The following is a 72,089-nucleotide window of genomic DNA, read 5'->3' as shown; positions in this document are numbered from 1 at the left end:
TTAGTAAATAGGGTGACAGGTACTCTGCCAGTTTATAATGGGCAGTTCTAAGTCCAGAGGGGAGGGAAGCGGGGAGGAGGGTTGTTGGCAGGGGGGTTTGTGTGGGGAGGGGTTTTTCATTGTTAATTTCTCCTATCGACGCATGATTACAGGCACAGCGAAGGCACAAAAGACTTACTGTGGTTTTAATGCATACACACTGGGGAAAAAGCATTAAAACATTAAGCTGGAGTGTCAATGGGCTGGGGGATAAAATTAAGCGGAGTGTAGTCCTGCAGTATATCAGGAAGCAGGGCCCGGATGTCGTGCTCCTTCAAGAAACTCACCTTATGGGTCACTCCTGTAAGGCAATGAACCGATGCGGTTACAAATTAGTGGGGTATGCAGGATTCTCGACTTGCTCCAGAGGGGTGGGCATCATGGTTATGAACGCGTTCCCTCTTTGCGTAGACTCCACTTGGACCGATGACAGGGGTCGCTATGTGGGCATATCTGGCTTTGGGAGGGACGGATCCTCACACTGTTCTCTATCTATATCCCACCTGGCCTCCAGTCGACTACGTTCCAAGACCTCCGTACTACTATTCTCTCACTACCGGAGGGTCTGTTAGTGTTGGGGGGGCGTCTTTAATTCAGTGTGTTCCGGGGAACTTGACCGGCACCCTACTCAGGAGTTAGGGCGCTCTTCCCGCGAATTGCCAGACCTCCTCGAGGCCATGGGACTAATTGATACCTGGCTCATTTTCAACCCCGACACAATACACATTTCACTCTGGAGCCCACCACAGTTTTTCCCGCCTCGACTACATCCTGGTACCTAGCACTCAAGCATCACACATCCGGGATGTCCGCCACTTGGCTAGAGGCATCTCCGATCATTCACCGGTTTGGGCTCACCTTCTCCTACATCACATGCGGGTTGGTCGAATCACCCCCATCAACCCTTAGCACCTCCGTAATCTAAAAATATGCAAAGACCTCCTAGTCGCCACAGATAGCTATTTCACAGACAATGTGGGCACCGTGTCTTCTTGCCAAACACTCTGGGAAGCCTTTAAAACGGTGATCGGGGGGAAGCCCTGTCTTTAATATCAGGCCATAAACGAGAACAGCAGAAGGCGGTGTCTGACATAGAAACTGATATCCTTCGGCTGGAGGGGGTACTGGTGGAGCGAGACTCTCCAGAGTCACTCCATCTACTGCGACTTAAGCAGTCTGAATATAAAGCTCTTGTCACAGATGCAGCTCGAACTCTGGGACAGGAAAAGCTTGGACGAATTTATGACCTGGGAGACAAGGCAGGAAAATTGATAGCTTTTCTGGACAAGCGAGAATGGGCAAATCGACTGTAATCCACAAAGAAGCCAAACCAAAAACTGACTGTGCTTCGTATCGGCCTATTTCACTTCTCAACGCTGAGCCGAAAATCCTTGCGAAGGTTCTTGCCAATCGCCTGGTTAAGGTCATATCAACTCTCATACACCCAGATCAATCTGGCTTTATCCCGCGCCGGAATACGGCATTAAACCTTCACCGTGTCCACGGGGCGCTTAGGAGAGCAAATACGATATGCGAACCAGCGGTCTTGGTTTCCCTAGACGCTACTATGGCGTTTGACATGGTTGAGTGGCCCATCTCTTCGCTGTACTCCAGAAGCTGGGATTTGGTCCAGAATTCATCGGTTGGGTCCGCCTCCTATATGCGGCACCACTGGCAAAGGTAGTTGTTAATAATAAACAATCGGACACCTTCACTCTGAGCCGGGGCACCCGTCAGGTTTGACCGCTCTCTCCCCTTTTATTTGCCCTGGCACTAGAGCCGCTGGCGGCCTGGATCCGACAGGATCGGATGATCCAAGCATTCCGCTGGTCAGCAGACTGAGAGGATCGGATATCACTCTACGCCGATGACATCCTACTCTACCTTACCAACCCTCTGAGATCTTTAATTGTCTTGATGGACATTTTGGCAGTATTTGGGAGATACTCAGGATTCAAAATTAATTGGGCTAAATCTCATTTGTATCCGCTTTATGGGGGAGTGCCTGCCTTGCCCTCCAACTGCCCAATGCAAATTAGTGCATCGAGGTTCGGGTATTTAGGGATATTCGTATCCTTGAATCCTATACTCCGATATAATAATAACCTCCTTCCCCCTCTCCACCGTCTGCAGAGAGATATCGCCAGTTGGAGAACTCTCCCATTGTCCCTTTTGGGGAGGGCCGCCCTTTTTAAAATGATGTCCCTCCCCTGCTTCCTCTATGCCCTACAAAACTCATTAGAAGTGGTCCCACCACCTATTTTAAAGAAATTGAATGATTCCAGAGGGAGCTTCTGTGGAATGGGCCGCCACGCATAGCTTTCAGTAAATTGACTCTGAAATGGTATGACGGAGGTATCGCCCTTCCTAACATTAAGAAGAATTATTGGGCCGCCCACCTGGCCGTCATCAACCATGGCACCTATGGAACCCCTGATGACCCTGGCTATCGAATGGATAGGTGGCTGCTCCTGGGTGGGAGCTATAATAGAACACTATATTCCAAACCTGCCCGACCGGCACTAACCCGCCCCACCGGGCACTCGATAGCCATCTGGCGCACCGCCACCAGATCTCTGGGCTGGGAGGGTAAATTGACACTGGCCACCCCCTTATGGGAATCCGCAAAGTTGGGAAGCCTATGGCAGACAAAGGGTTTCGATATGTGGGATATGATAGGCATCCCCCGCGTCCAGGACATGTGGGAAAAGGGAGACATAAAAACGTTCGCTTCCCTGCAAGAGCAGCATGACCTGGCCGACTCGGAACACTTTCGCTACAGACAAATATGACACGCCCTGCGCTCAGCCTTCCCCAAGGGTTCCTCCCCCCCCGAGTCCTCTCCACTGGAAAGTAGGATATTAGATGGACACCTCCCTGAGAAGTGCAGCTCCTTGATTTACAATAAGTTAATACATAACATGGAAGGCCCTCTCACACAGCTCCGCCAAAAATGGATGGCGGACGGTATTGAACTGGACGACGAAGACTGGCAGGAGGCAGTGTCGTCTCCCAGGATGGGGGGCATCCCTGCAAGACTGTGTCTGGTCCAACTTAAAACCCTGCACAGAATATACATGAATATACATGACAGGACCAAGACGAGTGTTGATGGGAAGGGCCCCCACGGGAGACTGCCGGAGGCGATGTGGCCAGCTGGGCACGTTCCTACATATTATCTGGGAATTCTCACTTGTCCAGTGCTACTGGAGGGAGATTCATGGAGTGGTGGGGACGGTCTTAGGAATCCCCCTGCTCCCAGAGGCACGTAGGTGCTTGCTCAACATATGGGAGCCCACTGACCTGAACACACACCACACACAATGGGCCACACTTGGTTTTATGGTGGCTAAAAGGAACATAGCCCAGGCTTGGGGGGCAGCTGCCCCTCCAACGCTGAAAGACTGGAAGACCAACATGGACTGGAGCATGTTCCGTGAGAAGACTGTTTATGTGGCCCGTGGCTGCCCCAGGAAGTGGTCCCGGATATGGGGGCTGTGGAATCGCTATAGAGGCAACATCTGTACCCCACCATTGCAACCAGCCTCTCTTGACATGCAATCGCCTTGATTTGTCCCATTGTGTAAACTGTGCTATTGTGTTGCCAATGTTGTCTGTGCCTGATTGAATCACCTATTTTAGTGTAATGTGCCCTATCGTCTATTTGAAGTCGATGATTGTTAATAAAAAGTGTTTAAACAAATGGCACACGGAATTCTCACATTGAGCTTTGCAGGTTGAAATTTTTAAGAACTACTGAAGGAATCTCAAACTTCTCGGCCAAAATAGGAAATAAACCCATACGGGAAATTCTTACCTTGTACCATAGCAAGTGTGTCACAGCCGTTTGCTATGGGGCTGCATTATGGGGAAGAGCTAATACGGACCCATTACAAAGAAAATAAATTCTTAGAAAGATTGCTGGCAGTCCCTAGCTCGACTGCGAATTATATAGCACACAAAGAACTATCTGTATTATTCCTAACAGATTTAATAAATATGGCCGGGATCACTCTTTGGCGAGGATGAGACTAAATTTACAAAGGACCTAATTTTAGATCGTCTATCTCTTGAGCACATTAGCAAAATTCCCTGGCTTGAGTATATACATACCCTTCTTGCACGCTGTCGTGTGCACATCGATAGAAAGAACCCTGCAGCGATTGCAGAATACAGTAAAAGAGACCTGAAGACAATTTATATTGAAGTTACGGAAGGAGCTAAAGAAGCTGAAGCTAGACAAAAACACAGTGTTAACTCTTATTGTGAAATTCCCTCTGTAAGGTGTACTCAACCATATCTTATACAGGTGAGAAATACACAACATAGGTCTTATCTGACAAGGCTTAGGCTTGGCACCCTCCATTACTTATCAGCATTCCCTAAACAGGAAAAGTGGGGCCACAAACTCCCTAATTACCCGTGTGACGGAAAGTCCACCCAATCTGCGCTGCACTTTTTTTGTCGTTTTTATATGGATATTCGGAAATCCATTTTAAAACCTTTGTTTTTATCTAAGAGGCATTTTTATTATAAACATGCTTTTAATTTTGTGTGTACCTTGGAAAAGCAGAAAATTATGAACACAGTTATCCTGTACATACAATCGGCAATAGAGAGGAGAAAGGTCTACGCATTTCTGGACGCATTGTCGTATGAACAACCAGATGACGGCTTGTAGCTCAGGTACATATATTAGCACTACGCACTTTACATATCTGCATGACAAAGGCCATCATGTTTGCAGTCCAATCTGTTTGAACATAGATATGCTATACATAATAGCCCTAAGAACTTTATACATGCGTATGGTAAAAGCCTACATGCGTACTCCCTCTGGGTGTAGAAGATATGGAGCTAGAATGATTTTATACCTGAACATTTTGCACTTTATGTACTTGAACGAATTGCCGATTGTACCCTCTTGATTGTATATCTTCTAATTACTGGATTAGATTGCATTTTCTTTTTGCACATAAAGTTGTACTGTAGCCTGTAATATTGTAGGACAATGAAATGTCGATCCTATCTGAAGGACTGGGCTATTCTAAGGCCCAGCGGTGCCAGGGAACAACACCTGAAACCTTCGTGGGTTACCTGTTCCGGCGTACTTTACACAGAGACACGGGACACTTCTGGCGGCGTCAAAGATCAGCGTTTATTTACTGCAGGGATACAGAAATCGCAAGAAGTACACAACGTGTAGGTTCTGGGAGACTGCTTCGAATTGCAAAAGTGGATCGCTCCTTTTATACACATTTTCGTCATAGCACAACATGACGAACAAAAGGTTACAACTCCGTTCCCACAGTAAACTTCAAAAGGGTCGCATTCATGTTTCAGAAGCCCGGAACATAATTACAGCAACATTGCCGGTTCCCAACTGTAAAAGCACATCATCCCCACATTAAGCACATTCCATTCTGATTGTAAACGAATTAGGAGAAGGGACAGAAACAGATGTAAGGATGCACAACAGATTGGAAAAGAGTGTAAAGAGCAATATCGGAAACTTGATTGCAGGATCAAAGACCCGTGACTAATGCATGCATGACTGAAACAATAGACTAGCACGGCAAGATAAGCCTTGAGCGGGGCCATCTGCCTCTGCCGTGTCATCTCCCTTATCATAAAAGACACCCTCAAAGAAACACGTGTCCTTCGTGAAAGCTTGGGAATCCCAGGGTCACAGAGCGGACAGGGTCCGTTCGCTGGCTACTTGAGGGCAAGAAACAAAATGGATGCCGCATCTAAAATGGAACCCGAGGGTTCGGATGGACATACCCAAGAACGAGACGAACCGTACATAGTAGCGTAGCGAAAACGCGTACACCCACTAAATTCGTCATTTGCGGTTCGTAGATACCAAACTCGTCCATATTCGAACACACCCAAAAAGTGTCGTTCCGATTCACACGGAACCTCAGACGCTCCTTTTGCCCTCATGTAGGCAAGCACTAGTCGAGATCAGAATCGATTTCGATATTCATCAAATCGTTCAGCTGTTGCTGGAACATCATTCTATCCATCAATGTTTCCTTGGTAACAGATGGCCGTCTTATACACGTTGTAGCACAGAGACTACATAAGGCAGGACCACACTGCACACAAAGACAACACGTGAACAGAAACGTTACAACAACCCCTACGATCATCAGACTCTTCCAACCCCAAGTGGATATCAGGCCCCAAAACCATCCTAGAAGTGTCCAATTACCCTCATCCACGTGTATGGACTCGGAAATCTTATGCAACTTCGAGATGGCTTGGTAAACAGTTGGAGCGTTGTCAGGAATGAAAATGCAACAGCTCGAATGGATAACTTTGCACACACCACCTCTATCTGCAAGAACAACGTCTAGAACCATACGGTTCTGCAACGTCATAAGTCTATCCGCCTGAAGTTCTGCTGTTAAATTACCAAGAGCACTCGCAGTTATGTTAGCAGTCGACTCTACCACAAGGGTCAACTGTCTTAGGTTCCTACTATTAACCATAGGTCCCCAAAACGGCAAGAAACCCTTAAAGAAGTCTCCTGCTTCTTGACCGGCAGTATCCTCTTCGCTAATAACGCCTCTCACAATTCTAGTCTTGTGATAATCTGAGGCAACTGTAAAAGTCGGTGGCAAAAGATTCGCGATATAACAGGTACCCGAGAAGTCACGGGGCAACCATGTATATGCATGTTCATAACATACAAAATAGGTACCCTTGGCAGTCAGAAAAACAGGGGAAGAGAGCATCGGTAGAACATACGTATCAGTACACGCACTGTTCCCAAGTTGTGCTCTCGGATTTCGACCAAGACCTTTCAAGCAGAAATTACCGAGGTGGGGTACGATCCATATTGAAGACGAGCTCTTAAGCTGTCTATCACCCACTGACGTACTATACTCAGCCTCACTCAGATCCTTATAGGCTTGCACCTCTTCATCTGGAATAAGTGATGCATCAAAAACATCTCTATCTAAATCCGCAATCGCTATCGCCAAAGGTTTATGGTACGGGCCAGGACCAAAGCTTGCAGAGCGTGGCTCTCGACTGGGGTAGGAATCTAGTGCACTACGGAACATAGTTTGGAATGCTCGAGCTGACCCTTGGGAGCTATAAGGAAGAACCAGATACGGAATACCCCTATCCATGGTATGTGGCATTAACCCACACACCCAACAGTTGGTAGTATTCATCACCAACTGATGCTGATGTAGGAGTTGAACGAAGGAGTTATTCATGAATTCCGCACATCTAACCTGTTCATGTTGGGGCAGAGGATGAAAGGAATGTGGAGAAACAGTGGTAATAGAGCTTGGTTTAGGAGAAAGAGTAGGTGAAATGGAAGGCAATAACGACTGTATTCCCAAATACACTCCACCCACCAATAGCATAGACACAGTCAGAAACAGTAGAAATACCTGAAACAAAAAACATTTCGTTCGTACAATCTTATGCAATTTTGATCTTTGCGCCGACATCCTTTCTACTTCCAACAGCTTAGAGAATGTCATCCTCTAAAAACCGTCCGTGACGTACTTGACGCACTTCGTTCTGAGTAGCGATTATCAATTCCCAGGAGTCGACAAAAGTAACCGACCTAGTGTCAGAAACCTGCTAAACAGAAGAGAGTACCCGCACGGCCCTACGGTTAACCCGGATGATAGGTTTTCCTAAACACTTGGCTTAATACAAATCTCTTTAGCTGTGAAAAGCACACATAAAAAGAAACTAAAAAAAAAGGTTGTAATTGTTCGTAATGTTCGTGGCAACAGTAAGGGAAAATATAAGGAAAATTTTATTAGTCTTTGTTACGGGGACGAAGAAAGTATCGATTTCTTCCAGGTCGAGTCTGTTCCTCAAATAATTGTTCAGCTGGTGAAACAGTGTTCAGTCGATTGGATGACGATTCAGACCTCGAATTCTCTACAACTGACGACTCAACAGGTGTGTCTGACTGCAATGAATTGTCTCTTACAGGTTGAGCATCGCTAAACGGCACAAAGCATAGAGGGGTCTCAGTTTCCGTTGCCGCTATACCAGTTCTCACCCAACCATCTGTTGGTGAAGGGATCGGCACCTTCTTGGTATGGCCGGCGTGTACCCAGTTCTTTCTGCCTTCTAACCGAACTGCAGTCCTCGTCGCCAACAGCACTTGAAAGGGTCCCACAAACCTCGGCTCCAAGTTGCGTTTTCGGCCAAAATTTCGGGTAACAACCCAGTCACCCGGTTGGAGCCGATGTCCAGGACCCTCTGTCTGTGCCGGCAAAGCTTCAAAGACCTGTTGATGAATTAACCTCAGTTTAGTAGTCAGATCATGAAGATAATCAATTAGCATTGGATACTCAAGACTATCAAAGGCCTTAGGTCTCGGAACTCCCCAAATGTTCGCAGGGCGGCCGAACACAATCTCATATGGGCTGAGCCCTACTCGAGAGTGTACAGTCGCTCTGGTTGATAGGAGAGCCAGAGGTAAGGCATCAGGCCATGACAAACCAGTCGTAGCTTGTATCTTCGCAAGTTTCAGCTTCAGAGTACCATTGTACCCTTCAACTAAACCCGCTGCCTGAGGATGATTGGCACTATGGAATTTCTGTCGAATTCCAAGGCCCTTACACACACTCTGCATCACGCTTCCCACAAACTCACTTCCATTATCTGACCACACAATCCGTGGCATTCCAAACCGAGGAAAGTATTCCTTCAGTAGGACTTTCGCTGTGGACAGGGCAGTATTATCCTTAAGAGGATAGGCCTCGATCCATCTGGAGAACGCACACACCACAACCAAAACGTACTTCAGATGATTGCATCTCTCCATATGAATGAAGTCCAGCTGGATAACCTCAAAGGGACAAGCAGGAGGAGCAAAATGACCAGGTGGAGTGGGGGTGCCCTTGCCAGGATTATGCATCAAACACACCATACAATCCTTAACCACTCTCTCAGCACACTTAGCATAGCAATACCGTCGTTCTTCCATACAGGAGACAATAACTTGCATATACCTTTTGCACTAATGTGTGACAAACCATGAGCCATAGTCACGACGGCTAATACATACGCATCCGGTAACATCCACCTCTGACGTTCCGACAAGTCAACCCAACATCCATGTATGTCCAACTTTCCCGTACTTTCTTTCCACTTGGTCCTTTCAATCTCAGTGGCCTCATTCTGAATTGTTTTTACGCTCTCAACAGTATCTTCACACATACCAGTCTCCGTCGGCCACCTCACTGAACCCGTAACATACATTCGGGTTGCAAGATTCTTAGCCGTTTCCTTGGCAATCTCGTCCGCAAATGCATTACCACGATCAACGTCATCCGTAACCTTTCGATGCGCACTACATTTAACAATCGCTACCTGTTTAGGCAATGTAAGTGCATCCAAAAGATCATTCACGAGCTGCCCGTGTTGGATCTTCGCACCATGCGATGTCATAAATCCTCTTTCTCTCCACAATCGACCAAAACTATGCGCAACACCGAATGCATACTGACTATCGGTGAACACATTCACTCGCTTTCCTTTAGACAAAACACACGCTCTTGTTAATGCAATCAATTCTGCCGCTTGCGCTGAATTCTGACTCAATCTCGTGGTTTCCACAAGCGTACTCAACGTCACTACAGCATACGCAGTCGTCACATCACCATTCGGCAACTTAAAACATGAACCGTCAACATACAAAGTGCCATCGGATCTGTCAACGGAGTGTTTTTCAGGTCCACACGACCCTTCGTTTCTTCCTCAGTTCGTAAATAACAATCATGTGGTGGTACACCATCTGATTCCATATTAATCGGCAACAATGTCGCCGGATTCAGCACATTACAACGCTTGATCTGTATATGACTTGCCAAAAGGGTCAACTCATACCCGGACAACCTTGCACTCGTCAGATGTTGAGTTTTTGTCCGATTCAGGAGAGTGTCAACTGCATGCGGAACCATCACTATGAGTATATTATCCATGACCAGACCTGCAGATTGTCGAATAGACACTGCAGCTGCCGCTGTCGCCCTTAAGCAACTTGGCAACGCTCTAGCTACCGGGGCTAAAGTCGAGGAAAAATATGCACATGGACGCTGCTTACCACCGAATTGTTGCGTCAAAACACTCAACGCACAACCTTCTCTCTCGTGAATGTATAGTGTAAATGGTTTACTGTAGTCAGGAGTACCTAACACAGGAGCCGAACACAACGCATCACGTAGTTCAGAAAAACTTTTCTGACATTCTTCCGTCCATGGCAAAGGAGTCGAAACATCCTTGCACGTGAGAGCTATCAATGGCTTCGCTAACAGTGAAAAATTTGGGATCCACTGCCTGCAGTATGACGTGATACCTAGAAAGGCACGCACATCTCTCTGAGTTGTTGGCACAGTCATTCGAGCAATTGCTGCTTGGGATCCACTGCCTGCAGTATGACGTGATACCTAGAAAGGCACGCACATCTCTCTGAGTTGTTGGCACAGTCATTCAAGCAATTGCTGCAATTCTTTCAGGGGTCAACCTTCTTCCCGCCTTTGACAATAAGTGACCTAGATAGGTTACTTCTTGACAACAATATTTTAGTTTAGAAGGTGATACTTTGTGATGTAAGTCACATAGATGCTGTAACAGTGATACTGTAGCAGTTTTGCAAATCTGTTCAGTGTCAGCAGCTACCAACAGATCATCAACGTACTGGATCAAAGCCGCACCAGCCGGCAACACAAACGCATCGAGTTGACTTTTAAGAGCTTGGCTGTAGATCGATGGACTCTCACAGTAGCCCTGCGGTGCGCGTTTGAACCTGAAGCTGCGACCACCTAAGGAGAAACCGAATAAATCTCTGCTTTCCTCAGCAATCGGAATGCTAAAGAACGCATTCTTCAGATCGATTACCGAGAACCATGATGCAGAAGCTGGAATCAGAGTCAGCAAAGCTGTAATGTCAGGCACCACGGGAAACTGTGGAACAACAATTTTATTTACCTCCCTTAAATCAATAACAAAACGATACACAGGAGGCTTAGATGGATCAGTTCGTTTCAAAATAGGTAACACAGGACTATTACACACGTTACCCCGTGTTTCCTCGATGACATCTTTATCGATCAAATCGTAAATGATCGCTAAAAGTGCTCGTTCTCCATCAAGAGAGATACGATACTGGGGAATACACGGCAGTCGCACATTTGATTTCAATTGAACAACATAAGGTGGTATATCCAGCAGGCCCACATCATTGGGACCTGTCGCCCACAAAGAATCAGGAAGAGAACTCAATTCCGGTGGGAGCTTATCAGTCGACAAATACATAGGAGAGATCACTCTCTGACCTAGCGTAAGCTCCACTCCCGCAGGAGAGCAGTACAAGGTCGCATATAACCGCTTCAACAGATCCAAGCCCAAAAGATTCTCACCACAACCAGTAGTCAAAATCAAAGGAGCTTCTAACTCACGAGACCCAATTGTAAGGGGCAAAGGGCTAGAAACTGGATTGCTAACGGGGGCGCCAGAGAATCCAACGGAAACATTCGTCAAGCCAGACAAAGGCGCGCCAGGGAGTTTCGAATGAATGATGGAACTTTTCGCTGCACCAGTGTCCAACAGAAAAGGCTCAACTACGCCCAATGTAGCAACTGCGACATAAGGCCCTCTCTGATCAACCGGAACTGATACTACTCCCTTTCTTTGTCTACAGCTGTCCTAGTAATTACCATCAACACCAACATCATGCTCGACATAATAGTCATCCACATGATACTGTGCGGATCTACCAGACGATGGATCGCGCCGATCAAAGCAATTTTGCGAATCTGATGAAGTGGCAAGACGCTCGTTCTGATTCTAAGTAACGCCGCGACCTCTACCACGTGATGCTTGTTGAGGACCACTACGACCTCCTCGAGCCGAAACACCATTGTTCCGGTCACGCAGCACTGGACAATTAAACTTCAAATGACCCTCACCCATACAATATGCACATTGATTGTACCCCAACACAAAGCGAGGTGTAGGGGAGTCATTACGCGACTGCGATCTAGAAAACTGCGATTGTAAGCGATGTGGCTGTTGCGAGTCATTGTGAGTCGAGCGCGGAGGATACGCTTGCTGCAATAAGACCTTTGTTTTAAGATCCTTCGTTTTCTTATCTACACGTTCGCTTTCTTCTTTCTCTCTATTTTCGTAGTATTGGGCCGTGGCTAATATCTGAGCAGTAGTAGAAACGGCCCACGAACTTTCAGAATTCTTCAACTTGTTGCTTAGTTCAGGCAACAAATTCGATACAAATTTATCAACAAACAATCGCTGACCTCCCTCAGAGCTCATATCCTGACCACTATGATCGATAAATGCCTCCTCAAATCTTGTAAAGAAATCGGAGACACTCTCGTCCTTCTTTTGTTTGCACGCAGACAATTTGTCCCAATTAACGCGTATTGCTGGCATAAGTGTCTTCATAAGTGTAATTATCCTCTGGGGCAAATTCTCAATGAGCTGTTCAGGTTTAGCCCTACCAACTTGCCGTCCGTCAGCCGCCGCAAGAGCAACCCAATCACCGCCTAACTCAGCTGCGTGATTCTCTTGACGGATTTTCGCCCAAATCGGTTGAGGTACTACATTACCAAACAACATGTCAATATCGGCAAGGTTCATGACAGTAGCATCCACTAATTGGGACAACTCCTTACAATAACCGGCAGGATTTTTACGGGGGTCGGGCAAGGTTTGCTTCACCTGCAAAACTTCCGATCGCTTCCATGGGAGGTGTATCCAAACTCTCTGAAAGTGTGGCAGAATAGCAGGATTAGCATTAGGATCACCTGGCATCCATACTGGGGGAACTTCCCGCATAGGATACTGACCAGGTTTTGCCATCCACTCCTCAGTGGCGTCCTTAAACAATGCTCGAGGTTGCACTGTAGATCGAAAAGATAACAGACGCTCTAAAGCACGTCGGACATTATCACCTACAATCATACCAGTCGTAAATTGATTCTGAAGCTCAGTGAGCTCGGGCGGTACATTATCTACCTCCTCATTATCCCATTCTTCTCTCAAGAATTTACACATTTCCTCGAACACAAATCTTTGTGTGGGCTCATTAAACTGAGAAAATGTCTCAAAAACTATACGCGTCGTGTACTTCACAGGATGCCTAATCCATTTACGCGCCATTTTTACCAACGACTCACGTTCCCTACCATCAGGAATTTGACTGCGCCTCTGAGCAACATCAGAAAGATCTGACCCGAGTACTGGTCCAAAAAACGGAGAATAGAGAGTAGCGACAGCATTAAATATACGACTACGAACAGAAGGGGAAGAAGAGGGAGGCACAGGAGCAACAACATTAGGAGTAAGCATAGAAAAAGTAGCAGTAGTCGGGGTAACAGGAGTAGTAGTAAGATTGGGCTGGTGAGATACTAGCAAAGGAGCAGTAGGAAAAAGAGCGGGTAAAGGAGGATGGACAATTTGTGGCACAAGGGGATTCGGAAGAACAGGAGGAACGACAGGCTGACCAGCAGCCGCCAAAACAGCAGGTTGAGGAACAAGAGGAATCACAGGACCCACGGTATCTGGTGCATAGGGAGGTGGTGATTTCAGTAGATAGGACAATAATGGATCCTCTATCGCTTCCTCTCCCGTCTTATCAGAACTAGACGGTAAAACCGGATAACATTTATCCACCGCCATATGATGAAGTCTAGCACTAACCTCCTGCTCCTTCTCATCCTTGTCTCGCTGATACTGTTCTGCATTTCGCATCACCGTAATGACACCTTCTCTCTTATTTTTCTTAATCTGTTTGATTTCTTTCTGTTTGGCCTCTTTGTGCCATAATCGAAAGGAATCAAACATGGCCGGCCTCGCCTTCTTTTTAAACAATTTAGCTTCAAGATTATCTAATATTGCAGTTTCGAAACTACCATGTGATGGCCAACTAAGAACACCATCATTTTTAGTGTAACGAATCCAATATTCATTATATACAATAGGACCCACGCCGTGGCGACTATAGAGCTCATAAATTGGAGTTCCAACTGGAGGTATCGGGCATGAATCCTCCAGTCGGGAATCCATGCTGCAACATTTAAGGAAACCAAACAAAGTACTACGGCCAGGCATCGTGCACACTAACCGAGTTTACAAACTTCAAGGGCTATCGAATTACGATGTCCTCGCAAAAAAAAAATGCAAGACCCTCGGTTTTTGGCAATTGCAATCGTCAAATAAAACCCAACAACTAAGAACCCACAACTAAGAACCACAAATGCAATGGAACCATGCAAACAACAAAGTAACCGTCCCAAAAAGGAACTACAAAACCATAAATTCTGGGAGCGACCCACAAATACTTAACTGAAAGAGCAATGGCGTCACCAGGAAGGCCCGTCTATCGTCTCGCCATACAAAGGACTACGCCAGGCGCCAAAACAGGTCGACAGTCAGGGCATCAGTCCGTCGCAGCCGTCAGGAGGCGGGAATCTTCGCCGGAAAAGTCTTCGGGCCACTTCTTTCGACAACTGGATCGATGAAGCGGGGTGCACCTTCCCTCGGAGATTTCACACGAAGTTCCTCACGATCGTCGGGCTTTGGACCGGTACCGCTGATGTCGCCCCATGTTGGGCGCCAACTGAAGGACTGGGCTATTCTAAGGCCCAGCGGTGCCAGGGGACAACACCTGAAACCTTCGTGGGTTACCTGTTCCGGCGTACAAAACACAGAGACACGGGACACTTCTGGCGGCGTCAAAGATCAGCGTTTATTTACTGCAGGGATACAGAAATCGCAAGAAGTACACAACGTGTAGGTTCTGGGAGACTGCTTCGAATTGCAAAAGTGGATCGCTCCTTTTATACACATTTTCGTCATAGCACAACATGACGAACAAAAGGTTACAACTCCGTTCCCACAGTAAACTTCAAAAGGGTCGCATTCATGTTTCAGAAGCCCGGAACATAATTACAGCAACATTGCCGGTTCCCAACTGTAAAAGCACATCATCCCCACATTAAGCACATTCCATTCTGATTGTAAACGAATTAGGAGAAGGGACAGAAACAGATGTAAGGATGCACAACAGATTGGAAAAGAGTGTAAAGCGCAATATCGGAAACTTGATTGCAGGATCAAAGACCCGTGACTAATGCATGCATGACTGAAACAATAGACTAGCACGGCAAGATGAGCCTTGAGCGGGGACATCTGCCTCTGCCGTGTCATCTCCCTTATCATAAAAGACACCCTCAAAGAAACACGTGTCCTTCGTGAAAGCTTGGGAATCCCAGGGTCACAGAGCGGACAGGGTCCGTTCGCTGGCTACTTGAGGGCAAGAAACAAAATGGATGCCTCATCTAAAATGGAACCCGAGGGTTCGGATGGACATACCCAAGAACGAGACGAACCGTACAGAGTAGCGTAGCGAAAACGCGTACACCCACTAAATTCGTCATTTGCGGTTCGTAGATACCAAACTCGTCCATATTCGAACACACCCAAAAAGTGTCGTTCCGATTCACACGGAACCTCATATCTTTTTATTGCACATTTTGAGGTTTTAAAAACTGTAATTATAATTGTTCCCTCTTAATAGAATGCCTTTGTGGTGCCACTATTTACACCGAATAAAGCTGATTTGATTTGATTTGACTGAGAAGAGAGCAGCTGCCCCCAGCCCAAACAACCAGCCTCCAAAGGCTGCAGCCCACCAGAGAAACGCCCTACGGAGAGAAACAGCAATCTGGGCCAGGGCACCAGTGTGGTTTGTAAGGGGCATCAGAGGGCAGCACCCCGACCATTATCAACTTGCTGTAATATCACATGCGCACTTGGTTTACTCAACTGGGCCCAGATTTACAAAGGTTCTACGTCATGTTTGCATTCATATTTTAACACAGACCCGGAGTAACCTCCACGTTGATATTTACAAACCAATGCACATGGCAATTTGCCCTCGTTTATAACCAAACATAACGCAACACAGAGCAATGAACTGACTTGCGTTGTTTTGTGTCAAGGGTGCATTCCGTGGGTGGTGCATGGACGTTCCCCTGCACTGCCTTGTGTTGCTTTGTGTCAAGGGTGCACTCCATGGATGGTGCATGGACGTTCCCTTGCACTGTCTTGTGTTGCTTTGTGTCAAGGGTGCATTGCGTGGGTAGTGCACCGATGTTCCCTTGCACTGCATTGTGTTGCTTTGTGTCAACGGTGCGCTCCGTGGGTGGTGCACGGATGTTCGCCTGCAGTGCCTTTTGTTGCTTTGTATCAAGGGTGCGTTCCGTGGGTGGTGCATGGACGTTATATTGCACTACCTTGTGTTGCTTTGTGTCAAGGGTGCGTTCCATGGGTGGTGCATGGACGCTCCCTTGCACTGCAGCTTTGTGTCAAAGGTGAATTCCTTGGGTGGTGCACGGACGTTCCCCAGCACTGCCTTGTGTTGCTTTGTGTCAAGGGTGGTTCCGTGGGTGGTGCATGGACGTTTCCCTGCTCTGTCTTGTGTTGATTTGTGTCAAGGGTGCATTCCGTGGGTGGTGCATGGACGTTCCCTTGCACTACCTTGTGTTGCTTTGAGTCAAGGGTGTGTTCCATTGGTGGTGCATCGACGTTCCGCTGCACTGCCTTGTGTTGCTTTGTGTCAAAGGTGCACTCTGTGGGTGGTGCATGAACGTTCCCAGCACTGCCTTGTGTTGCTTTGTGTCAAGGGTGGTTCCGTGGGTGGTGCATGGATGTTCCCCTGCTCTGTCTTGTGTTGGTTTGTGTCAAGGGTGCATTCCGTGGGTGGTGCATCGACGTTCCCCAGCACTGCCTTGTGTTGCTTTGTGTCAAGGGTGGTTCCGTGGGTGGTGCATGGATGTTCCCCTGCTCTGTCTTGTGTTGGTTTGTGTCAAGGGTGCATTCCGTGGGTGGTGCATGGACGTTCCCTTGCACTACCTTGTGTTGCTTTGAGTCAAGGGTGCGTTCCATTGGTGGTGCATCGACGTTCCACTGCACTGCATTGTGTTGCTTTGGGTCAAGAGTGCACTCCATGGGTGGTGCATGAACGTTCCCCTGCACTGTCTTGTGTTGCTTTGTGTCAACGGTGCGCTCGGTGGTTGGTGCATGATGTTCTCCTGCAGTGCCTTCTGTTGCTTTGTGTCAAGCGTGCGTTCTGTGGGTGGTGCATGGACGTTCTATTGCACTGCCTTGTGTTGCTTTGTGTCAAGGGTGCATTCCGTGGGTGGTGCATGGACGTTCCCTTGCACTACCTTGTGTTGCTTTGTGTCAAGGGTGCATTCCATTGGTGGTGTATCGACGTTCCGCTGCACTGCCTTGTGTTGCTTTGTGTCAAGGGTGCACTCCGTGGGTGGTGCATGAACGTTCCCCAGCACTACCTTGTGTTGCTTTGTGTGAAGGGTGGTTCCGTGGGTGGTGCATGGACTTTCCCCTGCTCTGTCTTGTGGTGGTTTGTGTCAAGGGTGCATTCCGTGGGTGGTGCATGGACGTTCCCTTGCACTACCTTGTGTTGCTTTGAGTCAAGGGTGCGTTCCATTGGTGGTGCATCGACGTTCCGCTGCACTGCATTGTGTTGCTTTGTGTCAAGGGTGCACTCCGTGGGTGGTGCATGAACGTTCCCCTGCACTGTCTTGTGTTGCTTTGTGTCAAGCGTGCATTGCGTGGGTGGTGCACCGATGTTCCTTTGCACTGCCTTGTGTTGCTTTGTGTCAACGGTGCACTCGGTGGTTGGTGCATGGATTTTCTCCTGCAGTGCCTTCTGTTGCTTTGTGTCAAGCGTACATTCTGTGGGTGGTACATGGACGTTCTATTGCACTGCCTTGTGTTGCTTTGTGTCAAGGGTGCATTCCATGGGTGGTGCATTGACGTTCCCCTGCACTGCCTTATGTTGCTTTTGTCAAGGGTGCACTCCGTGGGTGGTGCATGAACATTCCCCTGCACTGCTTTGTGTTGCTTTGCATCAAGGGTGCGTTCCGTGAGTGGTACATCGACGTTGCCCTGCACTGACTCGTGTTACTTTGTGTCAAGGGTGCGTTCCATGAGTGGTAAATCGACGTTCCCCTACACTGCCTTGAGTTGGTTTGTGTCAAGGGTGTGTTCCTTGGGTGGTGTAGGGACATTCCATTGCACTGCCTTGTGTTGCTTTGTGTCGAGGGTGTGATCCATGGATGGGGAATCTTCATTCCCCTGCACTGCCTTGTGCTGCTTTGTGTCAAGGGTGCACTCCATGGGTGGTGCATGGACGTTCCCTTGCACTGTCTTGTGTTGCTTTCTGTCAAGGGTGCATTCCATTTGTGGTGTATGGATGTTCCCTTGCACTGCCTTCTGTTGCTCTGCGTCAAAGGTGCATTCGTTGGGTGGTGCATGGACATTCTCCTGCACTGCCTTGTGTTGCTTTGTGTCAAGGGTGGTTCCGTGGGTGGTGCATGGACGTTCCCTTGCACTGCCTTGTGTTGCTTTGTGTCAAGGGTGTGTTCCATGGGTGGTGCATGGACGTTCCCTTGCACTGCCTTGTGTTGCTTTGTGTCAAAGGTGCATTCCTTGGGTGGTGCACGGACATTCCCCAACACTGCCTTGTGTTGCTTTGTGTCAAGGGTGCATTCCGTTGGGTGGTGCATGGACGTTCCCTTGCACTACCTTGTGTTGCTTTGAGTCAAGGGTGCGTTCCATTGGTGCTGCATCGACGTTCCCCTACACTGCCTTGTGTTGCTTTGTGTCAAGGGTGCACTCCGTGGGTGGTGCATGAACGTTCCCCTGCACTGCTTTTTGTTGCTTTATGTCAAGGGTGTGTTCCATGGGTGGTGCATGGACGTTCCCTTGCACTGTTTTGTGTTGCTTTGTGTCAAGGGTGCATTGCGTGGGTGGTGCACCGACATTCCCTTGCACTGCCTTGTGTTGCTTTGTGTCAACGGTGCGCTCTGTGGGTGGTGCATGGATGTTCCCCTGCAGTGCCTTCTGTTGCTTTGTGTCAAGGGTGTGTTCCGTGGGAGGTGCATGGACGTTCTATTGCACTGCCTTGTGTTGCTTTGTGTCAAGGGTGCATTCCATGGGTGGTGCATCAACGTTCCCCTGCATTGCCTTATGTTGCTTTGTGTCAAGGGTGCACTCTGTGGGTGGTGCATGAACATTCCCCTGCACTGCTTTGTGTTACCTTGTGTTGCTTTGTGTCAAGGGTGCGTTCCATGGGTGGTGCATGGACGCTCCCTTGCACTGCAGCTTTGTGTCAAAGGTGCATTCCTTGGGTGGTGCACGGACATTCCCCAGCACTGCCTTGTGTTGCTTTGTGTCAAGGGTGGTTCCGTGGGTGGTGCATGGACGTTTCCCTGCTCTGTCTTGTGTTGATTTGTATCAAGGGTGCATTCCGTGGGTGGTGCATGGACGTTCCCTTGCACTACCTTGTGTTGCTTTGAGTCAAGGGTGTGTTCCATTGGTGGTGCATCAACGTTCCGCTGCACTGCCTTGTGTTGCTTTGTGTCAAAGGTGCACTCCGTGGGTGGTGCATGAACGTTCCCAGCACTGCCTTGTGCACTCTGTGGGTGGTGCATCGACGTTCCCCTGCACTGACTCGTGTTGCGTTGCGTCAAGGGTGCGTTCCTTGAGTGGTACATCAACGTTCCCCTGCACTGCCTCATGTTACTTTGTGTCAAGGGTGCGTTCCGTGAGTGGTAAATCGACGTTCCCCTACACTGCCTTGAGTTGGTTTGTGTCAAGGGTGCACTCCATGGGTGGTGCATGGACGTTCCCTTGTACTGTCTTGTGTTGCTTTGTTCAAGGGTGGTTCTGTGGGTGGTGCATGGACGTTCCCCTGCACTGCCTTGTGTTGGTTTGTGTCAAGGGTGCGTTCCGTGGGTGGTGCATGGATGTTCCCTTACACTATCTTGTGTTGCTTTGTGTCAAGGGTGCGTTCCATGGGTGGGGCATTGACGCTCCCCTGCACTGCCTTGTGTTTTTTTGTGTCAAGGGTGCGTTCCATGGGTGGGGCATTGACGCTCCCCTGCACTGCCTTGTGTTGTTTTGTGTCAAGGGTGCGTTCCATGGGTGGGGCATTGACGTTCCCTGCATACACCCATGGACAAAAAGTAGTAGACATGGGTTTGCGCCAAAATACTATGCCTCCCTGAGACTGGTTTAACGAAAAGAAATATTTTTGTTTCTCCTAATTTTTTTCTCTTTGCACACACAAACAGGAATTTGCCTTAAACCACATTTTTTTTACAGGAAGGGAAAGGGGCCCCTTCCTTCTCTAATAGCATGCTGAGCACAATGCAGACACCCCTGCACTCTGCCCAGTGGTTAATTTGTAAAACAATAAGTGCCGGGGCTCTTGTCAGGAGGGAGCTTGCACCAGCCCATTTCTCCTGTTAGTGCCGCCTAAAACAGAACTAACTATTAACCATGAAAGTTCGAAGTGAATGTGGCATAATGGCCAGAGCTGCCAACTTTGTAACTGGGGAACCGGGTTTGAGTCTCGGCATCGGCTCAACATCCTGTGATTCTGTGCAAATCAATTAATATCCCTGTGCCTGCCATAAATTAATATGTGATTAACTGGGGTTCATGAAAAGCACTGGTGTTGATGATTAAGTGCAGGTGATGAGTACTGGAAAACACTAGCTCAAATTAAGCGCTGACTCTGCAGCAAGGGTATCTGCCTTGGCACGTGGCTGCTGAAAGTGCACCAGCACAGGGAGAGGGATGAGCGGAGCAGTTCTACTCTCTCACATTCACTCTTCTCAACACAGCTACGCTGGGCACTGTGCTGCGCTACGTTAACTCCTTGTAAATCTGGACCATGGCAGTAACAGTGGTACCTAGGCCCCTGCAGTTCAGTGTGGCCTCCACCTTTTCATGGGGACCCCCAACAGATCAGGGGGCCCCCATCCAGCTCTTGGCCAATCCGGTTCGGTTCAGCAAGCTTTATTCGATATGTCAAACAATCAAAAAAGCGGTAACAGATATAAAACAAAAATACATACAAATGCTATATAACAAATTTGATCATATGTAAAAATCCAGTCAATTATATTGAAAATCAGTCATTAATATCAATATTTTTTCTCCCATAAATTGATTTTAGGATATGTGATGCAACATAAAAACATATCCCGGGGTCATTTAATGTAACATGTAAATTCATAGCAGCATGTGTTGTTCTCACATTGTATTTTTTAAACAATGGCTTTAAATAAAAACATCTAAGATACAAGTAAAAATCACAGAAGAGCAAAAAACGCATAGTGCTCTGTTTAGAATGCTCATCGCAAGGGCATAGGGATGTAGGTCGCGCTTTCATTTCAGGGAAAGCAATCAGGTGGTGTGCTATTCCTAATCTTAGTCTTATTAATACAAAACGGTGTGAGGGCTTAGTGACTATAGACAGTCTTAAAAACCGCTTCTCACTACAATTGCTCTATAAAATAAATATGTAGTTTGTTTCGCTACAATACTCATACGGATCTCATTTCTATGGGCCAATAAAGTTTCCTTTATTCCCAGTTTCGATAGGGCTATCACATTCTCTGGACTTTCATGGATCTTAATCTTAAATAATTCATTGTGGAAATCCGCAATATATTTTAGCCAGGGGATACATGTACTATTGTCCAATTGTAGACAGTCCTTAATGATTGATCGGGGTACATTTTGTCTCGTCCTTTGCCCAGATAGATCTCCGGAGCATTAATGGTCGCATGGCAGTCAGGTCTGATAAATAACTAATTCCCACTTCTTGGTGCATTATCTCTGTGGATGCGGAGGGAGCAAGCATAAAAGATGTTTTAGGAAGGAATTTTCTTCTTGTTGTAATATCTGACTACAGCCATATGCCCATACCCCAGCACCATACAGGGCAATGGAAGCACATCTGGCCTTATATATATCTATCATGTCCTTTATGCAACGGTCTCCCAATTTTAATGTGAAACGGAAGACCCCATGTGCACTCTGGAGCATCCTTGAAGGTACATTAGTTAGTTCATGCAACCAACTACCCTTTCCTGAAAATGTTATTCCAGGTAACAGAAGTTATTAATGGTTTCCACCCTAGAGCCATCAATAAAAAAGGTTTTATGTTTCTTAGGTTCAGGAGTGAAGAAATGGGAAGCTTGATCACTATGAAAGAGAATTACAAGAAGGCAAATTACGTAAATACCGGAGAGACACCATCGACTACAAATTGAATGAAGTATATACTTGGGCCGAAATATACACACGCAAACGACTAGATACCAGGAAAACACCTACATCCTCCGATGAAAGTCTGGTTTCAGAGAAGGACACGACCACCAGTCGGACCCCCGCCACAGCAGCTAATCTAATTCCACAAACTGGCACTTCCAACTCACCAGCCACCACATCCATTGATATATCATCTGCTCCCTCTACATCCACTACTTTTTTATCACAGGCCATGGATCACGGACGTCCACCGTCCCAACCAGATTCATCCAAATCAACAACACACGAAAAACCCGGAGAGGGAAAGGAAACAAGTGGAAAATCCTTACGAAGCGGCAAAACAGTGAATTAGTCATTAATATATCATCCTACAAGTTAAATGATCAAGAACAATCTTTACTTGGACGTGGACTATCATTTGTACCTTCATCGCACACCAATCACCTTCAGACACAGGGTGAATTTTTCAAATTTATGCGCACGATCAGGCTTAAGCACTTTTTCAATAATGTTGTGACTTCTGCCCCACAGGACAATGAACCCACTCCACAACAATTTAAACCTAAAAGTACTTTTATGCCACCTACTTCCCACAAAACTTTGGACAGCTTTGAAACCTTGGTGAACAAAGATTTGTAAAAGCTCAATTACCGACCAAAGCACCATAGCAACATCTCCAAGTATGAACGCAACATCATTCAGAATTTGGCAAATAATCCTTTGATCACAATACAACCGGCTGATAAAGGGGGCGCGATAGTTGTTATGGATTCAACATATTACCACTCGAAAGTGGCATCACATGTCTCTGACACCAGCACCTACATGCTTCTTTCTAGCGATCCGACTGTACAACTCCAAGATCTGCTCAACTCTGTCCTTAAGGTGGCATATGACAACGAATGGATTGATAACGCTAAACGACTTTACCTGATGTCTACAAATCCTAAACGGCCTCATTTATACATGATCCCTAAGATTCACAAGAATCCCAATGACCCACCTTTTCGCCCGATAGTATCCGGGTGTGGGTCCATTTTTGACCCCATCGGGAAATTTTTGGATCATTTCTTACAGAAGTTTGTTCAATCATGGAGCACATATCTCAAAGATACGACGCATTTCCTTCAAGTTCTACAACAGGTCAGGATTGACCCACAAAGCACAACATACCTTTGCACCATCGATGTGACAGCCCTCTATACCTCGATCCCACACTCCGCGGGCCTCGAGACGGTGGAATGGGCACTTCTCAGAATGGATGACATTGATACCGAAAAAACTTTTATCCTCCAACTTTTGAAATTTTGTCTCCATAACAGCTATTTTGAATACCAAAATCGATTCTATGCACAACTAAATGGTACTTCGATGGGATTTTCGGGAGCTCCAGCCTATGCGAATATCTACATGGCACAATACGAGCAGGATAACATTATCTCCAATCCTGATTGGTGGACAAAAATTATCTTGTATTATCGATACATTGACGACATCTTCCTCATCTGGAATGACTCTATATCGTCCTTTACCATGATGATAGACAAACTCAACAGCATTAACCCACACATACAACTTACATACTCCATCAGTGAGGATACGATCCATTATCTTGATGTACAAGTGAACAAAACATCTTTCAACCAGTTCAGTACGACTGTATTTCATAAACCAACGGATCGCAACAGCCTTCTCACCTTTTCAAGTTTTCATCCACGCAATCTGATAATGAATCTGCCATTATCCCAGTTTATAAGGATACGCAGAATCTGCTCTGACGTCTCCAACAGCACCTTTGAATTACTTGAAACTTCTAAACGTTTTGCAGCAAGAGGCTATCCTCAAGAAGTATTAACCTCCTGTATGACGAGAGCAATGAATAAACAGCGAGAAGCTCTCCTAGAACAACAAACGCGTCCTTCCAACCAGAGATTGGTATTTGTAAGCAGCTTTTCGACCGCTTCGTCTAAAATCAAAAACATCATCCACTCCAGATGGGAACTTCTCCAACAAGAACAAGACTTCCAAGGTTTATTCCAAGAGAAACCAATGTTTGCTTACACTAGAGGCAGGAATTTACGTTCCCTCTTGAAACCCACCACAGTTCCTGACAAGCTGGGCACTTACCATGGTACACGTAAATGTCAAGCATGCGTGAATTGCAACAATGTCATAACTGGTAACGTTCTTACCCATCCCTCATCAGGTTCTAAGGTTCCGTTGAAACACACCAGTGACTGTAATACTACACACGCCATTTACTGCATCAAATTTCCTTGCGGAAAGGCATACGTAGGTAAAACTGAGCGCAAAATCAAGACTCGAATTACGGAACACAAATCCAGGATCAGAAACAGAAACACCACCTCAAGCCTTGCGATTCACTGGTCTGAAGCCAAACATACGATTTCACAACTTCGTTTTCAAATTATTGAAACCATCAGTGTCAGACCAGGAGTGGATATCACTAACCTACTACTGCGTAAAGAAATTTTTTGGATTCAGAAATTACATACCCTGGCCCCATCTGGTCTCAATGATCGCCTGGATCTGTCATGTTTTCTATAGACAATCCTCTCTACATTCTGGTCACGAATTTCTAGGGTTCACTACTTTTTCCTCACCACTATCCACCATTGACTCTCACACTAGACCTCTCTCGTCTTCTCATCACTATTCTTGTTAGCATTTCTATACCCTTATTTGTCGCCATATGTATTTCACTTGGTTTTTACTCATTTGTTTCTGTCCATCGCCAGTCCCCCACACTTTTTCCATTGTCGCATCTACTAGATAACGTTTAGCTCGTTTATTCTATTTTTATATACATTCTCTCCTTTCCCTTTTGTTATGGCTCTCCGTTAGTTAGCCGCGTTTTATGCCCCATTTTTCATTTTTCCATTCGTTTTTCATCCAGTCTTTCCATTTTCCACATAAATACATTTTTCGTAAGTATCCGGCTTTAGCCGTGAACATTGGGTAATTTGCATTCACCTCTTTTGTTATGCCCCTTTCATTATTTCATTATGTCACCCCCTTCCAATATGGCAACCATGGTTTCAGTCCTGTTTTCATTTTTATCCTGGAAGCACGCCATAGCCCGACTCTCCCGATGTACATTTAATTACGAGCGAGCAGCGTTCTCGTGTGCTCCTCCCTTCGGTATCGGAAGCTCCTCGGTTGAACGGTTCACGCCAATCTCTGTTGAACATATTTGTAAGTATTGCTTCCAGTTTTTTTTGTGCGTTGGTCTTCATACCGTTGTCAGCACCCGTGCTGATCTCATACTTTCTTTGTTTTCAGTCTCCACCATCGCGGGCCCGTTTTCAATATTGCTGGTGAGTTGGGTACTTGGTACTCAGTCCTCCCTTTCACGCTTATCACCATCTTAGTTATTTTAATCACATTTGTCCATTCCCATTTGTTTTCTCTCCTCCTTTGTAGCCGCGCTGAGATCCGGTAGTCAAGAACTTTTTTTCATCAACTTTTCATCTACTTTACCGCATTAGTGCATAAGGTGAGGTTCTCTCGCCACACATTCCCACGTTTTTCTATGCTTTCCTCGGCACAATTTCTATTTGTCATGTTTTCTATAGACAATCCTCTCTACATTCTGGTCACGAATTTCTAGGGTTCACCACTTTTTCCTCACCACTATCCACCATTGGCTCTCACACTAGACCTCTCTCGTCTTCTCATCACTATTCTTGTTAGCATTTGTATACCCTTATTTGTCGCCATATGTATTTCACTTGGTTTTTACACATTTGTTTCTGTCCATCGCCAGTCCCCCACACTTTTTCCATTGGCGCATCTACTAGATAACGTTTCGCTTGTTTATTCTATTTTTATATACATTCTCTCCTTTCCCTTTTGTTATGGCTCTCCGTTAGTTAGCCGCGTTTTATGCCCCATTTTTCATTTTTCCATTCGTTTTTCATCCAGTCTTTCCATTTTCCACATAAATACATTTTTCGTAAGTATCTGGCTTTAGCCGTGAACATTGGGTAATTTGCATTCACCTCTTTTGTTATGCCCCTTTCACTATTTCATTATGTCACCCCCTTCCAATATGGCAACCATGGTTTCAGTCCTGTTTTCATTTTTATCCCGGAAGCACGCCATAGCCCGACTCTCCCGATGTACATTTAATTACGAGCGAGCAGCGTTCTCGTGTGCTCCTCCCTTCGGTATCGGAAGCTCCTCGGTTGAACGGTCCACGCCAATCTCTGTTGAACATATTTGTAAGTATTGCTTCCAGTTTTTTTTGTGCGTTGGTCTTCATACCGTTGTCAGCACCCGTGCTGATCTCATACTTTCTTTGTTTTCAGTCTCCACCATCGCGGGCCCGTTTTCAATATTGCTGGTGAGTTGGGTACTTGGTACTCAGTCCTCCCTTTCACGCTTATCACCATCTTAGTTATTTTAATCACATTTGTCCATTCCCATTTGTTTTCTCTCCTCCTTTGTAGCCGCGCTGAGATCCGGTAGTCAAGAACTTTTTTTCATCAACTTTTCATCTACTTTACCGCATTAGTGCATAAGGTGAGGTTCTCTCGCCACACATTCCCACGTTTCTCTATGCTTTTCTCGGCACGATTTCTATTTCATCAGCCACTCGATTTACCTATACCACCATGGAGATTTTACACTATTGGATGACGTTGATTCTTTCCTTTAACCTAAACGCAGACTTTCTGTAAAGCCTATTCTCCAGTTGCACGTAGAGTTATGTACCCACGTTGGTTAATCACGATTGGTAGCCACAGGATTTGTGAAGTTTAATATTGAGCATCATGCTATGTGATTTTAAGTTCTTTTTTCAAATATACAGTCCGTGTTTACTATGTTCTTTTTGTCCACAAATTTCCCCTGACGAAGGGACATCTAAGTCCCGAAATGCATTGGGCTCACCTTTAAGTCATCATGTGAACGATCAAATGTACTATGTAACATACATCTTTGCTTTGTTAATAATGCATTCAGTTGATGATTGTAAATAATTACTGTAATGTTTGATTATTGGTTTAACCACCTTTGTATACATTTACTTTGCATATGAACCAATATATGCTTATTTGATTTGGACCGTTGAGTTTGATTTTTTATGATAAGGCGATTATTTGTCTAGGGTCTGAGGTACCCCGAGCACAGTGCGCAGTGTCAACCATCAGTTGGTTGTGATTTAGCTTCTTAGGTTCAGGGCCACATACCATGATATGAGTTTTTGGTTTGTTAATTAACAGCTTCCTGCTAGTTATAAAAGTTCTAAACTTGTCCATTAGTCGCTGTAGGCCAATTGGAGTTCTAGACAGAAGCACAGCATCGTCTGCATAAAGCAGAACTGGTATGGGGTTACCTGCAATTTGGGGTGCATCCGCCTGTATGGACTGAAGGGCTTTATCAACCTTATTATTAAATAATGTAAAAAGCAGTGGTGCTAAAACGCAACCTTGGCGGATACCTCGTTTAACCTCAACAATTTGAGTGCGCTCTCCAAGTTGACCATACCTGACTTTGTCAATCTCTCATATAACCTTGCGAGAAAAAGATGATAGGTTCAGGAGCTCCAGGGTTGAGCAAGGTTGGCCAATGGACAGCAAGATTAACAAGATGAAAAGCACTACTGAGGTCTGCAAAGCATAAAAACAAGTTCCCCCGTTTTGCAGATGTGTATTTACATATTAAAAGCATTAACAATTCTTAATACATTGCTCTGTAGTTCCTAACCCTTTCCTACAACCATATTGTGCTGGTGATAAAATCTCTTTCTCTGTGACCCACTCTTCCAGTCCTGCCAATAGTACTTTGCTCATCACTTTTACTGATGAGTCCTGAGCGAGATGGGTAAGTAATTTTATCTTCCGATTTGTTCCCTTTTTTGAAAACGGGAGTGATTACTGAATGGCCCCATGTAAGTGGTGTACCCTCTGTCACAGCTGAATTAAAAACTCTTGTAAGGGCAGGTCCCCATAGATCTATAGCTGTTTTATAAACATCTACTGGGACCCCATTGGGGCCTGGAGCTTTCCCTCCCCGGCTTCCCATCAGTCCTGCCATAACCTCCTCAAGTGTGATGTTTAGAGGTATAACTGGCCACTTGCATTGTGTTGAGATTTGGGGTCTAGATACTATTTCATCTGATGGATTAAAAATACTAGAAACATGTAACACCCGTGCTTCACAGCCAACATGAGACAGTAATTCTGGGAATGAGTCCGTTTTTAGAAATGGTGAATTAACAGTTTCCCAAAATAGCTTCTTATTAGCTGTGTCTGCTGCCAGTGAAAGTTTGTCCCATGCTTGCTCCTGTAGCTCTCTTTTCCTTACTTTGAGGACCAATTTATAATTGGATCTTAAATTTTTAATTAATTTGTTGTTCCTAGGTTTATATACAAGAGCCTGTTTCAACTGTTTGGACGCCTGGGTACAATTATTGTCCAACCATCCCCTACATTGTAGAGTTTTTTCCCTACGGGGAGAGGTCAATACTAGGCCTGGGCAAAAATTTCGTTCCGTTCGCGGAAATTGCGATATTTTGACATTTTTGCGTTCCGCGGAGAGCGCGAAAATGTCAAAAATTCCGGTTTCCGCAGCTTGGCGATAATTTGTTTCTTGCTCGCGCTGTAAAATGATACATTCTCGCGCGCGCGCGATCGCCTTACCTGAATCCCTGCGTTCGCCGACAAGTTTTCTTGATCCGGTCGCGTTCTCCATGAGATGTTGTATTGTTTTTAGCCATTTGCGCTGTCTCGCGACAGTTCGCGCCCGCAGTGACGTCATGCGTCGCGCGATCACGTCTTTCTTCTCGCGATCATGCACCGCGAGAACAACTCAAAACAAGATGGCCGCGCCCGCAAGCAGCCACATGGGTAAGTTGGCGACCCGCAACCATGCAGAAAATCGCGCGAACATGCCGGAAAAAAACTTCCGCATCTTCGCGATATTTCTGCTTGTTTGCGATAATTTTAAACATTCTCGCGATAATTTGCGAAGGTTAATTCCGCAAATTCCGCCCACCCCTAGTCAATACCCCATCAATAATGCTATTAATTTTACAAAAGTTCGTTAGCATCAAGGTGGGATCAACATCCTGCCTAAGGCAATAGGAAATCTCTATCCCACATTTTACAACAATGTCATGCAATACCTTCACCGGGTCTATCCCCTCCCATCTGATTTGTGTTCTATTTGGTCTAATCGGGGCGATGTTAGCAATAACATCTTGTTGGAATACAGTTTTGTTGCCCCATACCAATATTGACATTCTGATACAATTATGGTGGCTTTGTGAAAGCTGTGCGATCTTTGGTGTAGAACACAAATAAGTAATACTCGTCGAAATTAGCACATGGTCAATCACAGTATTTGCATTCCTGCCTACACCAGTTGGTATCAGACCGCCGCCAATCTCACGGGCACATTGTAACAAATAAAGGTCATACTTTGACATTGTTGTTTTTAGCGCTCCTCCATAATTGTTATGTGAGAAATGTGTACAACCGTCACCTTCGTCATTCGTGTACCCACAGGCTTTGGTCATAGACAGTGGGTATATTTGTGTGTTAAAATCCTCAAACCAAAATTGCTATTCATCGCCCCTATTAGTTTATCGAGTCCGTTATCTAGCTCGAATACAGCATTACTGCAAGTTGAATCAAACACATTGTTATAATAATTGACCAAGATCACATCCCTGCCATCTTTACAGCACAACCACAAAATCTGTGTGTTCTCCTATTGTGATCACTCTTTTGACAACACCTGGGATTTTGTTTGACATAAGAATTAAAAGCCATCCTTTGGCTCTGCCTGCGGGCGATGGTACTGCAGGTAAGCAGTGTGATTTAAACCCTTCTATGTAAACATGATCAGTGCACCAGGTTTCCGGCATACAGAATAGGTCCTGTTCGTTAATTAAATCCAGCCATCCCAGTGTGTCCTTTTTTTACTCAATAGGACGGCTGTATTCCATGTGGCAATTGTGCAAGCATTTTCTAATATTTTTCCTGTTTTATCGCCAGGATTTTCAGTTTCTTTCTTCATCCCTACTTATATATAGGGTCTCTTCATATGAGCTCTTTACATTTAAAGGGACATTAGGTGTGGCTACTAATACATCTTTAGCGTTTAATACTCCAGGTCCAGTTAACCGATCACCAGTGGATTCATACTCCACATTGGGTAAATGAGTGGAACTATGTCAGCCGTTTTCTTGTTGGGAACCCAAGGCTTGATATCTTTTTGACACTGACAGTGCATATTGGGGATATATTGGCAATAGAGGGTTCAAACTCGGGTGCCCTCGTACAACTCCCCTATTGGGTGCAGGCCTTAGATGTCTATAGAAGAAGCAGAGGGGTGTAATGATACATTCTGCTTGGAGTATAGTTGTGCAGCTGCTCTGTCCAGAGTGTTCCTTGCCCAGCTTGGACTTCTAAAGGTAATGATAATGCAATCTCCTTCAAGGCTCTTAGCTAGGGGGCCAATCCAGTTTACACTTCTTATTAGGAGCATCTGGCTGGCTCCTTCTACTGGCTAGCCACAGTTCTTATTTAGCCAGTGGACCACTTCATTTTTTTACAGTATTGTGTGGTTCCCTTTGGCCCGGCTGTAACGGGGGCCCATTAACCATAACTGCCACATACGGGCAACATTCAGGTGGTAAATTTATGGAGACGCCAGCTCTTCCCTCAGAAACCCCATGTTCTCCCGACTTGCTAAATTTTGTAGCTGATCGGTCCAACTCAGGCAATATCCCCTCCGGTTTGGCATGATTGATTATTTGGGGGCTGTTGGCTCGGTTGGGGGTAATTCACTGTCTCGTCATGTGCATTTTTGCTCCCCATAGGTACTTTGTCACTGGGACCCCTACCTGCATTACTGCCCGTTGCCATACTTATTGCCTTATCAGTGGCGGCTATTACCTGCAAAGGATGTTCAATGTGTCCCTCCTTTGCCGCATCCTTCCTTTCCTCCGGACTGTCATTGGTATTCCATAGCAGGCCACTAACCCTTATTAGTTCGCTTGTACGTTTATCCAATTTATTATAGAGTGGTTTAGCAATTCTTCAATCGTTATTGCTACAAGAGCTGCAATTTGTATGACTTGTGCATTTACAGGGGTCCCTTGATCAATTGAGCCATCACTTGCATGATCTGGCGAATTCTGAGGTGGACCTTTCTTACTTTTGTTACTCCCTACCGCTGCCTGGCTCTTCTCACAGCCTCTTTTTCTTTCCGGGGAGGTGCTCCGTCAGGTGTATAAGAGGGAGTGTTAGTCTGCGTTTGGGATGCTATATCAGGGACTATTACGCTTTCTGTTGTCCTTGGGGCACCTTGTTGCTCGGTATGGATAAATTGCCTTGGTTGTGGATTCTCTTTCTGGGTCAGTCCACTACCCTCACCATCCATCCCTTCTGTCACCATGCCTAATCCTTGCGATAGGCGACGTTCTGCTCGATCTATTTCAACATTAATCGCGCTAACTGCGCGCACTAGTAAGGAGTCAATAGTGGTGCATGGAGGGTCAGCTACCAATTTTTGCAATTTACGCTTCCCCATTTCTAGCTCTCAATATACACAATGCCTTTCCCCACAAAATCCCAAGATAATATTATATGGGTTGAGAATCTATGGTGTCTAGTGCAGGTTACAGGATTCACTCCAAATTTCAGTGCACAGTGCTAAAGTGCAAAGTGTAAAGTGCAGAGTGCGGAGGTATTAGGGGCATGGTTAGTGCCAGGTGCCAAGTGCTGGTCAAAAGAGTTAGGTTCGATATACAAAAAGTACAAATTTTAAAAGCACAGATACAAATGGGGTAAAAAACAGGTTAAAAAACACTAGTTGTCACTAAATATTCACAGGAACATCAATGTAAAGGATTTGTTAAAAAACACGACTAAAAGAGAACCAGTTCTGGTGCCTTACTGCTAACGCCTGCCGTCTACAAATCTTTTCGAGTCCTCCCTGCTACCGCAGCTGTAGAAGGAACTCCACCAGTATTTAGTTGGGCAGGCACACAAGGGCCGATTCACAGAACTAATCTGAGATAAAATCCTAAATTTACTAATTTTGGTATTCACAGAAGGCATTTAGTAGTAGTAAATTTAGGACTCCTAACTTTACTACTGCTAAATGCCTTTTGTGAATACCGAAACTCATAAAGTTAGGATTCTGTCTCAGTTTATTGGTAGTAAAGTTAGGAGTCCCAACTTTACTACTACTAAATGCCTTCTGTGAATACCAAAAGTAGTAAGTTTCGGATTTTATCTCAGATTAGTTCTGTGAATTGGCCCCACAGTAGTTACTTAATCTTTGAGCATCACCGCCTATTCCGTTATATTTAGTGTCTCACTCCATCTATATTGTGCCGAGACCTCCTTGAATGTTGTCCAGGTGTCGATAATTTTCAGCCCCTGAGCCAAGAGGGGTGGCCCTGCCCTGCCTCATCCTACCGCAGAAGGACGCAGACGGCGCATCCAGCCGCAGACGGGCCCGCCCTTGGCCCGCGCACGCCCGCGCGAGTCCCGTGCTGCGCGAGCCCTTCTCTGCTTTTAAAGGCCTCCGGGCGCGCAAGGCTGGTGGCGGTGGAAGCCCCAAAGCAGACCGGGGCTGTAGTCCCCCTCAGCCGGCAGCAGCAATTACGGACGTCCTTGGCCCATTAATATCTGTGAGATATGAGAGACTCAGGGGCCCCTCATCATACTTTGCAGGGGGCATCATTTTGGGTTACGCATCTGATCTAGGCCTGAATCTGCGGCCCCGGCCCCTCTGCCCTTTCATTCACTCTCATCACCAGGGGTAGAACCACGAACCGGAGTCCAAGGGGCAGAAACAGGCCCCTCCGGAGGGTCACACTGCTGCTCAGGCACTTTCTGACTTCATAGCCCAGCATCAAAGCCCTGCACCGACGCAGCACTTTTATAAGGTGTCACAAAGAAGAAGAAACACAGAGAAGGGGCCAAAGAGAGAGAACAAAGCCGCGAGGTGTGTCATCAAACCGCGCCAGCACGAGGCCCGTCACCAAGGCAGCTTCAAAACCATGAAAAGAGTGTCATTGTGAGACATAATCACCATTCCCTTAATTAATAAGAAATCAGACTCCTGACACCTCTTTGTACCTGTCGGGGAAGTCCCCGGATCCCCACGCACCCCACGAGGCCTGCAGGATGACAGGCTCGTGAAACTTTTATCTGAATGAATATTTTCTCCCCGGTGCCGCCGCTCACAGCGAAGACGAGGCTCCTTTCATGTGACGCCCTCTCAAAAGAACAATCCACGCAGGACCGCCGGCGCCGCCCACGAACCTGCCTCGGGAGCTTCACAGGAGTTTACTTCCTGCAGGGCTTCTGCCACCCATGCTCTCCGAGGTCTGAGGGTATTTCCACGAGATTTTGATTCTGAATGTTGTCTTGTCTCTGTTCGTTCTGGGTCATGTACCTTCACTTTGTCTGAGTAGGAAGGAGCAGTGATAAACCAAGTTTAAAGTCAGAGGGGGTTTGGTTAACAACAAGTCACACTATGGATTTTTGAATGACGTCAGTAGCCAGGTGTGGTGGTCTCAAAGGCCAGGAATGATCAGGCGAAGAAAGAGCACTTTATTCCAATGCCAGAGCCCACGACCAGAACCGCAGGACCCAGAGATTGGCCCACCAAGAACCTTCCAGCGAGGATCCGGAACCGCAGGACCCAGAGAAACACAGCGACTGGCCCAACAAGAACCTTGAAGCGAGGATCCGGAACCGCAGGACCCAGAGATGCACAGCGACTGGCCCAACAAGAACCTTCCAGCGAGGATCCGGAACCGCAGGACCCAGAGATACACAGCGACTGGCCCAACAAGAACCTTCCAGCGAGGATCCGGAACCGCAGGACCCAGAGATACACAGCGACTGGCCCAACAAGAACTTTCCAGCGAGGCTCCGGAACCGCAGGACCCAGAGATACACAGCGACTGGCCCAACAAGAACCTTGAAGCGAGGCTCCGGAACCGCAGGACCCAGAGATACACAGCGACTGGCCCAACAAGAACCTTCCAGCGTGGATCCGGAACCGCAGGACCCAGAGATACACAGCGACTGGCCCAACAAGAACCTTCGAGCGAGGATCCGGAACCGCAGGATCCTGAGATACACAGCGACTGGCCCAACAAGAACCTTCGAGCGAGGATCCGGAACCGCAGGACCCTGAGATACACAGGGACTGGCCCAACAAGAACCTTCGAGCGAGGATCCAGAACCGCAGGACCCTGAGATACACAGCGACTGGCCCAACAAGAACCTTGAAGCGAGGATCCGGAACCGCAGGACCCAGAGATACACAGCGACTGGCCCAACAAGAACTTTCCAGCGAGGCTCCGGAACCGCAGGACCCAGAGATACACAGCGACTGGCCCAACAAGAACCTTGAAGCGAGGCTCCGGAACCGCAGGACCCAGAGATACACAGCGACTGGCCCAACAAGAACCTTCCAGCGTGGATCCGGAACCGCAGGACCCAGAGATACACAGCGACTGGCCCAACAAGAACCTTCGAGCGAGGATCCGGAACCGCAGGATCCTGAGATACACAGCGACTGGCCCAACAAGAACCTTCGAGCGAGGATCCGGAACCGCAGGACCCTGAGATACACAGGGACTGGCCCAACAAGAACCTTCGAGCGAGGATCCAGAACCGCAGGACCCTGAGATACACAGCGACTGGCCCAACAAGAACCTTGAAGCGAGGATCCGGAACCGCAGGACCCAGAGATACACAGCGACTGGCCCAACAAGAACCTTCCAGCGTGGATCCGGAACCGCAGGACCCAGAGATACACAGTGACTGGCCCAACAAGAACCTTGAAGCGAGGATCCGGAACCGCAGGACCCAGAGATACACAGCGACTGGCCGAAGAAGAACCTTCCAGGGTGGATCCGGAACCGCAGGACCCAGAGATACACAGCGACTGGCCCAAGAAGAACCTTCCAGCGTGGATACGGAACCGCAGGACCCAGAGATACACAGCGACTGGCCCAAGAAGAACCTTCCAGCGTGGATCCGGAACCGCAGGACCCAGAGATACACATCGACTGGCCCAACAAGAACCTTCCAGCGAGGATCCGGAACCACAGGACCCAGAGATACGCAGCGGCTGGCCCAACAAGAACCTTCCAGCGAGGATCCGGAACCGCAGGACCCAGAGATACACAGTGACTGGCCCAACAAGAACCTTGAAGTGAGGATCCGGAACCGCAGGACCCAGAGATGCACAGTGACTGGCCCAACAAGAACCTTCCAGCGAGGATCCGGAACCGCAGGACCCAGAGATACACAGCGACTGGCCCAACAAGAACCTTCCAGCGACGCTCCGGAACCGCAGGACCCAGAGATACACAGCGACTGGCCCAACAAGAACCTTGAAGCGAGGCTCCGGAACCGCAGGACCCAGAGATACACAGCGACTGGCCCAACAAGAACCTTCCAGCGTGGATCCGGAACCGCAGGACCCAGAGATACACAGCGACTGGCCCAACAAGAACCTTCGAGCGAGGATCCGGAACCGCAGGATCCTGAGATACACAGCGACTGGCCCAACAAGAACCTTCGAGCGAGGATCCGGAACCGCAGGACCCTGAGATACACAGCGACTGGCCCAACAAGAACCTTCGAGCGAGGATCCGGAACCGCAGGACCCTGAGATACTCAGCGACTGGCCCAACAAGAACCTTGAAGCGAGGATCCGGAACCGCAGGACCCAGAGATACACAGCGACTGGCCCAACAAGAACCTTCCAGCGTGGATCCGGAACCGCAGGACCCAGAGATACACAGTGACTGGCCCAACAAGATCCTTGAAGCGAGGATCCGGAACCGCAGGACCCAGAGATACACAGCGACTGGCCCAAGAAGAACCTTCCAGGGTGGATCCGGAACCGCAGGACCCAGAGATACACAGCAACTGGCCCAAGAAGAACCTTCCAGCGAGGATCCGGAACCACAGGACCCAGAGATACACAGCGACTGGCCCAACAAGAACCTTCCAGCGTGGATCCGGAACCGCAGGACCCAGAGATACACAGCGACTGGCCCAACAAGAACCTTCGAGCGAGGATCCGGAACCGCAGGACCCAGAGATACACAGCGACTGGCCCAACAAGAACCTTCCAGCGTGGATCCGGAACCGCAGGACCCAGAGATACACAGCGACTGGCCCAACAAGAACCTTCGAGCGAGGATCCGGAACCGCAGGACCCAGAGATACACAGCGACTGGCCCAACAAGAACCTTGAAGCGAGGATCCGGAACCGCAGGACCCAGAGATACACAGCGACTGGCCCAACAAGAACCTTCGAGCGAGCGAGGCTCCAGAACTGCGGCACCCCACTTCCGGGCATGTAATGTGGAACATGGTTCCAGAACGACCGCACCCTACATCTGGGCGTGGAATGTGGAACATATGATATACAAAGTGTGAGAAGTTGGCCTGGTATATGTTGTCCACTAGTTCTAGTGGGCACCTTGTACCAGTCCAAACGACCCTTATTGATGATAGGTTAAAGACAACCTTTATTGAAAGCTATCCTAGTGGTAGCTATGGAGAGCAGCCTTCAGGCTAAGTCTCGAAGGAATGTAAAGCAGCTTGTTTTACCAGTCTATAATCTCTTGAGTGGCTAAATGAAAGGAGACCACACCAGGTATATATAAAAAATATATGTGTTTATTACTAAACACGCTCTACTAACCTCTTTATGAGATTAGAGAACAAGCTACACAATAGTAAAGCACTAAAACGACAGTAAATAGCACAACACACAGTGGGCCCCAGGGGGAGACCATACCATATATTAAGAAAGTGGCATAAGAACCACAACTTGACTAGACACAGTGCCTAGAGCATGTAGAATCGCTGGGACCCCAAGGAACCACCCAAGGTAGTGACACAGGGGACCCACGGGGGACGCGTGCAGTGTGAGAACACAGCCGCGAGCTCCGTACAATCCTATGGGAAAGTCGCTGTTGGAATTTTAAAGATTAAGGACACTTGAGAGAGGACTTTGAGCAAACCCTTTCAAACTTAGAAGGTTCTAAGGCCAGCACCCATGTGAGCACCAGAGTACTCGTGTTACCTAACCCAGGGAAACTAGGTGCATAGGTGTCAAGTGGTGTCGGGCGATCTTCGTCGTTTTCAATGGCGTGATGCTACAAAGTGCTGCTGCCGGGAAGATGAGAAGTGTCCGGTGTTATCCAAGACTGGATCGGAGCTAAGAAGAACCCGAAAGCGGAGGGGACAGAGTCTGGGCCACTTCAGGCTGACCAGGGTCTCGGTAGACGAATGCCCACCGATGTCGGGTGTTTCAGGTGAGATGAGGTGAAACTTGGCTCTGCAGCCACGGGGACCAGGAGATGTCAACAGTGACCAAAGTCTGCAGGCAAGCTGTCCCACAAAGTAAGTTGGGGGTCAGTGTCTGGATTGGAGACCAACAAGCCTTGGCAACTGCAACCCACGTGGTTAGAGAAAAGATGCTTCGGTGAGGACCAGCAAGGTCCTGGGGACTCCCCAAGCAATGGAGAGTCAGGGTACATCTGGATCAAGCAGGAAAGCCCACTGAAAGTTAAAGTTCCCTTTTCAGGGACCCACAGAATGACGTACCAGGGATCGCGAAGGGACCTCGGGAGGAATCACAAAATACCAGCCCACGGAACACTCGTGGAGTGTAGGCCGGTAATCTTCAGTGGAATCACTGCTCGGGGTCTGGACTACAAGTAGCCTAAAGCACAGCCTCAGGGATTGCCAAAAAGCATATGCTGCCTCCAAATGTGCACGGTGTCCAGGGGTACGGGTTACATGGGCCCCATGAGGGCTGCGGGTCTCAGGTTTGATGAAAGCACTGGTCGGCCTCGGGGAAGCTTGGAAACCCACTGCCTGTGTTACAAAATCTTCAGCGTCCTTCAGGAGCTGCGTAGATGCAAACCGGTCAGATGCGTTTCAGGTGCCTGCCTTGCAGGGGAGTAACTCCTTTACTCCAAGGGAGATTCTTCGGTCATCCAACGTAGTGTAGATAGTTGCAGTACTTGGTTTCTATAGCAGAGTTTCATCCAGGTAAATCTAATCTCCTGTAGCCAGGGGTTCCTACTTTATACCCAAGGAAAGGGTGGGACAAACTCTGGGGACCCACCTATGGGAGGGTCAGGACAGAGGGGTGGCTACACCAATGTCCTATGTCCATTTTCGTGCCAGAGCAGTGGCTGATAGCCCCTGAACCGGTTTGAGCTGGACTATGCACAGGGACACCAAATGTGCCCCCAGTGCAGACATCAAAGCACTCTCAGAGTGCACCCACCTAGCCCCAATACACTTAAGCCTGTCTGGGAACTGGTTACACCTCCCTGTGACAGGAAACCTATTGTCCAGCCGTCCCCTGCCGGAGTTTCGTCCAGCAGCAGGAGGGCAGACTCGTGTCTGTAGCTGGCAGCATCCATTTTGTGATGCCAGGGTCGAGAAAGCTGGTACCGGGTGTACCGGTGTTGTCATATTTCTCCCTCTAGTAGGGTGGAATCATACCTCCCACACCAGTTACTGGTGTGGAGGTATGATTCCAAGGAGTTTGACACCAAACACAACATGTTTCCATGCAGCCATTCCAAAGTTAGCATTTACCGTGAGGTTATAATGCACTTAAGAGTATATGGTTGGCTGCATCACAAACAACCCCAGAATAAAGGTTCTGAAAGCTGCCGAGGGGCTCTGCTCATGCATGGGCATCCTCTCACATAAAACCCAGCACCCTGCATTCAGGATTGATAAGGCCTGCCATAGGGGTGGCTGAAAGGTTTATTTGTGCAGTGATATGGGCATAGTGAACCTACATCTAAGTAAGGGGTGCATGCACGACCTTACACAGGCTGCTGTAGCAGACCGGTTGTGTCATTTGGAATGGTCTCCCAGGGGTGGCATAATACATGCTGCAGCCCCTGAGAGGCCTCTGGGGTACCTAGGCCCCTGGGTATATAGTATACCATATACTAGGTACTTATAAGGGTAACCCAGAATCCAATCTGGAGTGTACCTAAAGAACAACCAATTTAGGGAGAAAGCAGATAGACTGGGGTCCTGATTAGCAGGATCCCAGTCAAACTAAGTCGAAAGCCAGCAAAACACCAGATAAAAAGTGGGGGTAACCGTGCAGTCAGATTCCACCTTCCTACACTCACCCTCTGGCAGCTTGGCGCAGAGCAGTAAGGCTAATCTTCAGAGGCAATGTGTAAATCGTTTGCGCAACACACTCGCACAGAAACACAATGAGCACACCACAAAAGAGACTGCACACAGGATAATTTAAACATATATAGTATATTATACATAACACAAGACCAAAATGAAATGAATCATAACACTGTGCATACTGTAAAAATCTTGTGATAGTACTTGTTATCCTAACAATGCAAGAATATAAAAAATACATTATAACATCAGTGCATGAAATGCAAATCAGATTATAAAAAAGCACCTGAATTACACAATATCATCCTCCAACCAAAAATACTTTGCAAGTAATACCAACTTATTTGGAGGCAACCACATAAATCCCACATATAACCATAGACATAGGGCTCAGCACACCTGTGCTCCTTTTAGGTTGATTATCGGAAGTTCTGTGAACTTTGCATCAGACTAGTGCCTTCATGGACAAGATTTACGGCACAGGAGCACCCGCGCGCCTACTACTTGAAATATGGTAATTCATAGTTTTCCAACCACAACAACTTTCCCAGGCGACAGGGGCCTCTGTCATGGATTCGCCCCATAATGTTGAATTACTGACCAAGTGGCCCCCAGAACAAGGCCCCCAGGTGCAACCTCAAGTAGAAGAGGAGTTGCCTTCGTGGGGACCTGCTAGCCAACGGGCTAGTGATCGCAAAGGAGCCTCAAGCGGTCGCACTTGAAACTGGCCCAGGGGTCACTCGTGGAGTGGAGGCCAACAATCTTCGGTGCAGGAGGTGCTCAAGGCTGGGGCTACTCGGAGCCCAAAGCACAACTTCAAGGAGGACCAGGAAGTTAGTGTTGCTGCAAAAGTTCACGGTGTCCAGGGGTCAAGGTTCCACATCACCCACGATAGCCACAGGCCTTAGCTTTGCTGTGGACTCAGGGTAGCCTCGGGGAAGTCTGGAATCCACCTCTGGGGATGCAGAGACTTCGGCGTCCGGCAGGAGCATCAGAATTGCAGACCGGTCAGTTGCTTCTTTGGTGCCTGCCAAGCAGGGGAGTCACTCCTTGACCCCAAGGGAGATCTCTTCAGTCTTCTAGTCAGGATAGAACGTCGAAGGTCCATGATGTAGGTTGCAGAGTTTCGTCCAGGGTAATCTAAAGTCCTAGGGACTGGATTCCTATACTTATAGTGAGTTTAGGGGATGGACTAACTCTAAGGCACCACCTATGGGTGGGCCAGGAAAGAGGGGTGGTTACACCCATTTCCTTTGTCCAGTTTCACGTCAGAGCAGGGGCAGGTAGCCCCTGCAACCAGTTTGAACTGGAGTATGCACAGGGACACCAAGTGTGCCCCAGTGCAGGACTTCAAAGTACCAGAGAGTGCTCCCGCCCAGCCCCAATACACATCAGCCTGTCTGGGGAGGTGGGGACACCTCACCTCGACAGGAGTTTTGGTCAGCAGCAGGAGGCCTTACCCGTGTCTGTGGCAGAGGCATCCATTTTGTGATGGCAGGGCTCACGAAAGTCCTACCGGGTTTAGCCAGTGTGAACATGTCTCTCCCTCTTGAAGGGTGAAATGCTACCCCTGCCACCAGGACTGGCGGGGGGTTAGTATTCCAAAGCGTTTTACACCAAACACAACATGTTTTGATGCAGCCATCCCAAAGTTAGCATTTACTGCGAGGTTATAATGCACTTAAAAGTATATGGTATGGCTGTATCACAGAACAGCCATAAGGAAGGATTTCTGAAAGCTGCAGAGGGGCTTAGCTCATGCTTGAGCACCCTGTCACACAAAACCAAGCACGCTGCCTTCAGGATTGTCAAGGCCTGCCATAGGAGTGGCTTATAGGTTTATATGTGTTTGTATATATGTGTGGATATAGGTAACCTATACCACTGTACCGCAGTAGCAGACCTGTGGTGCCATTTTGGAGTGCTTCCCAGGGGTGGCAGCCCCTGGTAGGCCTCTGAGGTACCTATGCTGCAGCCCCTGGTAGGCCTCTGAGGTACCTATGCCCTAGGTACATAGTATACCATATACTAGGGGCTTATAAGGCACTCCAGAATCCAATTAGATATGTACCTAATGTACATGCAAACCATTTTAGAGAGGAAGCAGCTAGGCTGTGGTTCTGATTATCAGGGCCACAGCCAGATTAAGGTCGAAAAACTGTGAAACACCAGCAAAAAGTGGGGGTACCCATGTGAAGCAGATCCTACTCTCCTACAATTCACACAATGTGCCACCTGACCAGTATCTGGGTGCCTCTCTCCAGGTTCCTATTCTTACATTCAGGAATATAACAAGCTTCCGAATCACAGTTTTTGTTTTTTGAACATACACAAAAGCTATTTTGCAGTTGCAAAGGTTCCAATTTTGCCATTCAGAGCCTTTGTAAAAGCAAAATAGCTTTGAACATGGGTCCCATATCTTAGTGGTGAGTCAGTATATTCAACCAACGCACAGAGAAGTGAATTTCTATCAAAACTTACCAGACTGTGTGCAGACTTTGGTCATGCCAAACCCCTCAGCAGAGAAGACAGAATCCCACTCGTCACCCAACCTTCAATAGCTCAAACAAGCCAGACCTCATTGGTATCCACAACAGACTTCTGCTCAAAGATCTAATGGATGATATGGCCTCATCGATCCCTGGCATCCCCAGCATCAAGCGCAGAGGGATTACACCTTTCTATCATGCCTGCATGGCACAAAAAAAATCTGCTTTTTGCTGAGAAACAATAGACATTAACCCACGGTGAAGCGTAGTGCAAGGAGAGCTGTTGTATTTGATGATGCACCAATCACACTCTCCTTAGATCTTGAGCTGGTTACATCGAAGTCAAGGACCTGGCGCACAAACTCACTGCGCTATCGGTACAGTCCCAGCAATGTCTCCTAGAAGCAGAAAAGGGAAACATTAGGGGCATGACGATTTGAGAAGCCTGAGTATATTTAGTGTCTTCCCCAGCCCGGGTACATGATGGACCTTTTGGCCGATTCTGCTTCTACTCTTAATTGTGACTTCCTGTTAAAGAATGCCTTTTCAACCCAGGTTTTATCAGCCTTAATATTAATGGAAGGAGAAATAAAAAGCTCTGGTCTTCCAGGGCAAATAATTCATGTTTGGCATATTGCACAAAGCTCTATCTCGTGCTAAGCAATCTAAGATGACCTTACTGTTAAAGCCAGCGTAAGGATTTTCCCACACAGCACACCATACCACCAAGGGGGTCGGTTTGATATGATCCTCCACACAGCCGTCCCCAGCTCCTGCTGAGCAATATCAGTGACACAGGCCGGGGGTACACCTAAAAACCATCACAAGGCCCTGGTTTCTTCCATCTGGAGCACAGAGATATTCAGATAGCCCCAAACGCCCGCCCCATATGAGAGTGTAGGGAGGCATGTACTCCTAAAGACCTCCATCAGTGCCGCCACTGGCTTCTTGCCAATACGTGAGGCCAAACCTTAGATGCAGCCTGCAGCATTCACAAACCTCTGTGCATTCTTATGTCTACAAGGGCCCCAATTACCTTTTGAGTCAGACCCAATGCCCAAGTATGAGTAGTCCTGGGTGGGCGCAACTGGGTGGCCTTGTGGAAAAATGCTCTCAGTTTTACAGATTTAGGGCCGCACAACATGGCTGAGATTCGTTGATAACCCCAAGGACTCCATGAAATTGACAAGTCCATGAAAAAGAATATTAAGGCTCCTACGAGTCTTCCCCATCAGGATGCCATCATCGGCATAAAATAATGGCGCAATTTGTTCCCGCCCACAATAGGTATAGCTGCAAGAGCAGCCTCAAGCCCATCGATGTACAGTAAAAATAGAATGGGGGCCAAACGCACCCTTGGCCTACACCTTTCCTCAACGGGAAGCTATCTGTACGCTCTCCAGCAGAGCCAAATCTGACAGATGCCGAGAGATCGAAATGTAGGGCCCGTAGCAATTGTGGCTGTCCAGCATCCAACTCCATATTCTCCAACAGAGTCCACAATGTAGCTCTTAGTGTGCCGTTGAAGGTGCTCAACAGATACATAAAGACTAGGCCGATGGAGCCCTGCTTTTCTATAGTATACTTCCTGCCTTGCGATGGTATTATTCCTGCCTCGCGATGGTATACTTCAGGCCTCGCAATGGTATACTTCCTGCCTTGCGATGGTATACTTCCTGCCTCACAATGGTATACTTCCTGCCTTGCGATGGTATTATTCCTGCCTCGCGATGGTATACTTCAGGCCTCGCAATGGTATACTTCCTGCCTTGCGATGGTATACTTCCTGCCTCACAATGGTATACTTCCTGCCTTGCGATGGTATACTTCCTGCCTGGCGATGGTATACTTCCGGCCTGGCAATGGAATTATTCCTGCCTCGCGATGGTATACTTCCTGCCTCGCGATGGTGTACTTCCTGCCTCACGATGGTATACTTCCTGCCTTGCGATGGTATTATTCCTGCATTGCGATAGTATACTTCCTGCCTCGCGGTGGTATACTTCCTGCCTCGTGGTGGTCTACTTCCTGCCTCGCGATTGTATACTTCAGGCCTCGCAATGGTATACTTCCTGCCTTGCGATGGTATACTTCCTGCCTCACAATGGTATACTTCCTGCCTTGCGATGGTATACTTCCTGCCTGGCGATGGTATACTTCCGGCCTGGCAATGGAATTATTCCTGCCTCGCGATGGTATACTTCCTGCCTGGCGATGGTATACTTCCTGCCTTGCAATGGTATACTTCCGGCCTGGCGATGGTATTATTCCTGCCCTGCGCTTGTATACTTCCTGCCTCGCGATGGTATACTTCCTGCCTTGCAATGGTATACTTCCTGCCTTGCGATTGTATTCTTCCTGCCTTGCGATGGTATTATTCCTGCCTTGCGATGGTATACTTCCTGCCTCGCGATGGTATACTTCCTGCCTTGCGATGGTATACTTCCTGCCTCGCAATGGTATACTTACGGCCTAGCGATGGTATTATTCCTGCCTTGCAAATGTATACTTCCTGCCTCGCCATGGTATACTTCCTGCCTTGCAATGGTATACTTCCTACCTTGCGATGGTATACTTCTTGCCTCGTGATTGTATACTTCCTGCCTCGCGATGGTATACTTCCTGCCTTGCGATGGTATTATTCCTGACTTGCGATAGTATATTTCCTGCCTTGCGATGGTATACTTCCTGCCTTGCGATTGTATACTTCCTGTCTTGCGATGGTACTATTCCTGCCTTGCGATGGTATACTTCCTACCTTGCGATGGTATACTTTCTGCCTTGCGATGGTATACTTCCTGCCTTGCAATGGTATACTTCCTACCTTGCGATGGCATACTTGCTAATTAGCAAGTGCAAGTTTACGCTTTGCTCCACTGTGCCCAGCCTTTCTGGAAGCCATATTGCACCTTCAACAGCTTTAATTCTCTCAACCAAGTCAAGACTCGTTCCAACACGACTCTCCCATCAGTGTTTACTGCTGAATACAGCAGGGAGATTGGGTGGTAATGGGTAAGAGACTGCACATCTCCATTTTTAAATATAGGCAAGATGATAGCCGCATGCCATGAGGAGGGAAGACCCACTCTCATGAAGGTGTTAAAACAGTTACATAATAATGGGGCCCATAATTCTGGGACATATTTGTAAGGTCCATACGGATCCCATCAGGTCCTGGCTCCTTGTTGAAAGGGGGCTCTATTATGGCATCCCATATCTCTTCTAAAGTAAACACCGTGGCGATTGGCAGCTCAACGGGTCCCTCCAGGGCCTCTTCAGGAATATGTAGGATGCTAAAGTGGGCCAACCAATCCTTTTGGCTATTGCTGGTGGTGACAAGATTAACTCTCTAGACCAGGGAGCCAATCTCCTTCACCACCTTCCAGAAGATCCTAGGATCCCACCTATTGCAAGATTGAAGCAGCCTCCCCCAGGGTTCTTTTTGAATCTCCTTACTCCATCTGCTCAGTGTCCCTTTGTATTCGTCTCTTTGGCCTTCTTTATATCCCAAGGGATCTCCTTCAAGACTCTGTGCAGTTCAGCTGAGGACTTTCTGCACGATAAATATCAAACCACTTAGGTCTGACAATAGCAGATCTAATAAACTTCATTGGGGAATAGCTGATAGCTATCCCTAAACTGACAAATCAATTATCCTCAACCCACAACTCCAGCCTAGGGTTTAGGCAATGACATTAGACATCCAAATGGTTGGAGCCGAGGTTCCACAGCACCCTGACCTGCATTCCTCCAGACCAATCAGAGGCCCTGGGATTTCACAGAAGGAGATGGCGCCAAAATGCCCCCGGTCCTTCTTGCCCCCTTTTGCAGAAAAAGGCCCATTCACAACGGATTATGATCCCTCAGTTCCATTACAATTATACCTCCCCGCATACCCTCCTCATTAGAGATCGAGCAACAAAAATATAATCAATAATTGATTCATATGCCCCCCTCACAAACGCAAGGGCAATCACATCAGTTAATAAGGTTCATCTATTGGACCATATTTAACACATTAGTCACTTTCCAGTCCCCCTGATAGGATGCACCCCTGGTGCTAATTGTTACAAAGGTGTTAATTTCATTACCCTGGGACATATGAGCAAGTTTGATATTATAGTCACCTCCCAGCACAATATGATACCCTGCGGTCAGTTAGACTAATTCAATAACAAGGCTCAAAATAAAATTAGGCAGAACACCTAAATGAGGGCAGGTATTTATACCAAAGAGCCCATTATAGAAATTAATAAACACAATGTTTACATCACCGTGCAACTCAATAAAAAATGCCTGGACAGCAGAACACCCATTTTGGGTTACGGATTGTTCCATTTTTGGCTGTAGGGTGCTTTGTTGTTTTTGTAGGACCTCTATAAATGCATTGCATGCAGGCTGGTTTATGCCTAGTGTGGATTGGAAGGCGCTGAGCCATCCTCCCACTGCGTTGTTTGATTTGGCTTCCTGTGCCAAGGTGCTGCCATAGACATTCCACCATGCTATTTGGAGTTTGGGTTGGCATCTGTGCCTGGAGTAATGCAGTCTGCCAAAACGTGACTTCAAACTAATTCTGTGATAGGGATATAGGCTTGTGCAATAATTTATTTTTATTTTTATTTCAAAGGCAAATTGATTGTTGCATATTCTACAATTTGGGCCCAATTACGAGGTGGACCACCAGAATAATGGTGGTGCGGCGGTGACGGTCTTGCGACCACCATACTAGTGGTCGTGCCGCCCTGGAACCGCCAACTCCACTAGGGAACTGCCGTTCCCTGGTGGTGGCGTGGCAGTCAAGAGGCTGTGGTCCCACCAAGCATTTTACGACTTTCATCACTGCCACTTATTTCATGGAGATCTTTCCTCCTTGAAAACAGTGGCTCTGAAGAAAGAAATGGGTCCCTGCAGGGCCCCCTTGTGCCTCACTCATTGTGGTTGTACACAAGGGGGCACAACATGTTCACCCCTTGTGTGCATGCACAGAACTTCTAGAAGGGCTTGGACTTTCGAGTCCATGCCGTTCTGGAACTTCCTTTGATGTTCCCATTGTGGTGCCTATTTTATATGCACCGTTGTGGGAAGGGCAAAGGAAATACCTGCCAATTACTAAAAATGTCATTCCAGGAAGGACGGTCCTCACACAGGTGTGGTGCAGCGGGGCAATCGAGCTGCTGCACCATTAAACTCGTAATTGGGCCCTTAGTGCGCATTGTTAGAGGTGTTTCCATATGCTTTGATTCAAGTGTTAGTAACAGACTTGTGTGACTATGTGTGGGTAAAGTTTTCAAATGGTTTGAATCATGGCTTGTTCAGAATCTAATATTTTATGTTGGGAGTAGTTTTTTAAAAATTTTTTAATGTGGTTTAGAAGTTCATAGTAAGAGCTAGTTTGGTTATTAAGTACTAGTGCATATATGAATAGTTTATTTGTGTTTTGATATTCACCATGTATATATATTTGAGTGAATGGTTTGGGGCACATTTTGAAGGTTCCATCCGTCATCCAAGTTTGACACTGGCATAGTTTTAGTGAGTTATCTGCCATAGAAAATATTAGGATACATTTTTCATTCTTTAGGTTATCATGTATTAGGAAGGGTTCCTCATTATATATGGTTGTTAAGTGTTCGGGTATTTGTATATCTTTCTATCTGCTAGGGACAGAAGTGGTGTCACCGGTGGCTTTTTAGGTGGAGCCTAGCCAGCGTGCATGCGCTGTCTGGAAAACCTGCTGTAATTGGTATCAGGAGTGCAGTCCTACCTGCTGCGTGCCATTGGTGAACTCCTCAGTTGCTCTTGGTTCCTGGCTCCTAAATGGCTTCCACAGCGCTTGCGTCGGTTCCGTAGAAGGCTGAAGCACACCGACCAAGTACAGTTTCCCTATGTTTTAAGGGCTTATCTGTTATTTAGCAGAACTGTTTTCCTCTGCTGCCCTTTTGTCTTCGGTGCCCTACTCTTGCTCTGTGATCTACAAGTCAGTGCCCTCCCTCTCACCACCTCCCGCGGCACGTGCCGCCACCACCCCCTCACGTGGCATGCACCGAATGCGGTGCTCTTCGGAATCAACCTGAAAGCTCACTAGTTTCATGAAGCAGGCGGTAGCTTTGTATGCGCCCAAAGAGGCACTTTGTATTTTATTTCATTTGGAGGTTATTGACCATTATTGCTTTTCACATAAAATGTTAATGCTTCCGATTGAAAGGGACTACATTGATAAAATACAGTTCTTTCATTCAAAGAGAGGGTTCTGTAATCAAGAATGTAATTCATAGGGACCAGAAAACGACCCTGTCCGGCCGGGACTAAGGGGCATATTAACAAGCGGCAGCGATAATTATTGCTGGCCACTCTTAGCGAGAAAGATTTTATCGCTGGCTATCGCAGAAAATTATCGCCATGCTAGCGTTGTATTAACAACGCATAGCGCAATGGCGATAATTTCCCAGCGATAGCAATGTTTTCCATGGGCTAATGCATGTTATCACCCTCTTATAAATGGGGTAAAAGAATCTGTGATATCACTTCTGGCGCCTTCCCTGCATATCTGTGAATCATCTTTCATTACTTCGCAGATATCAGGCCGAGTGTATACAGCTGCTTGGCTCGGCGATCATAGCGCACAGAGGTAATAGTTCATTTTCAAACTTTTCCACTGTAGTTCCCTCTCGCAGTCCGACGCTGAGTGATTACAGGTGCGGTTATTGGAGCAATCAGCAAGAAAAGTTTATTTCTGCCACAGGGCAATATGAAACGTGTTTCATGAGAGCCGCTGTCCCCAGAATGCTTTTACCAGATCGGTTTCAGCATGAAAGATGAGGTGCACACCTTCCCAATTCGATCATCTACAAGGATCAGGGATGCTTGTTTTGAACAGTTCTCTGAAGCACTCCATGAGTGGACGGTATAAGTATATGTTGTCTAGTTGTCCATCATTGACACAGCACCCAAACACCCGCCAAAGGAAGGAAGTAAATAATGGTCATGCCTAGAAACCTGCACATTTTTTACAGTTGTCATTTTTAAAAACACAATCCTCTCCAGCTGAGCGTCCAGTCAGAGTGCTACTGACGGCATCCTCAAATAAATCCCTTTACAGAGAAGTAAATCTGTCCTTTTGCCACAAAGCTCCTTGTAGTGTCACCTTCCTGGCAGTCAGGAAAAGAAACTTCACCTGATGTGAACCCGCCTGTTTTAGGGTTCATTTTTACTACCTCGTCTGCACCATTCACAATTGCGCTTAAAAAGTAGCACCACAACGGAACCCTTTTGCTAATTGTCATCTAGAAACTTAGGATCTCTTTAAAAAACAAGCATTTGCAATGCAGTAAGTCTCACATTACTAAAAGTTTGAGCAACTGACGTTGCAAATAATAATGCAACACCAATAGCTCAAACTTTAAGTAATGCAAGACCTATTGCATTGCAAATGCTTGTTTAGATTATGCAATTAAGGGTTTTAAGGTGGGTACAGCTGGTAGCTGATCTGTGGTGTGTTTGGAGGACTTTAGGGAGAGTATATTTTAGGATTTTAGTTAAGGGCTCTTGGGAGCTAGTGCGTGCCTCTCTTATATTTTGCAATATATGCCTTACTTCTATTTCTTTGACGTTTGGGAGGCGGTTGTGTTCCCTTACATTAGTTACATCATCCTCTTTTGTAGTAGCCCTCACATAGCAAACATTAGAGTAATATTTAGTACATTTCTAATGGCATTCCGTAATTGTACTTTCTTGGCTGCAAGTGGAACCCATGTGAGATAATAACTGGTTTCCTTTCTGTGATGTGGTGTATCTTCCTCTTTCTTTCATTATGTCATTATGAAAATAGGTTAATAATATAAAGAATTACATTTTTTAAAGGTTTACATGTTTACTAAATACAACATAATGCTGCTCATCTTCTGTTTTATACTTACATGTATGCTCTTGCTGAATGTTGCACACTTTATTTGCAGGTTTCCATTGGAGAGGTTCAATGTGGAACAGCAGATTTCCTTTCTGTTGGGCTAAAAACGTGCATTAGTTTGATATAAACTTTTGCTTGTTAGTATTAGGTATACAGTCGCTGGTCAGCAATAGGCAAAATGGCGCTCTAAGGTCTATCACAAGTACAAACCAGTTATGGCAGGTAATCTGGCACGGTGCATAAGGTAGGGAAAAAACACCAGATCCCCACGTGTGTGGCCAGCAGACCACTCTACTATATATACAAATCCTCTGCACACGTTCAAAAGTAAATACATAAAGTTACATAAAATATCACAATGATGCTTGTCTTTTTATTTTCAGATGTCTTTAATTCTTCTGTTACAGGGGAATACCCGACGACTTCTTCAGGGCGGAGGTCAGTTTCAAGTAGTCTCTTAGTTCCGGTGATAATTCCAACCCGGAAGGGGTTCCTATAATTTCTGCGCCTGGAGAGGTAGACTATTTAGTCTTGTGTCCGAATATCTTAATGTGCTTCCAAGTGGAAGGGAATTTCTTTTAGAAGAGCTGCCCCATCCGGCAGTATTAGGTAGAACCCCTTGGATCCCCAGGCCGTGGCGTGTTCACCGTGCAAATCAGCAGTGCTGCTCTTGAATAAAAGACAAGCATCATTGTGATATTTTATGAAGCTTTATGTATTTACTTTTAAACGTGTGCAGAGGATTTGTATGTATTTTGCTTCTCAGTAGCTAGTGCGGGCTGAGGCTTTTTGTTTGTTTTACTGTTTAATCTCTTTAGGGTGAGGTCCTGTTTAAATTCACTTACTATCTGTGCATCTTTTTCTAGGAAGGGAACTGGTCTTGCTTTTTGGTAGATTCGCAGTTTTTTGATGTTGTAGTAAGTTTAGTAACTAAACGTAAAGAGATAGGAGTAGTAGAGGGCTTGGCTACTTATTTGGTATTTGGCATTTTTAACTTTAATGAATGTTATATTTTAGTGTAAGTATATGTTTTACTTACTTTAGAAGCTGTATTTTAGTTCTCTATATTTATGTTTTATTAGTTAAGCAAAGGAAGGCCATATTTTTATGAACAATATTTTGGTGAAAAAGCTGGCCAATGATTTGTGTGTCAACATCTGAGAACACTTATAGCCTTCACGGCCTTTACGGGTAGAGGAGGGAGTATTTGATGCCAGGCATCGCTTAACAACTAGAGACAAGCCCCTCTGCACCCCCGTAGTGTGGCCAGGGAAGAAAAAACTGTGGTGTTATCCACTTTCACCTCCGCCAGCTTGCGTACCTCCTTCAAGAAAGCATCACAATCCCTGTAGGAGGCAGAAAAGAAAGGGTCTAGGACCTTTCCCCGGCAGCGGGCGGCTCACCGGCACTGGATGGGCTTGCTCCACAACAAAGAATGGGGAGACGGCACCTGCTGGCAGTAGGTCACGCAACCATGTCTCAGTATATGCCACTGAATCAGCCCCTTCTGCTCCCTCAGACAGACCCAAAACCCTCACATTGTTATGCTGGGAGCGGCCCTGCGCATCCTCCGCTGTACTTGCTAGTGACTTCACGTGCGCCATTAGCTGCTACACCTCCAATGCTGCACTCAGGGTACTCGTGGGTACTTTGGTCAGTTACTGCTCAATGTTGTGTACCTTGAAACACAGCTTGTGATGATCTGCGTGATCCAAGATAAAGTCGACTGTGATTTTGTCTATGCGGCCCTCAAAGGAAGTGCCTGTTTGTTCGAGGGAGGTACCCACCATGAGTACAGAGTCTAGTTTGGAGTCCAGGCTGTCCACTGTCACCTGCTCCATTAGCCAGTGATCCCCAGCCACTCTGTTCGCGGACACGGAGGAGTGGCCAAATGTCAGCTCCGCCCCCATCTGCAGGCAGGCCATTGTTGTGCCAGATGCCCCGGCACTATGTACGACATGCGTTGCGGTGCCTCTCCTCCAGTCAAGTGTATGCTAAGCCAGGAATCTTCGTTCAGGTGGCACAGAGGGAAATCAATCATTCTGCCAATCAATCAGGGACTTATATATCATGGCTACTCACCTGTGAGGGTCATAAGGCACTGGGAGAGAGGGGTTGCTGGTCAGACTGGGTGGAGGATCATTCGAAGAGACAGGTCTTGAAGTCCTTCCCAAATTGGGTCAGCGACACGGATTGCCTAAGGTGCAGGGGCAGGGTGTTCCAGGTCGTGGCAGAGAGGTAGAATAACAACCTTCCTCTTGTTTTGGTCCTGTGGCTCCTGGGAAGGGAGGCTATGGTGAAATGGGAGGATCGGAGTTTTCTGGCAGGTACTTGGAATGTGAGGCGGTGTTCAGGTATGCTGATCCATCGTCGTGGAGAGCTATGTAGGTGCGAGTGAGGAGTTTGAAAGTGACTCTCTTGTTGAGTGGGAGCCAGTGCAGTTGTCAGATGTGTTACGTGATGTGGCTGCAGCGGGGGATGTCGAGGACCAGTTTGCCTGCATTGTTTTTGACGTTCCGTAGTTTCTTGAGCTGTTTCTGGATGACGTTGGCGTAGAGTGCATTGGCATAGTCGAGTGTGCTGGTGATGATTGTGTGGGTGACTGTCTTTCTGGATTCTGTTGAGATCCATTTTAATGTCTTTCGAAGCAGGCGGATCATGTGCAAGCAGGCTGAGGAAACTGCATTGATATGGCGATTCATAGTGAGTGATAAGTCCAGTATGATGCGTTGCGTGCATGGTCTGTTGGGGTGGGGGGAAATCCCAGAGCGGCTGGCCACCAGGAGTCATCCCAGGCTGAAGGGTTGGTTCCCAGAATGAGTACTTCGACTTTGTCCGACTTGAGCTTGAGGCAGCTGTCTTTCATCCAGTTAGCAACGGCCTTCATTCCACTGTGGAAGTTGGTTCTGGAGGTTGTGGGTTCATTGGTGAGGGAGAGGATCAGCTTGGTTTTATCGGTGTAGGAGATGATGTTGAGTCTGCGGCTTCTGACGATGGCTGCGAGGGGGGCCATGTAGACGTTGAAGAGGGTAGGGCTCAGGAAGGAACCCTGGGGTGCTCCACAGCTGATCTCCATAGGTTCTAAGAGGAACAGCAGTAGTCTGACTCGCTGGGTTTGGCCAGTGAAGAAGAAGTGGATCCAGTCCAAAGCCTTGTCATCGATGCCAGCATCGTGGAGTCTTGTGATTAGGGTGTGTTAGGAGATGGCATCGAAGGAGGCCAAGAGGTCTAATAGGATGAGCTCTCCGATCTCGCCCCAGTCGAGGAGGGAGCAGATATCATCTGTGGTGGTAAGGAGTGCATTTTCCGAGCTGTGGTTGCTTCAGACGTTGGATTGAGAGGTATCCAGGACGTGGTTCACTTCGATGAACTTGGAGAGTTGGGTGTTGAAGGCCTTTTCTATGACCTTGGCTGGGAAGGGGAAGAGTGAGATCTGTCTGAAGTTCTTGAGGTCTGTCGGGTCTGAGGATGGCATCTTCAGCAGAGGGTTGATCTTGGCATGTTTCCAGTCATTGGGGAAGGTGGCAATTTTGATGGAGCAGTTGATGGTGTGGCAAAACTGGGGGGCGATGGCAGAAGCTGCTCTGTGGAAGAAATGGTATGGGCAGGGATCCGTTAGGGCACCTGAGGGGATGCTCTTGACGGTCTTGAGCATGTCCTCTGTTGTGAGCAGGGTCCAGCAGAGCAGTGTCTACTGGGGTGCAGCTTAGTTGTGAATGATGGTGGCAGGTGTGGTGGCCGGATCTGGGGTGTTGAAGTTGTTGTAGATCTTCCTAATCTTGTAGTGGAAGAAGGTACCGGGTTTATTGCAAAGGTCTTGGGAGGGGGCATGTCTGTGGTCTCGCTGTTGGGCCTGGCAAACCCCTTGATGTTGGCAAAGAGTTCCTTGCTGTTGTGTGTGTTGGCATTGATTCTGTCTTGGAGGGCCATTTTCTTAGTGGTTTTTATAAGGAGGCGATATGTGTTGATGGCAGATTTGAATGTTGTTTGAGTTTCTGGGGTATTGTTGTGGCTCCATCTCTTCTCAAGATGTCTGCAGGTGTGTCTGGACTAGTGGATGGCGGGAGTGAACCAGATGGCCTGCCTGAAGTGTTGTTTGCCTGTTTTTTTCTGGTGGGGTGCCAGGGTGTCCGTGCAGTTGGAGATCCATTGGTGGAGGTTGCGTGCTGCGGTGTCAGAACCTTTAAGCATTGGCAGAGTAGTGGTGCTGAGGGAGTTGACAAGAAGTTCTTCGGTGGCCTTAAACCAGCTGCGATGAGGGGTGATGATGATGCTAGTGTACAGTGGGCGTGATGAAGGTGAGATGTATGCAACAATGGTTGGTCCAGGAGAGTTCGGTGGTGTGGCTGTATTTGAAGTTCCCGCTGGTGGAGAAGACGGGGTCGAGCATGTGTCTGGCTATGTGAGTTGGTGTGGTGACTAGCTGCTTGAGTCCGATGTTGGTGAGGTTCTCCAGGAGGGAAGTCGTGTTCTGGTCACTGGGGGATTTCCAAGCGCAAGTTGAGGTCTCCGAGTAGGATTTAGTTGGTGGTTGGGAGAGCCTGGGGTGCGATGAAGTCTACAATGGCATTGGTGAATGGGGGGTCAGTGGCAGCGGGGCCTGCAGATGAGGGTGTCGCAGAGGGTGGTGTTGGTCTGGATCTAGAAGTGGAGGTGTTCCATGGCCGCCGTTGGGACATTAGAGTGTGTGATTAGTCGGAGTGTGCTTTTGTTGATGATGGAAATGACTGCTCCTGGGCAGTAAAGGTGGTTGCGGGTGATTTTGTAACTGTCGGGGATGGCAATGGTGATGTTGAGTCCGGAGCAGAGGTTGGTCCAGGTTTCCATGAAAAAGGTGATGTCTGGAGAGGTGGGATCGAGAAGGTCCCAGATTTCTGTAGCTTGTTTGTGGAGGGACTGCATGTTGAGGAGGATGCAGTTGAGCCGGTCGGGTGCGCTGTTGGTTAGCTGGGTGGTGAGAGGCGCAGGTGTGTTGATGTGGCAGAAGTTGCGGTTGCAGTTGCAGTTTCGGCAGGCGAAGGGTGGAAAGGTATTCTACGGTGATGCTAGATGGCAGGCGGCGTGGCATTCAGGATTGAGGGCGAGGAGAGTGCTGTCATCGTAGCGGTGGAGTATCTGAGAGGCAGAGTCCCTGGCGCTGGGCACGGTCCAGGCGAGGACGGATGCAGATGGGCTTGCCGTTGACGCCCCTTTGGCGCACCAGTGGCATGCCCGCTGAGCATGGCCGCACAGCGGCCACCATTACTTACTGTTGTGGGGAGCCTGGACATCTGGGATGTTGGAAACGCTGAACTGGACACTGGAGGGGGCGGGGCCATGGGGATTGCAGCAGCAACAAGGGAGAGGACAGGGAAAAAGGAACTGAAAAAAGCACAATAGAAACAAAGCCAAACAAAGCAAAGTAAAAAAAATAAACAATGCCAAAGGTAGAAAAGCAACGGAGAAGTGCAGAAAGAGGGACAGAAACAGCAGAAAAGAAGGATAGGAGGATATTTAAGCTGCAGAGCAGTGATGCTCTTACTCTGGACCTACAGGGATGAGGCACAGGCTGGATCATGTGGGTGGAGAAGGGGCTCGAACTCCTAACCTCTGGATCAGAGGAACCAGCAGAAGCAGATGGGGACAGCAGCAGCAGCTACCAGACGGCGCAGCGCTGTAGGAGGAGCATGTCCACTAGGGATAGACCCCCGTAGACTCAAAAGCAAACTGACAGGGGGGCGAGGAAGCACCACCGGGTTGCCTCTTTTGATCTAATAGTGACTACCAGATTCCGTGTTCCCCATTTTCCCAACGAGTAACAGTCAATCAAGCTGCATACCAAGGGCCTGGGCCCAAAACGACCCCAGTGCCCCTGGCATCCGCTGTCACCAATGCGCAAAATCAGCAACTTGAGCCAGTTAGTGGAGTCCCCCACCAGTCTTGCATGGTGTCCACAGCAATGTGGGTCATCTGCAATTCAGGGATTGCTTAGGGCACAGTGTGCGCCACCCACAGGTGCTAGGCCTAGACTCAACACGACCCCCATGCCTCCTCCTCTCCCCGCCTCACCTAATCCTCACCTGGACATCAACACCGGTGCTCAATCCACTGCGCTCTCTCCGAATCTGTGACTCAGCCAGCAGGAGCCTCAGCCAGGTGGGATTTCATAAGCCTGGGTACAGCAGTCATGGCCAAGTCTGCTGGGAAACTTCCCGATGCAGGTGATGCAACAGGGCCACCTCAGGCGTGAAGTTGCAGTGCTCCCACCACACAAGTTTGGCACAGCTCAGAGGACTCATCCTTCACAGCGTCCAGGAAGTACCACATCCTTCGGTCTCTGATACATCGAGGTGCAGCCCACCATTGGCAATCTCCTCCCTGCACTCCGGTGTATTGGTGGCGCGTATTACGCAAGGCAGACCTCCATTAGTCGGTGCGCAGGAGCAGCTCTACTGATCACAGCTCCAAGGGGCACCAGGCGGTCTTCTCACACAGCAACATACCTACCAGACTTCGCCACCAAGTAAGGGCGATCACCGATGCCCCAATGTCTATCACCACAGCCCACAGACTGTCCGCGCTTCCAGGCATTGGCTGCCATGGTGTCGCAAGGATGGGCCTACCAAATTTGCTGCATCACAGGTTTTCCTCAACGCTGCGCCTCTTTTCATGAATGAGTCCCTGATTCTCCATTTCTTCTTCCCCTGGGACTCTGGCTGGTCATCCTGGTTGTTGGGGGCTTTGGTGGGGTTGTTGACCTGTGCTGGACTTGGCCCTCGCTTATCCATTCAGCATTTCATTGTTTTAATTTTAATTTTTTCATTAGGGGTTTATTTATAGGCTATTTCTGCCTCTAGAGGCAGAAAAGTGACATTGGGCTCACAAAGGTGAATTTTGTTTGCTGAGAATTGGCCTTTTGTCTCTTTTCTCTCGCTAATGTCAAATTTTTTATCTCCTTGATGCTAGTGTTAGCAGCATTTTTAGTCATGCCTAGCTGATACTATTGCCATGTTGTGACATATTATAAAAAAATGCCGCTAACTACCGCAAAAACAAGTTAGCGGCAGTTCTTGTAAATATACCCCTGAGGGCCTTATCATGCATTTAGCGGCAGGGATGCAGGAGCAGGACCGCCTCAGTCCTGCACCGTCAAACCCATGTAGGATCCACCCGCCAGATCAGCAGTTTTCTTCTGGTATGGCAGATGGTTCTTTAGTGTTCCCCGGGTGGTTCCTATGATATAGGCACCGTAATGGGAACGTCAAACACAGTACCTGCACGCCATGGGCTGTGGCAGTCCTTGCCGTGCAGGTACTGGGGTGCACGCACGCAGGGGGCACAACATGTGTGCATCCACATGGCGTGAGGCACCAGGGGACGCTATAGGGCACCCTTAGTTACCTCTCTGCCATGGTGTTCAAGCATATTGCGGCCTCAGGAACACCATGCAAATGCCAGGGAAATGAGGTTTTCTGGCGGTTGCGGTGGTTGCGGCAGTCCCAGACAGCCCGACCGCCCTAGACGTAACAGGAAATTTGGGAGACTGCCACGGTCAGTCTGGCGGTCCACGGACTGCCAGGCTCATAATAAGGACCTAAGGGATGATTCCGTGCTGCTAGATGTTCAGGCCATTGGGAATCCACTGGTCTTGGCAATGTCCAGACTCGATAACTTCAACTCACTATACATGGTCGCCAATAAGAGTATGCAGCAGAAACTTCAGGTGCTACAGAATGCACTGACAAGACTTGTTCTGGACATTCCCAGGAAACAATCCGCCAGGAACGGACTAGAATCCCTGCACTGGCTCTCTATCGAAAAACGCATTAGCTTCAAGTCACTCAGCATGGTAAACAAGTCCCGTCAAGATTAAAAACAATGTTCAGCTGGCACCCCCCTAGTAGACCTCTTCGATCTTCGCTCCGAATGCAACTGGTGGTACCAAGAACCATAAAGAGGAATTGGGCGGACAGAGCATTCTCGGTGGCAGCGAGCAAACTTTGGAACTCCCTTCCTCTCGCCCTTAGGTCTATTCCTCTTCTGTTACCATTCAGAAAGGCTCTTAAGACCTGGCTTTCTCGGCCTAGCATCTACCTGTATTTTTCTCCTTTCCAACCCTTTTCTGGATGGTCGGTCTCTAGCGTCTTGATGCCTTAGGGTAAATGTTGCGCTTTACAAATTACAAATCAAATCCTGCAGCAGGAAATTGCCACTGCAGCTGTGTCATGTGACGTAAGCTTCGCCTTGGTGGAGGTGGGTTAAGTCAGGAAACTCCACCCCTCTTCATCAAGGGGGACGTTTCCACTACTTGCTGATTTAGTACAAATTTACAAATTTTCCCTTTTAGCTAATAGGAAAACAAAACACGAAAATAATTTTGCTTAAAGAAAATTTTGTCAGAAACCAATAAGCACTGTCAGACACCAATAATGTGTGTGAAGAGGCTAATAGAATCAATTGGATTTTACAATACCAATAAAGTAGATATTGAAAAGCAAAAATACTTGCAACGTAATCTAGTAGGCACCATTTGTGATCGTCCGAATGGAATTCCCACCATGGTTAACGGGAATCAATCTGGGGTCTCCGTTTGTGTGTTGGGTGTGTTTGCCTTAGACCAGCCCCTGTAGTCTTAGCTGGGCGCGCTGGCACAACGCCTCTAAACTCCCTATTGGCGAGCAGAGTCAACATAGGACAGTTTCTCTGCCTTGTAGATGGTATGCAAACTGTAAATGTGAAGGACATTCTATTTTTATGTATAATAGTTGTTGAAAGTGAAAAAGAATACAAACTAACACTCAGCTTACATGTGTAATCAAGCAGTTGCTGATAATGAGATGTGACACTTTGCTCTCGTTGCAGAGGGACTTGGGGGCATATCAACAACTAGGCGACAGAAAATTATCGCTGCTTTTGCGTCTGTTATCGGCCGAAAAGCGGCGATTATTTTATCGCCTAATTAGCAAGGTCACGCTAGCGTGTGAAACCTTGCTTTAGCGTACAAAATTTTAACGCCCAGCTTTGCATCTCTAATGAGATGCAAAGTGGGCGTTCCTCACCTGACATGACAGGAGAAATGTTGCTAAGCGACATTTCTCCTATCATCAAGCCCCACGCTATGAAGCATAGCGGCAGGAAAAGTACCGATAACCCCTGTTATCGCTACTTTCCTTACGCCTGCTTCAGGACTGACTTAACCATGATATCCTATGGAAGGAGGATATCATGGCTAAGTTTGTGGGGCCCTATCAACAAGCTAACGCCACATTTCATGAGATTATCGCTGGGTTTCCAGCGATAATCTCACGTTAGGCACTTAGCGTGAGGATTTTGATCGCTTTTGAGATAAGCGTTGCTAATAGCACGCTATCTCAGCGATAAAAATCCACGCTAGCCGGCGATAATTATCCTAGCACTAAGTGCGCTTAGCGATAATTATCGCCGGTTGTTGTTGATATGCCCCTAGGTTTTAAAGATTATGCATGTGACAAGTATTGTGTAAGATGCCTACTATATGCGGCTTGATCTTAAATGATGACATCTCTGTGCGCATGTTATGTACAGCAGTGTAGCCCGCCCTGTACTCTGCATCTAGCATCAGTGATGCAGTCTTCTGTTTCTCACTGCCTCTACCAATGACCACATGCAAGGACGATGCGAGGGCCATTCGTAGTGATGGTGAACGGGGAAGAGAAACCCCCTTTCGGACGCGTCGCTCTGCTCGGCACTGATGTCTGCAGGTTGAAGTAGGTTTCTAAAGCAGTGAGAGATATCTAAGTACCTTGCCATGAAGCTGTGCTCATATCCTCAACAGTAAAAGGAATATACCTTGACTGTATCTCTACGTAAGCACCTGTCCGTGCGCTTGGTGTGAAGCTCACATTCTTGAAATTGAAGCATAAGAAGAGCTAGTATTTTTATATCCGCTCATTGACATGTCTTCCCTCTCGGTCAGATAACTTACCAAGCTTTATAGCTCTGGGCCTCATTTACTAGCCCGGTGTGCCACCCATGCATCACTTTCTTTTAACGCACTGTCAGTGCAGGGTGCTTTCTCATATTAATGAGGACATGTAAAGTCACCCTGCGTGACTTTCATGGCCTTGTAAATATGGCCCCTTTCATGCATCACTCTGTGTGAAAGGGGCGTTCCATGGCTGTTGCTGTGGGCGTTCCCGTGCAACATCCATGGAACATCCATGAAACGGGCCCATTCCCAGATTTACCTGGGAATGCATCAGAATCCTACGCTTCCCACGGGGAGGTGTAGGAGTGGCGCAAAGAGGAGAAATGCTTTATTCCTCCTCGTTGTTTGCTCTTTCTACGTGCGCTGCATTCTGTAGCACACGTAAAAGGAGAAAACCACCGTTAGTGATTATGGTTGCCCAGGAGGTGTCCCTTTCTGAACAACAATCATCCCTGCAACGCAGGCACCCTTGCAACATGGTGCACGGCTGCTGCATGTGCACCAGCGCAGGGCAGGACAGGCATGCGCCGTATCATGTAGATGTGGCGCATTTCTACCCTTTTATTTTAATGCGCAGCAGCACAGAAGGAAAGCTTGTGTGCTGCCGTACTTCAAAATGGAGTATATGAGGCCCTGTGGGTTCACTACTGAAGGGTTAGCTACTCCTTGGGCAATCACGCATACATAGCATGTGAAAGTATTGCTGCAACAAGGGACTCTTTCCTGTGCCTTCACAGACAAAAAACCCTAAGTGGAAGTACAACAGTTCCTAAAGTCTTTTACAGTGTCTCAGGCAAATGCTCCAACTAGTTCAAAGTTTGTTTCTTTACAGGAGGTGCTCAGAATACTTCTCTGCCTTGCGAATGTCCTTCAACAAACGCTCAAGGAAGCAAAAGTTATTTGCGAAACAAAATGCTGAATCCAGAATAGGAAGGCGTGACTGCAACAACACTGTTGTGTAATTGCTTGGCAAGGACGCCATGAAACAAGAAGAAAGTGAACCCCAAGGTGAGGGGCGAAGTTTCCAACCATGTCGAGGCTGTCCTCGTGAGAGTCACAGACCGGAAGCAGCCACGTGGCACGGACAGCAGATCGAGATGTTTCCAAAAGGTCACAATGGGACTGACTGGGGAAGACCTCTGTAAATCTGCAATCGCAGGCACAGTTCTTCCATCAGTGCACATTTACCAATGGCAGGGTTCTAAAAAGGTTTCCAGGAGTTCTCATGGAAATATGTGGCTTCCGCGAGCGCTCCTGTGAAGGTTCACGGGATTCTGCATTGGGTTCGCCAAATGCCCGCTTGTGGCTGCCCACCAGTGCGCCGGACTCAATGCCATTCGTTTTGTGCAATCATTTTTTTTCTTTTTTTCCATTTTCTTTCATCACAGGAAAAATATGTCCTTGCTGGAGCAACACTGTTCTTTCACCCCTTACAATTTTGGGGTTTTCTGTTCCCATTCCCTCTCCGTAAAGGCATTTACTCCTGACCATTTCCTGGATGGGAAGAGGTTGAGAAATAGTTGTAAACCACAAACTGTTGACTGAGTCTTGCCATAGCTTCAAGGTCACCCTTACCCGGGAATGACCGGGAATGACCCCTCCTTGACCTTGAGAGAATACTGCCTTTGAACCTAAGATGCCAAACAAACAGACAACTGTTCAGAAAGGCGCTCTAACCTGGTTGTTCGCACCCAACTCCTAATCTCAAGTTACCCCCTATGTTTAGGATATGACAGCTCTAGCGCCAAGACGCCTTGGCATACATGCGCTTTATAAAAACTCTATTTCATTTCATTACCACGTGGGGCAGTATTCTAGCTGGGCACGGTACTTATACCTCAAGGTGACCTTTGTGAGTTCCTTGCACTCATAAATCATGTCGGGTGTGTGTGTGAACTGAGAGCTTCCTCAAACTGCCCACAAACAGCTGCTTAAGAAAGTCACTTCTTCTGAAGTTCACCCAAGAAATCTCATTTCAGCAGTTATTCCCTTTATTACTGCTCATAAAAAAGACTTTGAGTTTTTCTTGAGCGGTTCTCCAGGTTTCTTTGTTTCTCCTCTTCTAACACATCTCTGGATCATGAGTGATGCACAAAGGCTTTGCAAACTGCTGCTTAATAGGCTTGGAGAGAATGTTTCTTTTTTCATCTGGAGTGCGGTGGACTTCTTTTCATCCGGGCGAGCGGGCGCGTGACAGGCGTCTTCAAGGAGCACGTGGCTGCCTGGAAGATTCTGGAAGGGCTGCGGCAGGTTAAGCATGTGCTGTTATAATTAGAAGCGTGGATCAAAGACCCCAGCAATGGCTATAAATCAGAATAGATCCGGCCCTCTCTAGGCCCTGGCGTCTCTCTGGGATGAGAGCGTCCTCACAATGAGCCAGTCCGCGGCTGAGCGGGAGCCAAAGACGTCTTTTCCATCAAAGGAACAAAGCCCTGGGCTCTGCTGAGGAGGAGGCGATGCGGGAAGTGATGGGGGAGGCTGCAGGCCAGTGGGGGTAACAGGGCCACCCCAGCGCTTAACTGACCCCCTGAGCACGGGATTCAAGAGGCGGATTCCTCCACTGCGCAGGTCAAGTGGATGAGATGTGACCTTCTGATTTACGGGCTCCTGGGTTGTAATCCCGGCTCTAGCACTTGACTATAAACTCTGTGATCCTGAGCAAATCACTTATCTCCTTACAAGTGAAATTATAAATATGTCTGTTAAATGGAATTTATTGGTAAATATGTGAAATGTGATGTCATTGTGCAGTACAAATGTGTACATTCACACAATTTTCTAATGCTCGGTTGCCTAGGGTATGCACCTAGGCCGAACAGAACCCACCATTCTAGTCAAAGCAAGAAAGTTACACACCAAAGATAACCTGTGCTCACCCTCTGGTAGCGTGGCGCAGAACAGGAAGGGTTATCAAAGAGGCAATGTGCAAAGCGTTTGTGCAACACACACACAGCAACACAATGAAAAACCCACAAAAAAGACTCCACACAGGATTATGTAAAAATGAATGTTCTATATTATGTTTTCATATATATCACAAGACCAAAATGACATGCAGCATAAATACGTTGCCAGGTGTGCAATTGTCAAACATCACAGCACATGTACTTTTAAATGTATCCCTCGTTATTCTGATCAAAGCAAGGTAAAATGCTGAAGATCATATCAATAGTACAGGTAATGCAGACTGTTTAGAGTAACTCACACACATTACAATGAAAACAAAGGCCACAGTGCCGCTGCACCCTTATTCCATTGTATACAGTAATTGTTGTTATCCCTGTTGAAATGATTGTTTGCAGGCATAAAGTATTGGCACAGGAGCGCCTGCACGCCTACTACAAGGGATACGGCAAAAGGTGACTTCCCTGTTGAACTCTGGACACGTATATCCCCTTCTACTGGGGGTTGTAGGGTAATTCCTTGCAACCGGGATCCCACCAGAAGAATTACCCCAAGAACAATGCTTCCTGAGTCCTCCAGGAGTCGTTTCGGATAGTATGAGGAAATCCAACCCCGTACAAGAGTCGCGTGGCTACAATTGGGCAAATACATGTGGGACCAGGGATTACAGGGGACTCAGCTGGTCTCTGCTCTGGGGTAAATGCCTTTCCTGAGTCAGAGCGGTCCTTGCGTCCCTGGGGACCCACTCCTACAGCAAAACAGTGAAGCCCCGTGCCGGACTTCGGAGGCGTTGTCCTCCTCCCCTCCGGAGTCGTGCAAGAGCCTCATTATGGTCTAGCTGGGTGGCGCTGCAATGACCTCTCATCAGGGGAAGGCAGGGAACGAAGTCGTCCTGACAACCCCTCGATGTAGGTCAGCTGTGCGCTGTCGCTACTCAGGGCTCTGGCACGTTAGATGAGTGAAGTGTGGGCTCCCTTTGGTAACAGACAAACTAGAGCGCTTGAGCCCTGCTGGAGATTGGGCAGTGCTCCACCCTCTGGAATCAAAGCCCTGAGTAGTTATAGCATGGGCCACCCTGGAGTAAACACACGCCACTCCCTGCAGGATGAGATGCTCTCAACATGCACTTCTCACAACAAAGCAAATAGCTCAGCACACCCTCTGACCAGCACTGTCTGATGGAAGGAAGCCAAGAACTCAGCACACACTGGTGTCGAACAGAAGGTGAGGAGTAGTGGTTCCCAGCTCCTCAATGAGTCTGTGGCTGCCGGACTCCCAAAAAGTAGTGTCCCACGGTGGCAAGCAGCCAGGCAATCTTTTCTGGCCCTTAGATTACCAGAACGGGAGGGGTGCAAGCCAACAAGCCATTGGAGAGCACTTGGGGGTCACACCAGGGACAGCAGGCAGGCAGGTCAGCACATAACATTTTTGGCAGAGGGGCAGTGCTTCCAGTAGCAGGCAGCAGGTTAGCACAACAAAGCAGATAGTGCAAGTGGTGGTTCCTCCAGGCAACAAAGCAGTCCTCTTACAATGTGCAGTTTGTAGAGCCAGCAGTGTCTGGTTACAAGTCTCATGCAGTGTCTAAAATAATGGGATCAGAGTCCCTGTAAGTATAACCAAAATGTCTTTGATGTAGGGGTGACACCAAAGGAACCCTTTAGAAGTACACAACAATCCCGTTCAACCCAGTCCTGCCTCCTGACGATCAGTAGGGGGTAAATGAGCCCTTAGTATGAGGGCAGGACACAACCCATACAAATATAAAGAGTGAATGCCTCTCCCAGGTCTGGAAGACCATCAGTTTGCAGATGAATGAAGATCTATCCCCTGTCACACCTAGCCCTTCCTGTGTGGTGGCTGTCTTGAAAGTAAGCACCAACTGTAGCTGTCACCCAGCCCAGACGTGTATTTCTAAAAGTGCCATTTCTAAAATAGTAATGTAAAATCCAACTACACCAATAAGCAGGATTTATCACCACTATTCTAAACATCGCAACATGGCAACATCCCATCTTTCTGATCAGGAATTTCCATTTAAAGGTATATAAGGTCATTCACAATACTAGCCTGTGCGAGGAGTAGGCTGCACAGTAGTGAAAACAAAATTGGCTGCTTGTCACTACTAGGACATGCCACACATAAAAGCACATGTCCTACCTTTTACTTACACAGCACCTTGTGCCTAGGGCTACCTAGGGCCTACCTTAGGGGTGACTTATGTGTAATAAAAAGGGAGTTTAGGGCTTGTCAATTAGTTTTTAATGCCAAGTCGAAATAGTAATAAACGGCTCACACAGGTTTGAAAGGCTACTTTTGTGGGTGGCACAATCAGTGCTGCAGGCCCACCAGTAGCATTTAATTTACAGGCCCTTTGTATATGGTATACAACTGTACAATGGACTTATAAGTTAATCAATATATGTAAACCACTTATACCATGTTTGAGGAGAGAGCACATGCACTTTAGGACTAGTTAGCAGTGGTAAAGTGCCCAGAGTCCTAAAGCCAACAAAAAAGTCAGAAAAATAGGCAGAGGAAGGCAAAATAGTTTGGATATAACACTGCAGAAAGGGCCAAGTCCAACACTCTCTAGCTACGTTTGATCTATGTAAATAGCAATACATACATTTACTCAGGTAACATTGCCCATTCATGACTTTTCATTACCGCTTCATTGGTCTTCAACGCCACAGTCCTTAAGTTATGAGGTTGACTCACACCCAGGTCCTCAGGGACCTCAAGACCTGGCTCTTCGATGGAACTCAGTGAACCTCCAGGATCTGCGGAACACCCCACCCCCGCCCCCTTCCCCTCAGCGCCTTGAGCCCCGTTCCGGGTGAGTAGCTTGCGCTCCATAAACCCTTGATTGATTGATTGAGAAAAGAGGGAGCTGTGTAATCTTGTAAAATTTAAATGACCCCGCCCCGTACTTGACTTGAGCATGACCTGACCTTTCACCCCTCAGTTCCCTTTCTCAGTTTTACTGTTGCAAATTCTGCACTGAATGCTAAATGTTGCTCTTTTTATAGCTAAGTTCCCTTTCCTAGGTCCAGCCTAGAGGCAGCGCTTCTATCGGGCTCATGTTTAACAAAAAATACAAATGGGCTTGTGTTCTTCCTCCAACCACTGCACGCGGTGTGTCTCAAATCCCTTCTTTGCTGTGCTTTCTCCTGTCTCTACAGCTTCTGTTTCCCTCTCTTTATCCTCCGCTCTGCACACATCTTCTGTCTCTCTTCGTGTCCCTCCATACTCTTTCCCTGTGTGATCTGATCAGCCGGCGTTTATGCACCCAATATATTCTCAATTAACCGTCTCTGTTCCACGTCTTTGCTGTGCCAGCCCCCTTTTAACAGCCTCTGTTTGTTCCCCCTGCTATCTCTGCCCCCATGCTTTTTCCATTCACAAGTCTGACTATTTAGGTTGTGCTTATCACCCCAATAGCTGTGTGCTCTTTAAACTATAATCAGAGTGTTTTTAGAGCTCCGTATAAGCAGTTTTTTTGTGACAAACTGTGCTTGGGTTCTTTGTCAAAACTTATTATTTGCAATTCTGTCAGTCGTTTACCAAAGTTTGCTGCTTCTACACCCAATTCTTTTCCTTTCCTTTCCTTTCCTTTCCTTTCCTTTCCTCTCCTCTCCTCTCCTCCCGCTCCCACTCCCACTCTAGAACAATCCGAGTGACGGCAAAACTTGCCCAATTACATTAAATAAGTAGTGCTGGGGAAGAGTCTAAACAACCAAAGAAACCATAACAGTAGGCAGAGGCAGCAGCACAAGCAGGTAACTAGATCAACATTTCTCTGATGTTAGAGAACCCCCCCATACACACACAGCACGCACACAGAGGCAGGATCGGCAACCCGGCCCCAAACTTTTCCTGTAACTTTCTCCTTCTTCACAGACCACCACTGAGCAACAGAATATTCACGGTTACCTATATCTATTCTAAATCACTGCCCATATAAATCTATCAGTCACCCCTATCAGTCCCCTTATCAATCCTGAAGGCAGGGTGCTGGGTTTTGTGTGAGAGGGTGCTCCTGCATGAGCAGAGCCCCTCTGCAGCCTTCGGAACCTATTTTCCAGGGTTGTCTGTGTGCAGCCAACCATTTATATTTAAGTGCATTATAACCTCGCGGTAAATGCTAACTTTAAAACGGCTGCTTAGAAACATGACGTGTTTGGTGTGAAACACCTTGGAATCATACTTCCCCCGCCAGTAACTGGCGGGGGAGGTATGATTCCACCCTTCTAGAGGGACTTATGTGAAACACCTGGGGGCTGATTCACAGAACTAACTTAAGACAGAATCCTAAACTTACTACTTTTGGTATTCACAGAAGTTAGGATTTTGTCTTAAGTTTGTCTTAAGACAAACTTAAGACAGACTTAAGACAGTCTTAAGACAGAATTAAGACAAACTTAAGACAGACTTAAGACAGACTTAAGACAGACTTAAGACAGACTTAAGACAGACTTAAGACAAAATCCTAACTTAAGTCTGTCTTAAGTCTTTCTTAAGTCTGTCTTAAGTTTATCTTAAGTCTGTCTTAAGACTGTCTTAAGACTGTCTTAAGTCTGTCTTAAGTTTGTCTTAAGACAAACTTAAGACAAAATCCTAACTTCTGTGAATACCAAAAGTAGTAAGTTTAGGATTTTGTCTTAAGTTAGTTCTGTGAATCGGGCCCCTGGTACCAGCTTTCTCAACCTGGGCATCACAAAATGGATGCTACCAGCCACAGACACAAGTCTGCCCTCCTGCTGCTGAGCCAAGCTCGAGCAGAGGAAGACCTGACAATAGGTTTCCTGTCACAGGGAGGTGTGACCACCTCCCAGACAGGCTTTAGTGTATTGGGGCTGGGTGGGTGCACTCTGAGAGTGCCAGAAAGTCTGCACTGGGGTCCCTGTGCATAGTCCAGCACAAAACGGTTGCAGGAGCCATTTGCTCCTACTCTGGCATGAAACTTCACAAAGGATATGAGTGTAGCCACCCCTCTGTCCTGACCCTCCCCTAGGTGGGTCCCCAGAGTTTGTCCAACCCCTTCCTTGGGTATAAAGTAGGAAATCTGACTACAGGACTTTAGATTTTACCTGGAATAAACTCTGCAAGCAGAAACCACGTACTTCAGTGGCCTACACTTTGCTGGACGACAGAAGAATCTCCCTTGGAGTAAAGGAGTTACTACCCTGCAGCAGCAGGCACCTTAACGCATCTGACCGGTTTGCATCTCTCGAGCTCCTGAGGACTCCGAAGATTTCTGCAACACAGGAGGTGGGTTCCTGAGCATCCCTAAGGTCGATCTGCTCTCTCAGCAATCCTGAGACCAGTATCCCTCGTGGGGACCGTGCAACCCGAACCCCTGTGCACCGTGTACTTTTGCAGCAGCATATGCTTATTGGCGAACCCTGAGGCTGTGCTTTGGACTACATGTAGTCCTGACCCTGAGCAGTATTTCCACTGAATATTTCTGACTTCCACTCCGCGAGTGTTCCGCGAGTGTTCCGCGGGCTAGCACTTCGTGATTCAGCTCAAGGTCCCTTCGCGATCCCTGGTCCATTGACCTGTGAGTCCTCGTGAGGGTCACTTTGAATTTCTTTGGGCTTCCCTGGTTGCTCTAGATGTTCTCTGACTCCCCATAGCTTGGAGAGTCTCCTGGACCTTGCTGGTCCTCACCGTAACTTGTTTCCTCTGGCTCGTGGGTTGCCGTTGGCAAAGCTTGTTGGTGTTCAATCCGGACACTGACACCCCAGCACTCGACATCCTTTGTGGGACAGCTTACCTCCAGACTTTGGTCATCATCAATGCCTCCTGGTCCCCGTGGCTGCAGAGTTAAGCATTCTATCTTCACACCTGAAGCACCCGACATTGGCGGGTATTCGTCTACCGAGCCCCTGGTCACCCTGAAGTGACCCAGACTCTGTCACCTCTGTTTTCAGGTTCTTCTCACCTCGGATCCAGGCTTCGATTCCACTGGACATTTTTTCTTCTTCCCGGCAACAGCAGTTCTTAGCATCACGCCATTGAAAACAACGAGGGTTTCCGACACCATTTGATCTCTATGCACCCGGCTCCTCTGGTATAGGTATCAAGGGTACCTCGGTACTCACAAGGGTGCTGGCCTTAGAACCTTCTATGTTCCAAAGGGTTTGCTTGAAGTCCTCTCCGAAGTGTCCTTAAACTGTGATTTGTCAACCGCAACTTTCCCATAGAGTTGTACGGAGCTGGCGTCTGTATTCCCACACTGCACCCGTCCTCCGTGGGCCCCTGTGTCACTCCTTTGGGTGGTTCCTTGGAGTCCCAGCGATTCTACATGCTCTAGGCACTGTGTCTAGTGAAGTTGTTGTTGTTATACCATTTTTTTAGTATATGGTTTAGTCTCCTCCTGGAGCCCGCTGTGTATTGTGCTATTTACTGTCGTTCTATTGATTCATTATTGTGTGCCTTGTGCTCTAATCTCATAAAGAGGTTAGTAGAGAGTGTTTAGTAATAAATACATATATTTTATATATCTCTTGTGTGGTTCTCCTTTCATTTGGTCATTCAGGAGGTTATAATCTGGTAAAACAAGCTCCTTTATATTCCTTCGAGACATAGCCTGAAGGCTGCTCTCCATAGCTACCACTAGGAAAGCTTTCAATAAAGATTGTCTTTAAACTAATCATCAATGGGGGGCGTGGTCACGACGCCGACCAAGATGGCCGCCTGACGCGGGACCTCCGACGCACCGGAGCTTTTCTTCTTTGCCGGTTCTTCTCCGGAGAGGATTTTAACATCATGAACATCGGTTTTTGATGTGGGAATGCAGCGCGCTTCTGGTGAGCGCTTTTTGACACATTTTTAGGACCGGGCTGCCTCTTTTTTCACCGCGTTCGTTCTCTCCTCAGAGAGCGGCCGCCATTTTGTTTGTCTGAGGCGCGATGCTCGGTCTTGCTGCTGGCCTGCCTCCATTTACTTCACATTGCCCTTTTTTAGGGTCCTGCACCTCCTGAATGCCGATTCATCCTCTTTTTTTGACACTGCCTTGCCATATGACTACCTTACTGCTTGTGCTGCTTCACGCCACTGGAATGAGGTAACCTCTGATGAGGACTTCCATACTATGTTTCTGCCTCTGATGGGAGTGTCCTTGGCCTGGTTGGTCACTGACCCTGCAATCTTCATTTTTGCATAGTCCGGCATTGGCTTGTCTCTATCTGTTTATTCTGGACTGTCTCCCGGAACATTTTTTAGTCACTCCACAAGCTCTCCTATGGTTACTGCTTCATCTTATATGTGACTGAGTGCCTTCACTTTTTGGTCTTACCTTATAGTCGCCCTCTTCCTTGTTGCTGGTCATTTCTGATTGGCTTCTATGGGCAAGTTACGTAACCCAAAATTTGTCTTTACTCCTTCGGGGAGCTCTCCTGTGGTAACTTCTTCACCTCACTCAACGGCGGACTCTCCTCCCAAGGCAGCCCCAATGGCGGGAGTAGCTCTCCCTCGCTCCTCCTCAACACAGCCGCCTTTAAACAAATCCTCGCCTCCGTCAGCAACATCTTCTAAGCGTCTCAAACAAGATGCCTCTTCTTCAGAGAAGTCACCATCCCCTATTTCCATGGAGATGCTTTTTGAGGAAATTCGTGCCCTTCGGCCATTTGTGGAGGAGACCAACAGTAAGATGCAGTTTCTTGAGGAGAAATGGTCGTCCATGGACACCAGAGTTACATCTGTGGAGCAACAGATTTCGGATTTTCAATCTACTTCCCAGAGGGTCTCCTCCTTGGAAAAATCTGTTTTGGCGCTTCAACAGCATACGGAGGAATTGGAAAATAGAAACAGGAGGAATAACCTTCGTATTTATGGTTTACCGGAATCTTTAGAAGGGGACGACCCTGTGCTCTTTTTCTCCTCCTTTCTCCCGAAGCTTTTGGATATGCCGTCCACCACTTCCCTCAATATTCAGAGAGCACATAGACTTGGTCCTCGCTCGTCCACATCAACCAAGCCGAGGGGAGTCATTATCCTTTTTTTGAAGTTCACAGATCTTCTCTCTGTTCTCTCAGCGGCCAGGGCCAAGCGTCAGATCTCCTGGTTGGGTCAGAGAGTGTATCTTTCCCAAGATGTTTCAAATGCTACTGCTTCTCGTCGGAAGGAATTTTTGTCTCTACGAGCTCCTTTGAGGTCTCTTGGTGCTAGATATGGTTTATTCCACCCATGCACTTTCAAAGTTACGCACCAGAATCAAACTTGGTCCTTCCAGGATCCTGCTGAACTCAAAAATGTCATTCATATCCGTTCTAATTCTGCTATGGAGACCTCTTCCTCTTCTTGTGGCTGATTGTTCAATTGTTTTTTACACTTTCAGATTACTTGAAAATGTCTAACTTTTGCTTCCCTTACAGGTCATCCATTTTTGTCCCTGTCTTTGTTTCTCTCCGTTTATTAGTCTTTTCGTATTGATTATAAATATACTTTCTTATTCCTTAGTATCTAACTTTCATCTCCCTCTATCCTTTGTTTAATAATTGTATCTTGCTGTTGTCCTTCAACATTCCTTTTTGATTTCTTTGCTTCTTGCTTCCTCAGTTCTTTCCTCTATGTGTCGCTCTTGGATTTTTACCCTTTGGTTGTCATAGTGTCTTTTCTTATTCTCAAATGTTACCCATTCTTTATTCATTTATCTAGATGGATCGATTGCCTTTTCACCTGGCTCTTCGGTTATGTTCCTTGTTCCGGTGCGATTCGGCCTGGTCTCCCGTTTTGGGGGATCTGTCTCGTTGAGTGTCGCCATTTCCCCGTTGTCCTGTTTCGTACTCCCCTCAGGTATGTTTTCTTCAGTCATCCCTTTGGGATATGTGCTGTCTCTCCTTGTATTCGCTTTCCTTTCCCGCTTCCTTTCTCCTTTTCTCTCCCCTTTACTGGTTGATCAATTCCGATTCTCCTTTATTTCTTTATTTCTTTTTACCCCTCACCTTCCTTTTTCAACCTACCTTATCGATATTTCTCAAAGTTTTTCTCTTTTTCGGCTTGTCTTTTGCGCATGCCCTCTCTTTTTCACTTTTTCTGTCCTATTTGACTCTATGTTATTTGTTAATTCAAAGTTGTTACCTGGAATGTAAAAGGTTTCATTAACCCTATTAAGCGGCAGAGAGTTCTGTCCCATTTGGCTTCCTATAACCCAGATATAGCTCTCTTGCAAGAAACCCACCTTAATGATGTTGAATCTCTGAAGTTAAAAAGAAGTTGGGTGGGTACAGTTTTATTTTCACCCTCTGACAACAAAAAGAATGGAGTCGCTATCCTCTGTCACAAAAGACTTAAATGTACGGTTCTGTCCCAGGAGACGGACTCTGAAGGTCGTTGGATACTAGCCAGATTACTGCTGAACTCTATTCCTTTGACTGTTTTCAATGTCTATGGGCCTGTACAAGCAGATTGTTCTTTTTGGCCTTTAATTACAA

Source organism: Triturus cristatus, chromosome 11 (assembly GCF_964204655.1).
Source record: "Triturus cristatus chromosome 11, aTriCri1.1, whole genome shotgun sequence".
Lineage (NCBI taxonomy): Eukaryota > Metazoa > Chordata > Amphibia > Caudata > Salamandridae > Triturus > Triturus cristatus.
Note: the sequence above shows the minus strand (reverse complement) of the source record.